The sequence below is a fragment of the Grampus griseus genome (assembly GCF_964374135.1).
Source record: "Grampus griseus genome assembly, chromosome: 12".
NCBI classification, from domain to species: Eukaryota; Metazoa; Chordata; class Mammalia; order Artiodactyla; family Delphinidae; genus Grampus; species Grampus griseus.
The window spans coordinates 22,257,678-22,316,402 of NC_139006.1; the positions used below are offsets into that span (position 1 = coordinate 22,257,678).

General features: G+C 48.3%; 2 protein-coding genes across 4 annotated transcripts; both read right to left on the minus strand.

The window, feature by feature from the left end:
• Positions 1 to 2,774: 2,774 nt before the first annotated feature.
• On the minus strand, positions 2,775 to 34,977 carry THOC5 (THO complex subunit 5). Of its 2 annotated transcripts, XM_082667604.1 has the most exons (22): positions 34,898 to 34,977; positions 34,109 to 34,183; positions 32,761 to 32,892; positions 30,014 to 30,157; positions 28,786 to 28,899; positions 28,540 to 28,637; positions 26,520 to 26,666; positions 24,789 to 24,903; positions 21,244 to 21,376; positions 20,488 to 20,520; positions 19,126 to 19,203; positions 18,418 to 18,458; positions 18,090 to 18,189; positions 16,357 to 16,465; positions 12,629 to 12,730; positions 11,960 to 12,056; positions 11,330 to 11,444; positions 9,185 to 9,288; positions 8,953 to 9,040; positions 6,676 to 6,791; positions 5,813 to 6,003; positions 2,775 to 3,009 (listed from the first exon to the last, which is right to left on the minus strand). In XM_082667604.1, exons 3-22 carry the CDS (start codon positions 32,854 to 32,856, stop codon positions 2,946 to 2,948), a joined length of 2,085 nt encoding a protein of 694 aa, XP_082523730.1. In that variant the 5' UTR covers positions 32,857 to 32,892; positions 34,109 to 34,183; positions 34,898 to 34,977; the 3' UTR covers positions 2,775 to 2,945. The 2 variants fall into 2 exon arrangements, with proteins under 2 accessions (XP_082523730.1, XP_082523731.1); XM_082667605.1 differs by lacking the exon at positions 20,488 to 20,520.
• A 1,640-nt stretch (positions 34,978 to 36,617) lies between these two features.
• On the minus strand, positions 36,618 to 52,599 carry NIPSNAP1 (nipsnap homolog 1). 2 transcript variants are annotated; one of them, XM_082667607.1, is made up of 10 exons: positions 52,476 to 52,599; positions 44,849 to 44,976; positions 44,604 to 44,649; positions 44,259 to 44,353; positions 41,056 to 41,126; positions 40,770 to 40,910; positions 40,435 to 40,466; positions 39,989 to 40,083; positions 38,595 to 38,678; positions 36,618 to 36,953 (listed from the first exon to the last, which is right to left on the minus strand). In XM_082667607.1, the coding sequence occupies exons 1-10, from the start codon at positions 52,571 to 52,573 to the stop codon at positions 36,889 to 36,891; spliced, it is 855 nt and encodes a 284-aa protein (XP_082523733.1). In that variant the 5' UTR covers positions 52,574 to 52,599; the 3' UTR covers positions 36,618 to 36,888. The 2 variants fall into 2 exon arrangements, with proteins under 2 accessions (XP_082523733.1, XP_082523734.1); XM_082667608.1 differs by lacking the exon at positions 52,476 to 52,599 and adding an exon at positions 45,010 to 45,161 and having other exon boundaries at positions 44,849 to 44,921.
• Positions 52,600 to 58,725: the final 6,126 nt, after the last annotated feature.

The following is a 58,725-nucleotide window of genomic DNA, read 5'->3' on the forward strand; positions in this document are numbered from 1 at the left end:
ACTCTTGTGGAAAGGAAAGCCTTGGAGGCAGACAGACCTCGCTGGGCTTGCATCCTGTGTGGGCAGCTCAAGAACCCTGTGAGCAATGGACAAGTCATTTAACCCTCTGAGTCTCAGTTTCCTCATCCGTAGACATGAAGGGAATGTGTACCCTTGGCAGCCTGCAGTAATTAAATAGGACAGTGAATGTAAAATCATGACTAGCACAGGGCCTGACCCAAAGTCGATGCTTGACATCTGAGCTCAACAGAGAGGCTGCTGAACACCATGGAAAGGCCAGAGTTGGGGCTAGCTACAGAGACAGGGAGAAAGTTCCTTTGGAAGCCTGGCAGCTCTGCTCCATCCCATGGATAGAGCTTTTAGCTTTGTTTCCCCAGAGTGATCATCAGGAATGCCCTTAAAATAAAAGGGGTCTTTGGATTTACTTGCAGAGAAAACAATTAGGGGAGGGCAAGCTTGGAAAAAGGGAGAGACTAGGAGACACAGAGAAATCAAAAATATGGGTAGTAGCTTTAAAAAGGCAAGGAACCTGGGCTGAGTCCCAGGTGTGGGAGGATGACAGAAGGGGGCTGCCATCTGGGATGTGCCCCAGTCAAGGCCAAGGCCAAGGCTGAAGAGGAAGCTTTGAGGTCCTCCCAAGCCAGGCCCCTTCCCCCTAAACTGCCCACTGGTGACACAAAAGGCTCAGTTCAGTAACTCAAAGGGGCTGGATTGTCTTGGGCTTCTCACTAGTTTTAAAACCTTACTCCTGAAGGCCAAAGGATTCTTTTGTTCAGCTTGTTCCTTTCAAGAGGGAAAATCTCTTCTGGAGGGTGACAGGCCCTGATATCCTCTGCCCAGGAAGCAGAGCCTCCTCCCAGCCCTCACAAGCTGTCTTTGCAACCTTGTCCCAGCTCTCGGAGACGGGCTTGTGTGCTGAGTCAGTTTGGCCGCCTTCCAGCCAAGAAGACAGTGAAGGCTGCAATGCAGGGGCCATTAAAGGAACTATTTTTAGGCTCCATTTCAATCTTATTCAGCACAGGCTGTGAGATGCTAGGCTTGAAAGTGGCCAGACCAAGGAGATGCTGGCGGAGACAGAGTCCCAGGCAAGTAGGTCAGGGAAAAGACAAAGAAATCTCACTATGGGAGAGAAAGAAGCTCCCAGAGGTTCATGTTGCTGTCCAAGGTGCAGGAGACAGACGAGGGGAGCTTATCAGAGAATCAGCCCTCCTGCATTACCTGAGGAGTCACCAAGAAAAATGAGGAAAGTACAGCGACTTCCAAAAAGAGACTAGGGCAACATGCACCTGGGGAGCTCATTAAAAATATACCTCCCTGGCTCATCTTAGTTATCTGAGTCCAAATATTACAGTGGGGATGTGTGTTTCCAACCCACTCCCAGGGTAGGTGACTCTCACACACAATGAAGTTCAAGGACCTGAGGGCTGGAGAGTATCTAGGTCTAGAATTCAAAGGAATGATCCAGACTGAGGGGAAGGAAAGGCACAGGTGGTGGTGGTTATTTAACAACCCCCAGAGGTGCCATTCTCCTTTCCTCACTGGTCTCAGGCTTCCACCTATAAAGTGCAGGGTCCTGGCAGGACTAGGAGTCTCTTAGTTCATTGTCAGATGTTTATAACAGCCACCAATCAGGAGAATTTGGCCATCAGAGACAGTGGAAAGAGTGAGGGGAAGGGGGAAAAAGAGCTTTTGCTTTTTGTGCTATGCGACTTTGGCTTCCCCGGCCACCTGCTAACAGCAGGGACTTAGCATAACAAATACCAAGATAATGAGGACCTGCCAAAGCAAGGTGAATTGTTCTCACTCTGCTTTTCTTGGCCACCTAGGGAAAGCCTATCCACACATGCTCTTTCACATTGTGCCTTGGCTCCCACCTGCCCATGCAGACTGCAAAGCCACCCCTTCTTCCCTAAGGAGACACAAAGGCCACATGGTCAGGTGACACTTTAATAGGCTAGAAATAGAAAACCTGTCTTTGGAGACTATCAAGAGCCACATGCTTTACATGTACCTGTCCAGTTTTCCCAGCACCACTTATTGAAGAGGCTGTCCTTTCTCCACTGTACATTCTTGCCCCTTTATCAAAGATAAGGTGACCATATGTGTGTGGGTTTATCTCTGGGCTTTCTATCCTGTTCCATTGATCTTTGTTTTTGTGCCAGTACCATACTGTCTTGATTACTGTAGCTTTGTAGTATAGTCTGAAGTCAGGAAGCCTGATTCCTCCAGCTCCGTTTTTCGTTCTCAAGATTGCTTTGGCTATTTGGGGTCTTTTGTGTTTCCATACAAATTGTGAAATTTTTTGTTCTAGTTCTCTGAAAAATGCCAGTGGTAGTTTGATAGGGATTGCATTGAATCTGTAGATTGCTTTGGGTAGTAGAGTCATTTTCACAATGTTGGTTCTTCCAATCCAAGAACATGGTATATCTCTCCATCTATTTGTATCACCTTTAATTTCTTTCATTAGTGTCTTATAATTTTCTGCATACAGGTCTTTTGTCTCCTTAGGTAGGTTTATTCCTAGATATTTTATTCTTTTTGTTGCAATGGTAAATGGGAGTGTTTTCTTGATTTCACTTTCAGATTTTTCATCATTAGTGTATAGGAATGCAGGAGATTTCTGTGCATTAATTTTGTATCCTACCAAACGTAAGATAGATAACTAGTGGGAAGCAGCCGCATAATAGCACAGGGAGATCCGCTCGGTGCTTTGTGACCGCCTGGAGGGGTGGGAGGGAGGGAGACGCAAGAGGGAAGAGATATGGGAACATATGTATATTTATAACTGATTCACTTTATTATAAAGCAGAACCTAACACACCATTGTAAAGCAATTATACTCCAATAAAGATGTAAAAAAAAAAAAAAGAGCCACATGTGCGCCAGAGCAGAAAGCAGAGGCGCAGCAGTTGGGTCTGGGGGGAAACAACAGGCTGAGTGGGAGGTCAGCGATGGCTGAAGAATCCTTGAGGATGGTTATATTTAAATGGCTTCATCCTGCTGGGGCCCCTAGAGAAACAGGAGAAGGGAGAATAGTGTTAATACTATACCCTTTGGGCTGATAAAATAAATTACAATTCATCCACACTAATAGGGACTACTATTAGCTGTTAAGGAAAAAAAAAAAAAGGAATGTTGTAAGAAAAGCAGACTGCAGAACAATATGAAAGGTGTGATGCACTTCTGAAAAAATGTCTTTATGTGCCTGCAAAGGCATGAACACAAACCTGGAAGGGCCCTCACTGACGATGTGCACTTTGGGGGACAGGGCCTGGGCATCCTCACTTTTTAGTGTTTTTACCAAACTGTTCACTGTTGTTTGTTATATTTAACAACAAACATGTTTTATTTCTATGATTAAAGAAAAACCATAAAATCCTCCTTTGCAGGGAGATTCCCATGCAGGTAGGAGTCTGGGTGTGAAAAGAATCTGTACACAGTTCCTGCCAAGAGCCACGTGCTTTATACTCATTACTTCTCAGACGCTATTTCTATCATTTTATAGATTTTAAAGATGAAGAAACAGGCTTAGGGACGTAAACTGTCTGCCCAACATTATATGGTCAGAAAGCAGCACAGTACAAATTCAAAACCAGGTCTGATGCCAAAGCCTGCTGGCCACAGGCAGGCTGACAATCACAGCCAAAGCCTGGACCCTGAGAAGCTTAGGTGCTTCAGCTCCAATCCTGAGCCCCCCAAGCAAAACTTCACACAGGGTTCTTTTCCATACAACTCCACAGTGAATGGCATCCAGCTAAAGGGCCTCTCGTTTATCTGCCTATGACTGACATTCAATGGTAACCAGGAGGTGACACCTTGGATCTTGGTCTGAGGGAGGGTGAGAGGCAGTGTGTGGTATGTGTGTGTGTAGGGGTGTGCAATCACTTACTTAAGGGAGGGCTTACTCTGCCTGCACTGTGCTTGGCACTTTGCATGCTCTGCCTGGTTTAATTTCATCCTCCCAACAACACCTGAAGTGGATGCCATTTTAGGGATGAGGAATCTGAATCTCAGAGGGGTTAAGTACAGACCCCAATCACATAGGCTGGAGCTGCAATTTGAACCTAGGCCTTTCTGGCCCCAAAGGCTTTGCTCTTTTTTTTCCGACCGTGCCGCACTGCATGTGGGATCTTAGTTCCCTGACCAGGGATCGAACCCGAGCCCCCTGCGTTGGAAGCACGGACTCTTAACCACTGGACCACCAGGGCAAGTCCCCCAAAGCCTCTGCTCCTAGCCATGACGTCATGTACCTCCCCAACATCAGAAGGGTGCAGTCATCCAGGTAAGTCTAGGCATACAGCTGATGGAGACCCCATAGCCTGAAGGTACCCAGCCACAGGCAGAGCCAGACCTTGCGTTTCCTGCGGCCCAGGCCAGCCCTTTGCAGCCCAGCCCCTTGGCCTGATCCCAGTGGTCAGCTGAATTCCAGGCCAAGAACCTCACATCCCACATCTCATCAGTCATGGAATTAACTGGATCTGAGTAGCCAAAGGAGCACCTTCCCAGAATGTCCTGCCAGAGGAGCTCAGCCTGGGAGACATACCAACCACTTCAGAAAATGGGTCCTTCGGGAACCATTAGATAACAGAATATAAACACTGGCTGTGTGAGAACTCCCACCCTGGAAATGTGCTACAGCAGGCTGGGAGCGGGGGTAAGAGCTGAGTTCTCACGCAGACACACCAAGGAAAGCAAGTCCTAGAAGGCACCAACATCTAGCCGCCAGCTCTGCCTGTCAGCAGCCACTCCGGGGCTGCAGCTGGTTATTATCAGCTAGCATGACAAACCAGGCCAGGTGGAGGTGCCAGACGGAGGTGGGAGGATGCTGGGACAGCTTCCAGGAGCTGAAGCTGGCTGTGTGAGAAGAAGGTAAGGGGCAGGTAAGGCACCTTTTAGACTGACAGAGAACAAAGGGATGTCCTGATTAGATACAGATGCTAGCCCTTCGCAGACATCATTCCTCCCCAACCCCTTGCCCAAAAGGGAAGGGATGCCTGAGCAGTGTGGACTCTACAGAGTTCTGAAACTGGCTCTAAGAACGCTAGTTAAGGAATGAAAGGGAAAGAAAGGACCCAACATCAAGGAGAAAGGAAAAGCAGCTAGCAGTGCCGTGCATGTAGACACGCTAAATACCAAGCTGTCAGGGCCTGCTGGCATTTTCTGAGCCTCCGCCTGTGCCAGGATCCATTCTGGAAGCTTTACATGAACTCTCTCTACTTCATCATGAGTTAGAAAGTAACACCTTTGGGAAAGGTTCAGAGCTGAGCTGAAGTGACTCTTCCAAAGTCACACAGCTGGTGAGCAGAAAAGCAGAGATCTGCACTTGTGTTTGTGTTACTTCAAAGCTAGTTCCTTCTGTGACGCCTGACTGCCTATAGCTGCGATCCCCCGAGATGTTTGAGTACCTTAGGAAGTATAGCAGACTCTGGGGACTGGTGGAATGCATAGAGTTTAAAAAGTTCATTTGGACCATGAAAAGCAAACCTACTGTTTTCCACAGAAAGTAGAGAAAGGAAAGTTCAGTCAAATCCTCTTGCTCACTTGGCGTGTGACCCACCTCTGGGGGGTGTGCATGATGAACAACTGGACCAGGCTGGTAGGATGGGGGCCACAGGGAAAGTTTTAGGAATAAGGGAGCAAGCTCTCCCCAGGAAATCTGGCAGCAGAATTTTAATTTCCACAGTGAATGGAGACTAGTGCACCGGGAAACGTGCGTGCCTTCCATGCCAGGCTCACCTCTGCCCCAGGTCCCTGTGAGAGGCAGGGCTGGAGGTCCCTGGACCCGGCACCCCCACCCCTCCCCTCACCTCACCTGAAAAGCCGCAGACACATTTTCTCCTGGGGAAATTCCTTGGGCCCCTCCACGCTGTCGTCGTGGCTCTCCGTCTCCAGGTAGACATCCAGCAGCACGCACAGGCGCTGCAGCTGGTTCGTCAAGAGCTGGTGGCCGGGCCAGGGGCCACACAGCTCCTTGTAGCACACATTGACTTCACTCTCCATGGCCTATGGGTGGGAAAACCAGAAACTAAGCACCACTTTCAGGCCAGCTGGGTCTGATGGTTTCACAAGAACTGCACCCAGGCCTCCACAGGAGCTGGGCCTCTGCAGATCAAGCCGGACCGACTTGTCCCGAGGCTCCCTCTCCTCAAGACAATGGGGTCTTCCTGATCCTGACTCGGAACTTTCCCTGCCTTGCACATCCACAGACAGAGACGAAGATGTGTAGAAGATGAATCTCAAGATGAGATCCAAATCAGGTGTTAGGGTTAAAAACGTGCTCCATGACTACTGAATCAAATCCACAGGTATAACAATAATTAACAGGTGCAATGATCTCGGACATCATCTCATTCCAGCACTTTCTGTGCATCTGAGTTTATTCTCATTTCCACAGAAGCCCAAACAACAACCTTTCACAGCAGGTATTTATATTACCCCTATTTCATAAATAGGGTGAACCTGTGGACCCCAAGCTAGATAAGGGGTTGGGATGGGTCTGAGCTCTTTCTGCTACTATGTCATGCACCCTCCAGCAAACTCTACAAATCCCGGCAGACCCCTCTGCCCCGGGAATTGTGCCAGTGCCCAAGCCCTCAGCTGCGGCAGGTTCGGCCACTGCCCACCTCCCCAAGAAGGTTCTCCCTGCTCCTCCCACCACCCCCAGCAGGTCCTTACCCGAATATTGTCGTCGTTGTTGTTGGTTTTCTCCCCTTTCCAGTTCAGACAGAGCTGGAAAATGGGTGGGATGGAGGAGTAGCCGGGGTTCAGCACCACGGCAGCCTGGAGCTTAGCTGGGAAGGGATGGGAAAGGAGGAAAACTCAGTTCTGAGACCTGGCTTGTTAGCCGAGGCACGCTCCCCGCTGGACCCCTGAGGGGACACGAGCCACGACACCCCTCTGTGTCTCACATTAATCCAAGTGCTCAAAGCACATTCTGGTACTGACTTTTACTTTTGTTCTAGAATCTCCCAAGTGGAACTGCCAGGTTGCAGAAAGTGAGGTCCTGTGACTCTGGTCCCTCCAAGGACACAGAGCTGTGTGGACTCCCCAGAGTCTGGTCCACAATGAGTTTGCCCAAGAGTTCTATTTACTCCTTTGGCAGAAGTTTGTTTTCATTGGCATTTATTTGCCAGCAAGTTAAGGATTTTCCCATGTGAAGGTTTCCTGTTTTTCCTTTTCAACAATATTGGGTATTAACTGTTACATTAGTCAAATATATTTTTTCTATTCTGTTCTTTTATCTTTATCTATTTTGTTATGTGCAGCTTTTTCATAGCTAACATTTAATGACTACCTACTGTTTTCCAAGCATTGTGCTAAGCCCTTTGCACACATTTTATTTCATCCTAATAACGATTCTGAGGTAGGTACCATTATTATCATCCCATTTTACATATAAAAAAACTGAGGCTCTGACAGAAACTTCCTTAAGATCATCAAGCAGCTGCAAAGCAGCAATGCTGAGTTTAATCAGAACTACCTGATGCCAAAGCTGTGTTCATAATCATTAAATGAAATATTTGCATTTTTTAACTTTTTCATTTTTTCTCTGGTGATAGCCTTTGCCTTTTTCAATAGGATGACATTTATCCTCTCCATCAATGGGCTAGGCATTTAGCCACTCCTTTTCATTATTTATGGAGAAAAAAAGGAACTCTCTGACCCACCAGTAATTCAAATAAATAAGAGAACAAGAGAGTGTAGGTTAAAACAATTCTTCCCTGACAGTCACAACAACATTTATTAAAAAGTGACACTTTCCTGTTGTTTCTGCGGTAACAGTTTGCACATATTTCGGGGTTTATCTCTATTCACTAATTTTTGGTTTTTAACCCATACCATGTAACTGTTGTCCACTTATTCATTTAAATTTCACTCTTAATTTTTCAAATTCTATAATGCATCTAATGAAAATTTAAATGATCACATTCATTCCATGTACGAATCTAGAATACTTATCATCTTTCCAAGCTTTCTTCCGCTCAACCAGGAAGCAGAAATGATGTCCTCCAATGACCTCCCACCCTTGGGGCTTTGTAGATTTACTGGATGCATATTTTGTGCCCTTTCAAAATAGCACTCTGTTGTTTAGGGATGAGGTTAAAGTATTTTTTAAAAGGGGAGAGGATGGAAAGCAAATGCAAAATTCCAAATAGCAGTCACCTATCGTCAGGGTGAGAATGAAGTGGGATCAAGGAGCCTCAACTGTATCTGAAATTATTTAATTTCCTCAGAATATTTCTAAAAACATGCAAAGAAAAAAAAAGGAGAAGGGAAGAAATAGAGACAATTGAACATCAAAGAGTGCAAGCTTTCCTGACATGTCTCGTACTGTCTTGGAACTACAGACAACTTCCTCTGCCCGGTGGCCTCAGCACTGAGCCCCTGGGGTGGGATCCTGCAGGCTGTGCCAGACCTGCCAAGGCTGGGGCCGGATGACAGCACCACAGGCAGCATCAGGGTGGCTCCAGCAGGAAACCCTGGCCGATCAGATGCCAGGACAGCTGTGAGGTATCACAGCTCTCGATGCCTCCCAAGTGAGTGCAGGGACTGCAGAGGGAGGAGGGTCCTGCACTTCACATCCTGAGAGTGACAGCCCTTCCCTGAAGAGGGGGACGAGCAAGCATCTGATTCTAAAATGTAATGAAACAAAGGGGCTAAGAGCTCAGGCTCAGAGGTCAGACTGGGTTTGTAACTAAGCCCTACTTTCCTCATCTACAAAGCAGGAATATCACCAGCCCCAGGACTGTCCTAAGGATTAGCTGATAAACCACGGACATGACTGTTGCAGAACAAGTCCTGGCTGAATGCTGCCTCTCACAACTATGACTGTTTGCTAAGTCCCCACTACAGGATTCCAGGATCTTTCGCTTCCTTTGGGCAACTCCCAGGAGTGTTTTATTCTCAGCGGCTCCCCTTGCCTAGAGCAACTGTGATCAGCAGAGCAATTACCTGTGCCCCTTTCCACGAGTGCCATATAGTAGAGATTGGTGTCCCCAGCCAGTCCCGCCTCCATGATGTCTTTGGTAAAATGCAGTTCCTAGAAGTCACCAAGGACAAGGGGTGAACTGCTGGCTCCTCTAGTCAAATCACCTGCTCTTCTGGTGGAGGAGCAGGAGCTGAAAGGTGACGTGGGCCTGCAGTCCCCAGGACAGCAACAGTGGCCTGTCACCCCTCCACCTACCGTATAATCCTCATGGGGAATCGTCACCCACTTCACCAGGCGAGAGACAACCTTTGCAGGGAAGAGGTATTGGCAGTCACTGGTAACTGGCACAATGCCGTGTTCTAAAAGAGAGCAGGACAGGTGGTGTCACAGGTAGAAATCAGCTGGGTAACTACCTGTGTAACTAGCATCTTCTGTAGGGCTCAGATGGCCCTGCCAACTGTCCAGGTACACTCGGTACTCAGGTGCCCAGGTCAACATGTGCCAGAAACGAAGGCACACCAACCTGACCTTTAGCCAGTGCTTGTGCTTGAGGCCGGACCCAGCACCAGCATTCACAGCACTTTATCCTTAATGCAAATGATGGCCTGCCAAACAAAAAAACCCCCTGCAGCCAGAAACAGAGATGTACGGTGTCTCTGCAGCAGTGACTGTTAATTAGACCAAATAGCCAAGAGGGCTGTTCTCAGAGCTGACCTTGATGGAGAAAGGACTGAAGTGTTCTGTGTTGGTTCCTCTAAGGGAAAAGAGCAGGAGGACTGCTCCAGGGTGAATTCCTGCTGGCGTTTCAATAAGCAAACGTGCCAACATGGTAAACGCTGTCCAGGATGACAATCACCCAACCCTGGGACAAAACAAACTAAGCAATGCTGATGGGGAGCAAGTAATGCTGCCCTGGAGAAAACAGGGTCCACGTGAGGCCTCCAGACGGGTCCTGGGAACTCAAAGCCTTTCCTGACAGTGGCTCTTTTAGATCAGAAAGATCTTAACCCTCACTCCTTACAAGTCCCTTGTACATGGTAGGCTCTTACAAGTATTTACAGAATGAACAAATGAAAAGCCCCACATGGCCATCATCTTGGTCAAGGGCTCATCAGAATAACCTGGGACCTTATGGAAAACACAGGGGCTCAGCCCCACCCTGGAGGATGTCAGCTCAGGTGTCAGGGGAGGGATGAGGCGTGGATCCCTGGACAGCTGTATTCAAGTAAGCTGAGCGTAAGCTCCACAAAAGCAGGGCTCTGTCTTGTGCTCATGGCTCTTCTCCCAGCACTATTCTGGCTGCCTGGAATGAATTAGGTTCTTATTAAAACGCACATCAGGACTTCCCTGGTGGCACGGTGTTTAAGAATCCGCCTGCTGGGGCTTCCCTGGTGGTGCAGTGGTTGAGAATCCGCCTACCAGTGCAGGGGACATGGGTTCGAGCCCTGGTCTGGGAAGATCTCACATGCCGCAGAGCAACTAAGCCTGTGCACCACAACTACTGAGCCTGTGATCTAGAGCCCGTGAGCCACAACTACTGAGCTCGTGTGCCACAACTACTGAAGCCCGCATGCCTAGAGCCTGTGCTCCACAAGAGAAGGCACTGCAATGAGAAGCCTGCACACCGCAACAAAAGAGTAGCCCCTGCTCACTGCAACGAGAGAAAGCCCGCGCGTGGCAACAAAGACCCAATGCAGCAAAAAATAACAAATAAATAAATAAAATAAAATAAATTTATATATATAAAAAAAAGAATCTGCCTGCCAATGCAGAGGACACGGGTTCGATCCCTAGTCTAGGAAGATCCCACATGCTGCAGAGGAACGAAGCCCGTGTGCCACAACTATTGAGCCTGTGCTCTAGAGTCCGCGAGCCACAACTACTGAAGCCTGTGAGCCACAACTACTGAAGCCTGCGTGCCTAGAGCCCGTGCTCTGCAACAAGAGAAGCCACTGCAATGAGAAGTCCGTGCACCCCAACGAAGAGTAGCTTCCGCTTGCCACAACTAGAGAAAGCCTGCACATAGCAACGAAGACCCAACACAGACCAAAATAAATAAATAATTAAAAATATATTTTTTTTAAATAAATAAAACGCACATCAAAGTCTGACGTGCACTGACCTAGCATGATGCTCCTGACCAATCTGCTAACCTGGGCCCCCAAAAGGCTTTGGGCTGAGACAGCCCTGGTGGCCCTGAGGAGAGCTCAGACCTCTGCTTGGCAGCCTACAGCTCTCCCCAGTGGCCCAGCTAACACCTCTGCTCAACAAGAGCCAGAAAGCCAGCCCGTTTTGATTTGTCATCAGGATTCAAGAAATCTGAGTGCAGGGCTCCGTTGTCTTTGTCCCTGTGTTGTCTGAGTGGCTCTCAGGTCACAGCCCTAACTAGCACCAGCTTACCCAGGGAGGCAAACTGCTTGTGGAGGGCCAAGCGGGACTGCACCCTGGTCTTCAGCAGTTTCATGGTGGTCTCCATGTGGCTGGCGCTCAGAGAGTGGTCAGTGATCACAGTGTGCTGTGGAGGACAGCGAGTGGCACACATGTTAGTAGCTCCCCATCCCTTCCTCCAGGCACCCCTCTCTCCTAGGACCTGCCTGCCCGTGGCAACCTGGACTACCCACGTCCTGAGATGCCTTCTGGGGACAGCAGGGTTTCCCTACTGTGACAGGCCAGAGGCTCAGTCCCAACAGGAACGATACAAGGTGCTGAGATCTTAAGAGGTCCCCTAGGGTTCATTTCTGGCACCTTCGTACATAAGACCAAGGGGTAGCAGCGCCTGGAGCTGCACTGCACGCAGGGCAAGGATCCAAGTTACTTTGACCTAGAGGGCTAACAGGCTCATGGCAAAGGCAAAAGGTACCTAAACACTTGTAGGCCTTGGAAATTTTAGTATCCTGAGTGGAGGGAAGATAGATCATAGCCCAGAGGGATAGCATTCTGCTAGTTCAAAGTCCCAAAGCCCTTCTGGAGTCTGTATGGGACAAGAGGAATAGAGGTCCTCAGCCGAGGGGACCGGATCAGTAGACACACCTGGGGTTGCTCTTTGGGGAAGTGGAGGCCACCCATCTTCTGCACCCACAAATAGGGATGCCCTAAGTCAAGTACGTAGTCCCTCAAAGTCAGGATGCTGCAGATAAGAACACAGAATGAAATGATTCTATAAGTCATTTCTGTAGTGGTCCCCGGATATATCCCTCCTCCCACCTTCTCATCCCCCCAAAACAGAACGGTCCCACAGGCTCAGCTGCACCCACGGCCAGGCTGCCAGCAAAGCCTCTTAACTTCATCAGTTCCCTACTGTGAATTTCATCTCTCCTAGTCACTTTTCTCTTTTTCCCTTGGCAGCCTTCAACTCATTAGCAAATATCAATAAAAAGGCAGTACACTTGATCTCTTCATCAGTCCACCAATTTATAAAATATTTTTTAAACTTTAATCCTCAGAGAATTAAAATGTTAAATACATCTATTATCACGTTCCCAGAGTTTTGATCCTTCCACCCTTCCCCACCCTCCATGGCCTCGTAAGCAGGAAAAGGCATGTGTTCCCTTCTCTGGACAGAGCACTCCCTCTTGCCCAGCCGCCTCCCCTGTCCCCTGGGAGGCCTCTGGCCCTAACAGGTCTCCAGCTTTGGGTTTGAGCCACAGGAGAAACTCAGAAGCAGAGAGGCTGGGAGAGGAGGAAATGCTGCTGACTCACCCAACTTTATCAAACTGATACTGATTGGCTGGATTTGGAGTTTTCTTTCCATGATCCCCAGGATACAAACAGCTCAGTACTGAGTCAGGAGACAGCAAGTCACTGGAAGAGGAAAAAGACTGCAGTGAGAACGCCGGCCAACCCATTGCTTCCACGCAGACGTGGGCATTTGGCGGTGGTAACGCCCCCTCTCACTGATGATCAAAGCCAGACCCTTTACATGCCTGAGGTCATCAGATAGTCATAACCCTATGAGGTAGGGAGTATCATCATTTCCATTCTACAGAGGAGAAGATCAAGGCTTTAAAAGATATGGCTTGTCCAAGATCACACTGCTATTAAGTGCTGGAGCCAGGATTTACTCTATTCCATCAAAGACAGTAATACTCTTAACCACCAATTTTTTAAGAAACCTATCCCTTCAAGAGTTACATGGTGACCAGAGCCTTTTCCTCAGGGGAGCAAAGCCCTGTGACACAATAGGAATAATCAGAATTTTCATAGGAGCAAAACAGATCCCTTCTACCCCAGAGAGATCCAGTGTGAAGCTTTGATATTGTGCTTATCTCACTTTTTACCAAATCTCATGCTATCACAGAAATAGATCCCCTTTAAAATTCCCAGAAAAAGATATATCACATAGACTGGAGACAAGGTGACCTAGTGCTGTAAGCAGAGAGACACGGTGATGCCACAGCCACCTACTCACAATGGTTAAACATGTAATTAAACGTGACAATCAGAGAAGAGATGGGGAGAGAATGGAGTAATTTGATCACAAAGGTCAACGAGGCCCATTCTTTCCCTTCACCAAAGGGAGTTCCCCTTCGCCTTCCAGGGACAGCGTCAGGAGTGACTCAGGCGGAAACTGCTGCTCTGAGCCAGCAGGCCTCCAGGAACTTAGCACCGGGAGGGTGGCAGCTTCTGGCTCTGCCCTGCTCTCTCTCCTGACAGTGTCTCCCTGCACCACCACAACCCCCAAGGGTCTCTGTCCCCTTCGCTGCTTCACACAGAGAACCGGCTAGAAAATGAATAATTGTCAGTCTTTTAGCCAATGTTTAGTGACTGTTACTAATATACAGAATCAGCCAAAATGAAACAGAACAGCTAAAAATGCACAAGATTAGGATTTTAAATTGATGAAACCTGATGGAAGAATCAAATCTTCTCGACAAAATTTCCATCTGCAATATGTGGCTCAGGACAACTGAATTTGGTAAAAATAATGGCCATTAAAGAGAAGGCTATATACTCATAAAAATATGGCTATTCAAAACACTATTCAATTACTCAAGTCTTTGTTATAAAGTTTTAAAAAAAGAGATTTTTAAAATCTTCGTAAAGTGGAAATGGAAAATAATTTAAAATAATTCAATGCCTTAATGAAAAACTGATTAATGAATTAAAGTGGCCTAATGGAGATCATTCTGGAAAACAATTTCTTGAGGAAAATTCAGCAAGGTTCATATAATTCTGAATAAAATGTTTATAATAAAAACATGAATTTCCTAATGAATTAAGAGATCCTGGCATCAGTCGTCAATGTTGCTAACATCTCAAAAATAGAGACAGCCTGTGCCTCCTGATAAAATCATGCAACATCTCTGACACAGTGCTGCACACCCACCTCCCCCGCTAAAAATGGAATCTGATCAGGTCTCTAACTCTACCTACAATTTACAGGAAATACAGGGGGAGGGAGTAACACGTTCAATTGTACCGCAGGGATGCAATCATCAAAATGCAGCCTGGGGGAAACCTACAGAGCAAACAACCTACTTTCCTCAACAAATAAAAGATGGCAGGACATTCAGATGGGAAGACACCTGAAAGAAGCTTCATCCAACTGCAACACATGGATCTTAAAAAGATCCAGATTCAAAACCCAAACTGTAAGAACAAAACTAACAAAGAACACTTATAGGGAAATCTGAACTCTGACTAGATAATTGATATTAAGGAATTAGTGTCATACTGTGATTAAATTGAAATTTTTAAAAAGTATCCCTGTTTTAGTTGATAAATAAATAAAACCACACACCATGGTGTCTCCATGGGGCAAAAGCAGCCTTGAGCAAAGGCCTCTAGGCTGCGAGTCTGAAGTCTAGGCCCAGCACTTCCATAATTGGACATATGCCCCTGAACTCAGTTTCTCCATCTGTAAAATAGGGGGATGAGCTAGACAACACCTGAAGGCCCTTAAAGAGCTAATCCTGGCTTCAGGGTGGTGTTTCCTTTTGGGTTTCCTCCCCTTTGGGGACCAGGGCAATGACAGTAGTGTAGTACCATGGTACACAGGCCCAGCTGGCTTTGAATCATCTCTCTCCATGCACTACCTGTGACCCTGGGGCAGCCTCTTAACTCTGCAGAGCCTCAGTTTCTTCACCTTGTAGAGTTACTGTGAGAATTAAATCTGATGATGACAAACAGCTGTCATTTACCAAGCATTTCACCTATGCTAAGCATTTTACCTGACTCACACAGGCACCCTGGGAGGGGATCTAATTAATGACCGGAGTGAGGAAACAGACTCAGAGGTCAGGTAATCTGGCTAAAGGTGCACACACAGCTGTGAGGGGAGACCCGGCACTTGCAGAGCTCGTAGCCAGTGTGCAGTCCTGCCCCTATCACGGTATGTGCAGTGCCCCGCAGGGGAGTGGGCTTCAGTGCACACTGGGGCCAGCCTGCAGCCCCGTGACTTAGCAGACAGGACATCTGAGAAGTGAGCAGGCAGAACGATCACGACAAAGAGCTCCACTGTGGCCAGGGCCATCATGGGGCCCTCGAGCTGCTCACTGGACCAGCACTGCAACTGGGTTCTCTGAAGAAGCCAGCCCTAGGCTCCCTCTGCTGGGGTGAGGTGGGAACAAGGTCAACTCCATCCAGAGTGCTCGGGGTGGTCCAGCAACACTCTCAAGCACAGGGACCAAGGATGCAGCCTGAAGGGGGTGTGGACTCTAAGTGCAGGGTTGAAAACCCAGGGGAAACGCCACCATCAGGCAGGCCTGGGAAGAGTTCCATCCCACCAGACCCACGTCTCCCTCACTGATCTTTCTACACCTGACGTGAGGACTCACTGGAAGCAGGTGGGGCAGGGTCGGGAGGTGTGCCAGGCCAGGTGAGCCTATTTCACCCCCAGGCCCTCTCGGTCCTCCTCCCTTCTTCCCACGCTGGCTGTGGAACAAGCAGCCACGGTCAGGGCCTTTCTGGGGATGCTCCACCTGTGGCTGCCACTACGTGCCTCTGCTCACCCTCCTCAAAACCCCCACAGGGACCCGCCAGTCTTCCTCCCACTGCCCAGGTAAGGACAACCTGGGATTGAGCTGAGCTGCAAAGTGAAATCCCAGCACCTTGGGACAGAAAGAGACAAGAAAAAGAGAGGCCTAAATTTGTCAACCTGGTAAGGTCTGCCAAATCTCACTTTCACATTCACACTCTTTCCACTGGTGTAAAAGGTGGTGCCCTGCCCACTCAATTTACAACAGGCTGTAGTCACTTCTAGCATCTGCTGTGTAGTGAGAGGACTTCACCAATTCAAGTCAGTGAGTGCTTTCCAAATACCTGTGATGTACCAGGACTTCGGGGCTGTGTGGACGTGACAACAGAAGCCAGTGTGGCCATGAACTCCACTCAGAGCCAGATGAGGGAGGATCCGAGAGGAGCCCAGCACCAAGGCTGCCACCACACCCCCCTCCCATGCCCCACCCCCCGCAGCACCTGTCCAATACCCTGCACTGATGGGGGTGATCAGTTCTGTGGCAGTTGTCACTTTGGCTTTTACCGTCATGATGTTGAGGTTCATGAGGTAGTAGAAAGTCAGGTGCAGTACACTGTCATCTGGAGGGGAGGAGGAAAAGAAGACATCATTTATGAGTTAAACACTAGAAGAGCGTCAACAGTATTATAGAAAGCAAAGTCAACAAGACTTTTAAGATCTTTCACTATAAAAACAACTTGATGGCAACTTAACATTGAGTAAAAAAAGTCTCTACAAATTCTTTGCTACTACTCTCTCCAAGAGGTGGAGCTTCATTTCCCTCCCTTGAGTGTGGACTGGACTTAGAGACTCTGCTTCTAACTAACACAACATGGAAAGGAAGCGATCAAGGGATCACCAAGTGATATGGGTTAACATCACTATTAACGAGACGAATTGATACCTCCGACCCCTGATAAGACGTGACGGTGAACACTGCCATCTGTGGTATTCCTTCCCCCAAACCCACAACCTCAGTCTAATCAGGAGAAAACAACAGACAAGCCCAAATTGAGAGCCTTTCTACATAATACATAAACCTCATCTCCCAAAGTGTCAAGGTCATGAAAGACAAGCAAAGACTGGAGGAGACTAATAGGCATGACGACTAAATGCAATGTGAGATCCTAGATTGGATCCTGGAAGAGAAAAAGGACACTGGTGGAAAAACCAGGGGAATGTGAATAAGTTTGGTAGTTAATAGTACTGTACCAATGAAATTGACACTGATTTTGATTACTGTGGTTAAGAAAGATGTTGATATTGGGGTGAAGAGCAGGTGTGAAATCTTTGTATCATCACTGAAACTCTTCTGAGTCTAAAATTATCTCAAAAATTTTTTTATAAAAAGGCAAAGAGAAGACAAGTGTGTAGAGTGTTTCCATTTATGTAAAAAATAAAAGGCGGGGCTTCCCTGGTGGCGCAGTGGTTGAGAGTCCGCCTGCCGATGCAGGGGACACCAGTTCGTGCCCCGGTCCGGGAAGATCCCACATGCCGTGATGCGGCTGGGCCCGTGAGCCATGGCCGCTGAGCCTGCGCGTCCGGAGCCTGTGCTCTGCAACGGGAGATGCCACAACAGTGAGAGGCCCGCGTACCACCAAAAAAAATAAATAAATAAAAGGCGAAGGGGTTAAGTATAAACTTGTGTAAAAGCTTCTAAATGCATAGTTTATTTCTTGAAAATACATAGGAAACTGTCACAATGGTTGCCCTTGAAGGTAATGACCAGGACCAGGGTCTGGAAGTCTGGGGTGAGAAGGAAACTTACATCTGACTGCTAACTCTTATCCTGCTGGGATGCTTTACCATGTGCTCCTTTACCCATATGAAGCCAGTTTCAAAACCCACTGTCTCTGCAAAATACGAAGTTCTACTTATATTTATTAAATTAAGCAGGTTGGTCATATTACTCAAAGCCTGCATACTCTTGGCAACTTGTTCTGTGTATCTAACCTGTCAAGTTCAGAAAGAGGTGTAGTTCCATCAAGCATCCCTAATGTGTCTGATGTTTTTGCTATGTTTTCAAAGTTATGGCTTAGGAGGGGGAAAAAAATCAAACTCCATGAAGAACAACAAAGGAAAACAGAAATATGAAACCAGAATCTTTTCCTGGGTAAGGAGGCATCAGCTTGCTGGACCCCGCAGAGCGGCAGCTGGCTGCACTCCTAGGCGCTACGAGATCCCCCAGACCAAGGGGAGCCAGACCTTTGCACCTCAGGTCCAGCATGACGGACAGCGGGTGCCTCTTCAGCATCTCCTTGCGCTTGTCGTCCAGCTGAACTCCCAGTGTGGGTCGCCGGCGTTTCTGGACAAAGGAAAGGGTCGAGCCGGTAAGCACTGCTCACGGGAATCTCCCCCGTCCCCTTCTCCCTGCTGGCCAGGGCCTCACCACTGGGACCCGTGCTTCAGCTCTCCAGCTGCCAGGATCCCAGCTCCCTTTCTTTCAAACCTCTTTCTTCTGCTTCTAGGGAGGATGGCACCCGCCAACTAGTGGGCCCCTAGGGCAGCCGCTCGGCACTCCCCACACTCTCACCGTGGTCTGCTCCTCCTCAGCATCCGAGTCACTCTCGTCATCTGCAGCGACAGAGAGAAGGCAGCTCGAGGTGAGGGCTCCCAATTCTCCTGAGAGCACCTCAACCCAGGGCGCATAATAGGGCCCAGGCTTTTGTAAATGGGTTCCTTTAGAATAAATATTTGCTGCTTCTTATTCAGTATAGAAAACAGAGTGATGCAAGGAAAAGAAAAATGACTTATAATCCCATCACCCTGTTTTTTTTTTCAGTGATTTTTAATGTCATCCTATGGACCACAAGCTCCTCCATTGGTGGTGGTGGTGGCAGTAATAACAGTAGTATAAACAACAATAACAGAAGCTCATATAATTTGAGGGGTTACTGTGTGCTGAGGATGATGCTAAGGGTTCTGCATGCATGACCTCATTTAATCCACATAATAATTCTACATGAGGTATTACTATCTTGTTTTGACAGGAGAGTAAACTGAGGCTCCGAAACGTTAAAGAACTTCCCTAGGATCAGTGAGCTGGTGAGAGGCAGGCTGAAATCCAAAGGCAGTGCTTTTCCCTGTCTACCCCGAGCACTAAGACATTAAAGCTAAGCTCCCTGCCACACAGAACCAGTACGGCTAATTACCAAAGGACCAGCACTGGCCCTGGGTGGTGACCTGGCATTCCTGGAACCAGCTACAGTAGACGTGGGGGAGGATCCTGACCACCACTTACCTTGGGAGTCCTCGGGAGGCTTGAACAGAGCCTTGGCCTCATCCACGCTGCCTTCAATCGCCACAGACAACGTCTTATCTAGGAGCAAGAAACAGCTTTCTGTGAAAGTTGCTGAGAGATGGAGCTAAGCTACACGACCAGGCCCGCCCTGGGGCTGCACTTCCTCTGCTTCTGTCACAGCTTCTTACTGACCGGGGCTGGAGGGCAAAAGTCCTTTCTCCAGATGAAGAGGAGCAAGGTGGGAAACCTAAGTTTCCCATCATTTTTTCCCATCATTTACTGAAAACAAGGAACCCAAAATGCAGATTCCTGGCCAAGCATCACCTGAGACTAGGGGTGAATGCCTCTCTTTTCAGGCTTACACCAAGGCACAGAAATCCAAATCGATGGCCTAAAGCCACACGGCACAATTCTACCAACTGTCTTAAAGGTTCTCATCCAGAACCTGTAACTGTCCACATTCTGGAAACGACAGCTCTCCCCTCAGTTCTTATTCTCTGTTCTGCACTACACCTAGCACCTGGCACCTGCCTGATACCACAACATTTAACTGGGAGGCAGCAGGACAGTGGGTAGGAACCTGGAACCTGCAGTCCAGTCCCGGCCTGAGTCTCTGCTCAACCAACTCCCAAACTTACAACCTGGAAAGTTATGTCACTGCTCTGAGCCTCAGTTTCTGCACCTATGAAACAGGGACTTGACAAATGGTGGCTGCCCAGTTGGGTTAGGAGGACTGAATTTTAATTATAAAATTACTTTTAAAAATTAATTTTCAATCCTCACAGCAATCCTATAGGAGCAATACTATTACTCTAGCCATTTACAGATGAGAAAATTAAGGCTCAAGGAAGTTAGATACAACAGCCAAGAGGTAAATAAGTTAGGATTCAAGACCAAGTCTATTCAACTTGAGCTTGGTATCTCAAACACAAAGCTAAGTGGCCTGCTCCCTGCACCAGGCCTGACACCTCAATGAGCAATGCCTGGGCCTGCCTCTGGGCAACTCCGTGGGTCTAGCGCTGAGAGATCAGATAGGCCATCACCCTTCCTTCTCCATTCAAAAGGGTATACAGAGACGCAGATAGTCACAGGAGCCTGAAAGGGTTTGTTCAAGTGCACAAAGAGGGATGACAAACTTCCCCCAAGTGGCGGGCCCTCGGGATATTCCTCAGTGGCTGACCACTGCTTATCTCTGACAACCCTCATGAACCATCACACCTCATCCCAAACAAGCTGGCTGCCCCCATTAACACTGGCAAATGCTAGACTGTTCTTTTGACTAGTTTATTCCTGGAATTCTACAGTAAAATGGGAATGGAAACAGGCTGGGTTTTAAACACAAAAGAAAAGAAAATTACTCACCCTGTCTAGGGGGCTGGGAGGATTTCATATGAGCTGATGATGAAAACAGGAGGGAGAAGAAAGGGGAGGGAGAGGATCAAAAGGACCAGGAAGACACAAGAAGAGAGACAGTAATGTGTTGATGCCCATGGCTGGGAGGAGAGGCATGCACTGGCGCAATGTGTGTCTGTCTGATGCAGTGGGGTGGGCGTAGGGAAGAAAACTTTAGGTGCTGGGTGAAAGCTTGCAGTAGGGCAAAAGGCAGGATCTCTAAAAGCTTCTCAAAATCCTAGTGGAGTCATGGGCTGCCTTCAAGCTTAATGAGGACACCTCCTCTCCTTCCGTAATTCACTGTTATGACATGCAGCCTGTTCCAGGGCTTGGTGAAAGCCTGAGACAGCTGGCTGGGACCTGTGTTCACCAAACCCTCTCTGTGAAGAGAGCAGGAGGCACTGATCCACCTGCCAAGTGTGCCTTGATGGGGTGAGTGCTTGGGAGGCCAGACAGGCTGCCTGGGCACTGAACACAACAGCCGACCAGTCAGGCTCATCAAAGATTCAAAGCCATCCATTCTGAAATGCCCATCAGGTTAGTCCAGCCTCAGGCCAGCTGGTCAAAACAGCCATGCCGGGCAGTGCAGAGGGGAGGCAGCATCTATCACCTGAGGGCTTCTCAGTAGGGCCAGGGAGCTTTCCTCAGCAGGAGGTGCTTCCAAATGACTCAATTGGCCACAGCTGCTGCTCCCACAGCCCCTCCCTGCCCAGCCCCCATACTCACCACAGGCTTGCCCATACGCAGTGGCCTGGACAAAGAGGACATAGAGGGGAGGTGGTAGGTGTCGGGCTGTCTCATACTGCTTGTGAGCTTGGTCGAAGGGCATAAACAGATACTCCTGCACCGGTAGGGAAGCCTGCGAGCAAGGAAGGAGGGATTTTGTTTTTCTTTTACAGGCACACACAGGAACATGTGGCTTCTTAGTTACTTAGTATACAGTTTTTTATTTATGAAAGTGATAGCAGCAATAAACAGTAAGAAAATGAACTTTAAAAAAAGATACCATTTCGTCTAGCATCAAGAAAACAACAAATATCTAAATGTCAAAAGTGTGTCAACCTCTACACAAACACCTGAGAAATGAAAGATCTAAATGAATGCAGATATATGCCATGTTAATGGCCTCCAAGGCTTAATACCACCCAGATGTCAATTCTCCCCAAAGTATCTATGGATTCAATGCAATCCAATCTAAATCCCAGCAGATGAAAATAGACTAGCTGATTCTAAAACTTATATGTAAATAAAAGAGGCCAAGAATAACAGAGATAATCCTGAAAAATTAAATTGGAGGACTTACATTATTGAGCATCAAGACTTCTGATACAGCTAGAGTAATAAGTCAGTGTGATATTGGTGCAGAGACAACTAGATCACGCACACACAAACCCAAACATATACAGATATCTGATTTATGACAAAAAAGGCACTGCAGAACAGTGGGGGAAAGAATGGTCTTTTCAATAAATGAATCAGCTGAATACCTATGTGGGGAAAGAATCTGACCTTCACCTCACACTATATACAAAATTCACTTCCAGGAAGACTATAGATTTCAATGTGGAAGGTTAAACAATAGGGCTCTATAAGAAAATACGAGAATATTTCCATGACCTTGGGACAGAGAAAGGAAAAGACTGATAACTGGATCATGTTAAAATTAAGAACATCTGCTCATTAAAGGATACTATTATGAAAGTGAAAAGGAAAGATATCTGCAGAAGACTCATCTCCAGAAAATATAAAGAATTCCGGGCAACCCAACAGAAAAATGAGCAAAAGACTTTAACAGGCCCTTCACAAATGAGGTACTCCAAAAGCCAGTTAGTATATAAAATGTGCTGTGCTCAACGTCACTGGTCCCCAGGGAAATGGAAATTTAAACCATAAAAGATACCCTCCAGAATGGCTATAATCAAGAAAAATGACAACATCAAGAGTTGACAAGGATGTGGAAAATTAGAACTTTCACATGGTGATGGTGGGAATTTCAAAAATCAGTACAATCACTTTAGAAAATTGTTTCACTGAATACCAAAACTAAATATACGCATAGCATACTATGATCCAACAATTTCATTCCTGGGTATATATTCAAAAGAAATGTGTACACATGTACACCAAAGGACACGTGTAAGAAGGCTCCTAGTGGCATTATTCGCAACAGCCCCAAACTGGAAACACCCCAAATCAAACACTAAACATCAATGAGAATAAATGAACTCCTGGTACTCACAACAACCTAGATAAATCTCACAAACTGTTGAATCAAAGAAGCCAGACACAGGGCTTCCCTGGTGGTGCAGTGGTTGAGAGTCAGCCTGCCGATGCAGGGGACACCGGTTTGTGCCCTGGTCTGGGAAGATCCCACATGCCACGGAGCGGCTGGGCCCGTGAGCCATGGCCGCTGAGCCTGCGCGTCCGGAGCCTGTGCTCCGCAATGGGAGTGGCCACAACAGTGAGACCGCGTACCGCCAAAAAAAAGAAAAAAAAAAAAAAGAAGCCAGACACAAAAGAGTATGTATTATATCATTCCATCTATTTAAGTTAAAAAACAGGCCAGGACTTCCCTGGTGGCACAGTGGTTAAGAATCCGCCTGCCAATGCAGGGGACATGGGTTCGAGCGCTGGTCTGGGAAGATCCCACATGCCGCGGAGAAACTAAGCCCATAGGCCACAACTACTGAGCCTGCACTCTAGAGCCCGTGAGCCACAACTACTGAGCCCGCATGCCACAACTACTGAAGCCCGTGTGCCTAGAGCCCGTGCTCCGCAACGAGCCACCACAATGAGAAGCCCGCACACCACAACAGAGTAGCCCCTGCTCACTGCAACTAGAGAAAGCCCGCGCGCAGCAACGAAGACCCCGTAGCAGTCAAAAAAACAAAACAAACAAACCAACAAAAACAGGCCAAGCTAACCTGTGATGTTAGAAGTCAAGATTAAAGGTTATGGGGTGGGGGGACAGTGACTGGGAGGGGAATAAAGTATCTTCTGGAAAATTGCTAATGTTCTTGATTTGGGTGATTACACAGATGTGTTCACAAATGTGTACACAGGGAATATCCACTGAACTGTGAGTATGCTTACGAGTTGTATGCTTTTCTTTATATAAAATTATTTTTTTAAGTAGTATATGTACATTTTTTTTTAAAGTTGTATTCTAGTTTATAAGGGAAAAATTCCCAGTTCCCAACCACCAAAGGTAACTGTTAATGGTTTGGTGTGAAAACATACTTTTCTAAGCACATACATGACTTACACATATATACAGCCATTCAAATACTTTGTAAATGAAGGTATACAAATGGGATTACACATGTTCTACAACGTGCAGTTTTTGATTTCATAATTTAATAGATCTTTCTGTCCAGTTATTCTGTCAGTAACAGGATGCTCCATACTTCCATTATAGGTGTAAGACTGAACCACACAAGAATTTATTTAACCTGTACCCTATTTAGGAGCATTCAGTGTTTCCAGTTAACAGGAAAAATTGAAGTACAACCAAAATTTTTAGTTTCTGATTTTTGTCCCATATGAAGCGTTACTGAGCATATCTGTTAACTCTAATTCTATGCCTAGAGTTGAAGAGAAGAAATGTAGATCTTGCCAAATCCTACAAAAGTGAATTTTCAATTTCACTAGGGTCCTTTTACAAAGTTCCTCCATATTAGCCATTTACCCTGCTTTATAAAACTATATTTAGATCAAACTTGGCTTCACAAAGCAAACAAAAATCAGGTCACCCATATAGAAAGAAATTACATTTTACAGGTAAAGTGGGGACTTTTCCTCCTAAGGTACCTAACGGTTTTCAAATATGAGTAAAGTTCTTTTCAGAGCAAGTAGATTTGCTGAGCAGCTGGCCCCTGTGGTGCAGTCAGGGGGATCTAATAGACATCTGTGGAAGCATGCTTAGATACCTGGGGACTGTGGGCTGGCGGAGATCACGCAAGGTGTAAACTAAACTTACAGTTTGTGAAAGCGTTTTACCCGGAATAGGCGCTGGTGAAAAGAATACGCCGAGGTACGTGTGTGTATACGTTCCAGAGCGAATCCTGCTAGCAATTCCTCCACACAGGACACAACCTTATCACACCTGCTGTGGGCATGCAGACGGGACCATCCTTGCACTGTGCTCTAACACACCCGACAAAACCCACAGGGTGATGTGGCTGCTGGTGGCCTCAGGTCAGCAATGTGCCACTGAGTGGTGAAGGCAAAGCAAAAGCCGAGGAGGTGGCAGGGTGTGGGGAGACCCTCACCTGCATGATGCTGTTGAGACGAGGCTGGAGGCTACTCAGGTACTCCTTCTTTACTTCAATCTCCTTAAGGATCTTCTCCTTGTTGGACAGGCACTCTCGGTACTTCTCCGCCAGCCTGTTGGGGGAAGACAGAGCACTGTCGCCTGATGCTCTCCAGGGACACCCCAACACACCTGTTCACTATCAGACTCTACCTAATGACAGCAGTCACGATTATCTGCTGTTTACCTAGCACTTACTATGTGCCAGGCACTTTGGAAAATGGTGTACAAGCATTATGGCATTTAATCCTTATAAAAACCCTGGAAGATAGGGACTTTTTTTTTATCCCCGAAGGAGGAAACAAAGGCTCAGGGAGGTAGATAACTTGCCCAAGGTCATCCAGTAAGAGCAAGCACAGAGCTGGGCTCTGAACCCATGCCTGTCTGCTCCAAAGGCTGTGCCCATGACCACTGGTATCACCTACTGCTCCGTTTCTTGCCTCAGAGGCTAGACCCAGAACTTTCACAAATATATGGACTCAGCAGCTATAGGACACAAATGAGGCCCATGGACCTGAGTGGGGCAGAGTGGGGATAGATTCCAGACCAGAGCCACAGGAATGGAACACTTATGGCTTAGCCAAGGGCAAGTGATGTACTGGACAGGGGTGTGACAGGCCAGCCCCATCTGCTAAAAAACTGACACCAAGTCCCTAAGATCCAGACTCAGTACTTATTAAATTCATTATGTAGACCAAAGGCACAAAATATACTCAACAACAGAAAAAGGTAAGGAATTTAAAAACAGCAGCTTCTCTGACAGAAAACAGAACAAATGTGCCAACCAAAAGCCCTGGAACTCGTGTACAAACATGAAAGGGAAAAAGGTCACCATGATGGAAGGGATGCAACCATAAAAAGTTCAGGATGGGGCTTCCCTGGTGGCGCAGTCGTTGGGAGTCCGCCTGCTGATGTTGAGGACATGGGTTCGTGCCCCGGTCTGGGAGGATCCCACGTGCCGTGGAGCGGCTGGGCCCGTGAGCCGTGGCCGCTGGGCCTGCCCGTCCGGAGCCTGTGCTCCGCAGCGGGAGAGGCCACAGCAGTGAAAGGCCCGCATACCGCAAAAAAAAAAAAAAAGTTCAGGATGAAAAAAATATACATACCATATTCTAAGGAAGATCTAGATTAAATTATACAGTATAGACATTCTACTCACGGTTAATAAATAAAAGCTCTTTATTAGTACAAAAAGTTTTATATGTAAAGGGGTGCCTCAAAGCATTATTTATAATACCAAAACAATGCAAACAACTTAAAGTCCAATTCAATATGGGAACAATTATGTGATTTACAATTTACCCTGGAATGTTGTACAACCTTCTAAAATAATGTTTGCACAGCTTTGCAATACCACACAAATATGCTTACAGGTGGGGGAAAAGGCAAAAAAAAAATCAGATTAATAATACAAAAGGTATTTAGGTCTTAGGCACTAAAATTTTAAAGAAAAGGTTACTCTTTTGCATAACGGCGTTAAGCAATTCCGACCCCACTTATGATGCAGTTCAGTTGGTCAAGTGTGAACTGCTAAGTGTGAATTAATCACAAAACGGGATTTGGTCTTAGAGACTATTCTGCTGGTTCCACAGTGCTTTGCTATCTGATCCTGGGTCAGGACAAAGCACTGTCCCTCATGGATAAAGGTCCGTGTCTGCACAGGTGAACAAGGGCAGGAAGGAGGAAACGCTACCTTTTCCGCTGCTCCAGCTCCCAGTCCAGACGTGCAAGGGTTTGCTGGTGAGGGTCTCCCATGGTGACTTCCACCTTGCTGATATCTGGAGGAGCCTCCTTATAAAACTCCTCTAAGCTGACCAGATCGATTTCTTCGTGCTTTGACCTGCAGTCAAAAACTCAATGTCAGGGCTTCCCTGGTGGCGCAGTGGTTGAGAGTCCGCCTGCCGATGCAGGGGACATGGTTTGTGCCCTGGTCCGGGAAGATCCCGCATGCCGCGGAGTGGCTACGCCCGTGAGCCATGGCCGCTGAGCCTGTACGTCGGAGCCTGTGCTCCACGACGGGAGAGGCCACAACAGTAAGAGGCCCGTGTAGCGCAGAAAAAAAACCCAAAAAAACTCAATGTCAAGCTGCTGCCCTCAGAAACCCAAACTGTGGCTTAAACAGGCCCAGAGTTCCACCCCATGTACGTCAACTCAGCCCTGGTCTACAGCTACCCAGGAACCTAGAATCCAGTCTTCTCAGCAAATGCTCATTAGCAGGTGTTTCAATGTGAAGAGAGGTAGTTGGTGACATGCCACAGGATCCTTATCCATGTTGCCCAAGCTTTATATCCATGATTTAGCTGAAAACCTAAAAATACACTTATGAAATTTATAGACCTCTCCAAGCTGTGCAAGAGAGCTAAGAGCTTAAAGAATCAAATAAAAACACCATGGTCTAGGTCTAGACTGTCAGGTTGAAACCAAGAAATGCCATTTAACAGGAATAAACATAAGAGTCTACACTTAAGTTCAAATTATTAACTGCCTAAATATAGCATGGGGAAGATCCAACATAATATGACCAGATGTGAAAAGATCTAGAGGCTCTAACTGTTGATGTACAGTGACACACAATAACTGAGATGGGGATTTTTATCTCCATTTTTCAAATGATAGAGGCTTCCATCAGTAAGCAGCTTGCCCAAGGTCACACAGCTAGGGAGAGGGAGAGCTGGGATTTGAACCCAGACTGTCTGATTCCAGGGCCCCTGATCCTTCCACATGGCCACCTGCCTTGCTACAGGGTTTACTGGCTTTCATCTGAACAACGGTTACAGGTGGAGCATCCTATCTTTCTTCTTTTTAAATAGTACTATTTTTGAAACTTCTTGTAAGTCTTAAACTGAGAGTTTATTTCCTCCATGAACCCTTCTCCCAGGTTCCCCCAATGATAATATCTTATCTAAGCATAATACATTGTCAAAACTAGGAAACTGACAATTGTACAATACTATTAACTCAGGTACCTGATGTGGATTTCACTTCTATTAGTATTTAAATATTATTATGTGGATGGACTCGTGAAGCAGATAAAGAAACCTCTCAAAAATCAGCATACACCAGACCCAATGCCTAACGTGGTCCCCCTCATCCCAAGTTTATTACAAATAAAACCTGACTCCTTACAGTTTACACAAATAGATCTGACAAGGCAAGAACACGTTCCCTTCTCTTATTTTGTCTATTCCGTCCTCTTTCACATCTCTCAGCTTGGATTTGCCAAGGGGCATCACAGTTTAAGGACACTGACAAACTGTAGTTTGTTCACCTAAAGGCAGCTAGGCAGCAAGAAGTTCAGGTTCCAAATAATGAAATCCAGTTGCAAAAATGAATTGCTGGAACTTTAGAGAGGAAAGCTGGGCCAAAAGGTTAAAAAGATGTAATTGGAAGTGAGCTGCTCCCATACAACGTGCTCAGGAATCAAACTGGTAACGCAAAGGCTCTGCCTGCTGGGGAGAGACAACTGTTTTTCACCAGGTTCAGAGCACAAAACTCAAAAAAAGGGTCAGACAGGCTTCTGAGGTTCTTTGTGCAGCCTGGAACTACTGCTTCCAATTCTCCCACTCAAAGTGATCTATTCAGCCTTCCCCCAGATCCTGTAGTCTCCAAGGGCATCTGACTTCTTTTTAAAAAAAATGGCTCATACTGAGCTATGTAGGAAAAAGCAGTTACCAACAGACCATCTTGCCAAAGCCCTGTGCTCCAACACTCACTTAAACTCCAGACATTTGGTGATCTCCTTCTGCAGGTGCATCACCTCATACAACAGGTTCTGGAGCTGCAGGTGATAGGCGTCCACTTTCTGCTTGGCCTGAAAGGAGGACAAGGTCAGAGGTGAGTGGGGCAAGTCGGGGTGGGGTGGGGCAAAGCAGAGCAGCAGCAAACTCAGAAAAGGGGTAAAGGAGATTAAAGATGGGATGAGAAGGAGGAAGAGGAGGGTTAAATCTCTCAGCTCCTACCTCATGAGTCTGATCTCTTCCTTTCTTCAACCTGATGTGGGCTAATCGGTTAAGCTTTTTTAGAGTCATGAAATGCACACAGCTCTGGATCTTCCGATCTTCGATCTCAATTGCCTACAGGCCAAAAAAACTGGTAAAGACCTTGACAACTGGAGCTGGCTCAGCTTCCTTCAGTCCCTCACTGCTCATCCTCATCCAGAGTCAAAAACAGACACTAGGGCTTCCCTGGTGGCACAGTGGTTGAGAGTCCGCCTGTCGATGCAGGGGACATGGGTTCGTGCCCTGGTCTGGGAGGATCCCACATGCCACGGAGCGGCTGGGCCCGTGAGCCATGGCCACTGAGCCTGCACGTCCGGAGCAACGGGAGGGGCCACAACAGTGAGAGGCCCGCATACTGGGGGAAAAAAAAAAAAACAGACACTGGAAGGAGCTCAGAACCATAAGAAGTGTCGGGGGAAATGGAAGAATGACTGTAAAAGGGAATGCTTAAGGTTCCCAGGCATAAAAAACTAATTTCTACTTGGACCAAAGTAACAGGAATCAAAGATGGAGCAAAGGCAGCCAATGCAAACAACAGCTGTCTCTACACAATGTACACAGAGATCCTAACAACGACAACATCATGCCATACAACTTGACCTCTGTAAACAACATTACAGAATAATTTAAATGAAAATAGCAGAATTACAGCTGTAAAACTTGACTACAGTAAAATAGATAGAATGTAATAACCTTAACAATATTGGCCAGTGTAAGAACAAATAAGTGAGATTCCTGGAAAAATATGGATTGTTTTATTTTGAACTTACCCATTTAGTTTTCAGTCACACTGTTTTGCTTCTCTGCTCTGAAACCTTTTTTTTCATTTAATATTAATACTTTAATTTTTGGTCTCTGATTTATTTGTACATATCTAGCCTTATAATAGCAATGGTGATTGACATGTACCATAATTTCTCCACGCCCAGCACTTAATAAATATCATTTGGATGAATTATCAAATTACAGTTATGGAAAACATTAATTATCGTGTACTTTCATGACTGTAATTGATGACTGGGTGGTGATGTTACAATAAATTAATAGGCAGGTCTCTGGAGCCCTCAGGCTCTAACCCCATGATGATGGCAGGACATAAGACCAATATAAAGAAGGGCTCTGATAGGTGCGAAACAGGTCCATCCATGCAGACCCACCAGGTCCGTGTCCTCCCAGCCCCACTCCTTACCACATCCTTGCCTCCCCTGCTCTTCAGGTCCTGGATCTCCGCCATGAGCCTCTGCAACTCCTGGCACGTGTACTTGTACAGCTCATAGTCTCTGCCAGGGTCCCGCAGGTCCACCTCAGCCTCCTCGCTGTAGTATTTACCTTCCTGTGGAGGCAAGGATATAGGCCTTGGGTGGAGAGTAAAAGTCTCTCTGTTGGAACAGGGACACTTGGCTGAGATGAGTAACAGTGAAGCCCCAAATCAGGTCTCTAAAGGATCTGATCTGCAAATCAAATGTTTTTCTTTTTTTCAAAATGGAAAAGAATTCCTCTTTTCCTCTTTCTGATTATAAAGTAATGCATGCTTGGTGTCAGAGATTCAGAACATAGAGAGGAGTATCAAAAACAAAACGAAAACTTGCCTATAATCTCATCTCCCAGCCTGAAGTAACTCCATTGTTAGTATTGTGGATAAATACATTAAAAAAATAAATAAGGGCTTCCCTGGTGGTGCAGTGGTTAAGAGTCAGCCTGCCGATGCAGGGGACACGGGTTCGTGCCCCGGTCTGGGAGGATCCCACGTGCCGCGGAGCGGCTGGGCCCGTGAGCCATTGCCGCTGAGCCTGCGCATCCAGAGCCTGTGCTCCGCAACGGGAGAGGCCACAACAGTGAGAGGCCACAACAGTGAGAGCCCCACATACCGCAAAAAAATAAATAAAATAAAAAATATAAATAAATAAATAAATAAAATAAAATGGGATATTGTTCATGCTATTTAGTGCAATTTCCCATCACAATAAATATAAATCTCCATCAAAATGGCTACATATAGATGAACCAGAATTCATTTAACCAAATTTCTACTGATGGGTGTTTAGACGGTCAAATCAAGCTTTAGCAGAAACTAAAATATCCTAATTGGTCTCCCAGACTTTGGCATAAACAAACACATCTCTTTAAGAGAGAGTCAGTTACAATTAAAAATATTGCATTGCATATTTGAAAGTTGCTAAAAGAGTGGATCTTAAAAGTTCTCATCACAAGAAAAAAATTTTTGTAACAACTATGTAACACGTTGGATGTTAACTAGACTTATTTCGGTGATCTTTTCACAAAATAAACAAATATCAACCATTATGTTGTACACCTGAAATTAATATAATGTTATATACCAATTATACCTCAATTTAATTTTTTTAAAAAAGAGTCAGAATCAATACCTCCCAAAGGATAAGGTTCTTCGTTAATTTTAATTTCCTAAATCTGAGGAAAGCATCATCTTCCATTTAAGTTGAAGCTGGTATGTTTCTCTATTCTAGTTAAAAAACAAACAAAAACCACAACCAACCAAAAAATCAAGTTAAGTCATACAATCTATGGACTGGGAGAAAATATTTGCAAGCGATGCGACCAACAAGGGCTTAATTTCCAAAATACACAAACAGCTCATACAACTCAATAACAAGAAACCAAACAACCCAATCAAAAAGTGGGCAGAAGAGTAAACAGACATTTCTCCAACGAAGACATACAGATGGCCAAGAAGCACATGAAAAGATGCTCCACATCGCTAATTATTAGAGAAATGCAAATCAAAACTACAGTGAGGTACCACCTCATGCCAGTCAGAATGGCCATCATTAAAGTCTACAAATAAATGCTGGAGAGGGAGTAAAGAAAAGGGAACCTTCCTACACTGTTGGTGGGAACGTAAACTGGTGCACACTATGTAAAACAGTATGGAGGTTCCTCAAAAAACTAAAAATAGAGTTGCCATATGATCCAGCAATCCCATTCCTGGGCACATCCAGACAAAACTCTAATTAGAAATGATACATGCACCTCAACATTCATAGCAGCACTGTTCACAATAGCCAAGACATAGAAGCAACCTAACTGTCCATCGACAGATGAATGGATAAAGAAGATGTGGTGTATATACAGACAATGGAATACTACTCAGCCATAAGAAAGAATGAAATAATAGCATTTGCAGCAACATGGATGGACCTGGAGATTAGGTACAAAGTGAAGTCAGTCATAAAGAGAAAGACAAATATCATATGATACCACTTACATGTGGAATCTAAAATATGACACAAATGAACTTACTTACAAAACAGGTTCACAGACACAGAGAACAGATTTGTGGTTGCCAAGGGGAAGGATGGATTGGGAGTTTGGGATTAGCAGATGCAAACTATTATACATAGAATGGATAAACAACAAGGTTCTACTGCATTGCACAAGGAACTATATTCAAGATTCTGTAATAAACCATAATGGAGAAGAAAAAAATTGTTAAGTCATAAATTAGCTTGACAGATTCAAGGACAGAGAAACAGCAAAAGAAGAACCTGCTGACTACAACAGCACTCAGGCCTCAGAAGACGTTCTTTAGCTACATGGTTCTGGTACTGTCTCGGTAGCAGACCAGGGATGTCACATCTCCAAAGCCTTAGTGGCCGCTGCGGATGGACTGCCTTCTTCTGACCATCAGGAAAGCTGGAGACACACACCATACTAGAATGCATTCTCTGTTCAGGCACTAATCGTGTCTAGTACAGGCTTGTTGGTTCTTGGGATGCTGCAGCTAAATCTGATATGGATTCTCAGGTCTTGAAGAGCCAAGGGAATTCCAGGCACCTGGTCAAACAGAGGCCACCTGGGAGGTTACGCCTATGATCCTCGGCTGCTGCAAACCCACAGCCAGGTGCTTGGCCACGAGCTGCAATTTCTCAGCAGCACAGCAGCCCTGGCTGATCTCACCTGTTCAATGTCAGAACGATTACGCTTCCCTTCAGCTGGAGCTCCATCACTTCGGATCACTTTGGGCTTTCGTTTTTTGCTCGATTCCGATGACATGGTTGTTTGGTGAAGTCAGGAGGAAACAGCAGAGACCTGTTAAGAGGAGAAAGCTTCTGAGCTTTTCCAGAGTTGGAACTGGAGATTTTCCTAGAGTCAGAATACTGAAGTCTAACTAGCAGTTGTGCCCGCTTACACTCTTGGTAACTCAAGAAAAGTCATCAACCCTCCAAAGCCTCAATTTAATCCTCTGTAAAAAGCAGAATCATCCCTCAGACTGTTCAAAATGAACTCATCTTCCCCAACTCCACCTCCTTTAAAGGCACCACCACAACCCCACTGACCAAACTCCTCAGCCAGGCACATAAGCCCATTCTCAACCCAACTGATTGATCATTGTGTGCTGGACCTTGATCTAAGCACTTCAAAGGTATGTTCTCATTTGGTTCTTATAACAAGGATCCTCTCAGATATGAACAAGCACCATTTTACAGGTGAGAACACTGAGGGTCAGGAAGGTGAATGACTTGCCCAAGGTCACACAGCTAGTGTGCTAAAGCTAGGGTCCAACCCATGCCACAGCAGTGCTCCTGACAACTACGTTACTGTATCTTGTAGTGCTGCCACCATGTCATCTGGCGATGCCATCAACTCCCTGGTTGACGCGAAAATTTAAAAGAACAGAATAGGGACTTCCCTGGTGGCGCAGTGGTTAAGAATCCGCCTGCCAGTGCAGGGGACACGGGTTTGAGCCCTGGTCCAGGAAGATCCCACATGCCGCGCAGCAACTAAGCCCATGCACCACAGCTACTGAGCCTGAGCTCTAGAGCCCGCGAGCCACAACTACTGAGCCCACGTGCCACAACTACTGAAGCCTACACGCCTAGAGCCTACTCCACAAGAGAAGCCACGAAGAGTAGCCCCTGCTCACCGCAACTAGAGAAAGCCCGCGCACAGCAACGAAGACCCAACGCAGCCAAGAAAATAATAAAAATAAAATAAAATAGAAAATAAAAAATTTAAAAGAACAGAACATACATTCATGGGCCTCTAGCATCACAAAGTATCCTCCCTCTGCTACCTCTACTGACTGTCACCAGCAGCCTCTGAGGTGGGCAGCACTAACCCCCCTACCCCAGTGAATCTGTCACCAACACTTATTGAGGGAGCCAATGCCTCAACAGAGTTGTGTCAGAGAAACCCTGGGCTGGAGTCTCCAGTCCTCTATTTCATGGCTGAGTCCTGCAACAAGTCACTTCACTTTTCTCTGCATCTACTTCCTCCCATATCAAATGAAAATAGCCATCCCTACCTCAGAGGTGGCTGTGGACATTAACGCAGGAGGCGCTCCACTGGGGCAGGTGATGAAGATGATCTGAGAGCAGGGCTTTAGATGGTACACAAGTGGTTAATAATGTTAAACACCTACGGAGAAAGTTAATCCCTTTCAATTCTTTTTAGAAACTTCTGATTGCTTCAAGAAGAACGTGTCATTTCCCTAGTTAGTCTTTAACACCTATGAATGACAACGTCCTTTTGTTAACAAAAGGATTCTATCTCAGACCCTTAGACAATGAAATCTAGCCACAATTATTAACGATAACCTTTACATATTAAATACATTAATTTTTATCACTACCTTCTGCATAGGACAAGTGAGAAAAGTTTTCTATTTATGGTAAAGATTTAAATTTTTCTTTTAAAGTAAATTTAAATTTTAAAAGTGACTCAATTAAAAGCCTTTAGTAAACAATCGTACAAGATAAGTTGATTTTTCACAGAGGGACCCGAAAAGCGTTAAGTGTGCGAAATCCTGACTTTGGCAAGACAGTAGACAGTGCCTGGCACACACAAGCGCATAATAAATGTGAGCTGATATCACCACCACCGTGGTGGTCGTTATCTAGAAGCTGCCCCATAAGGCCTGACGATGCTGCAGCCACCATTTTCCACAGGAGGAAACTGAGAGTGCGGCGCCGAGCGGCCGGGGTCCCCGGAGAATAAGGACGGAGAACCGGGTCAGACCCCAGCCCGGGGACGCCCTCGGGAGGTCCGCACACCAGTCCCAGCGCGCCCAGCCCCACCCCGGTCCTCTCCTCACCACACTGCACCCCGACCTGTCGCGGCCAGCGAGCCACTTCCCACAGCTCCCGCACCACAGAGAAGCGGAAGGAAGGAGTGGCCGACCGGAAGTGAGGCGTGGAGGCCGGAAGCGGAGCGCGAAGGGTCCCGACGCAGCCACCAAGCGGTGCGGGCGGCTGCTGGGCTGCAAGGGGTCTAGGAGCTGGTGGCACCTGGGTTGTCTGGGCGGGTCCCAGCCGGCCAACAGCCTCACGCTGCCCTCTGAAACCAGGAAACCGAAGTTGCAAGGGCAAAGACTATGTGCCTCGTTCATTCTTTCCCCAGCGCCTAAAGCTATGCCCAGCAACTAGTAGGTGCTCGGCCAAGTATTTGTTGAATGAATTTGTCGAGAGCCCAAGATAACCCAAGAATGTAGTAGTGCCATGATTTGGACACTTGTGAATTTGCTTCCATAACCTGGATTCTTAACCACTGTCATACTCACCCGAACATCCCACACTAGCAAGAGCAGCAAGTCAAGGTGGGCATTAATCCCATCTAACCCCGCCTCTTTCCCCCCACAAGTTCATCCCCATTTTAGGCCCGATTTGCCCTAGGACAGAGTCACAAATCTAACGCAGCATTTGACAGCTTCAAGTATTTTCTACCCCTGGTATGAACTGTACTGATGAGGTTCAGTAAATCCTACTCATCTGAAGATAGAAACACTGATGTCCTGAATCCCTGGTTATGCAGTGTATTTCCTTCTGCCGTAGAAGGAGGCCCTCCCCAAAAGTAGCTCAGGGAACGCAATAACCTCCAGTGGGGTAGATCAGCCAGGTGGACCTGCGAAGCTGGCCCTGCCTGGGGCACTTGCCAAATTTCCTTGCAGATGAAGAAAAGACACCATGGTTATAGTAAATATTTAACTGGTTCCATCAGTGACTCCACCACAAGTTTTCCTGAAACGGAGGCAGAATCAAGATACTCAGAAGTTCATGAGGTGTGGGGGTCACTGAGGAGGTCCCCAAAGTCACTGACCCCACTAAACACACCTGATGGCCCAGTGGAATGAGGGTTGGGCTGAGAGAATGTGAAGAGGGAGAAAAGGAATACGGGGTGAGGGAAATACGGGACCTAGTCCGTAGTTCTGCCTGCAGGAAGGCAATAGGGAGGGCAGAAGACACTCCCTGCACAGAAGGGCTGGAACAACTTGTTCAAGTTCTCAACCTCATTATGTGGGAAGAAAGAGATGCACCTCTCTCCAACTGTCTTGTATTAGGAACCCCTCCCCAAGTGGTCTTCTGTCATCTCTGTTCTATCTTCCCAATTCTGTATTCCAAATTCTTCAGTTCAAACCCAAGTTCTGAGTTCTAAGTTCTACCTTCTGGGTTCCTGTTCCATTCTGCTTCCCTCCCCCAGGTCCTTCCCAGCTCCCATCCCTTTTCCCAGCCTTTCTGGGTGGAATATGTGGATGTCCTGCTGACTTAGCTAACTTGAGGGTTTTCCCTTTTGCTTCTTGAGGAAGTTCTAGGCTTTTCTCCAGCAGAAGGGACTTGGCTCAGACTGTCCACCAAGTGGGTGGGCCAGTAGAGACCAGGGAATTCCTGAGAGCCTGGCCTGGTCTGACCTCCTCCCTTCCCACCCCACCTCTAACCAATGGACACACTACCTTTTGTACAACTTAAGCAAAGCTGAGGATTTCCATGGTGATGATTATGGACTGGTGGCCTTGAGATGAGGAATCTTAGGGGAAAATGTGAAAAGACACAAAAGGTTGCTGTTCTTCATTCAGAGAAATTAACAACTGCTTCCAGCAAGGGGAACGGGTGTGCGGGGAAGGTGGGAAGGGTCTGGACAGGGCTGCGAGTCCTCAGAACCCCATCATCCTTCAGCTCCCCCTTCTCTGAGCTGAGCACTACTCCCAAAGTCCACAGAGTCTGAGAGAAAACCAAGACATCAGGGCTGGGATCTCCTCTGTCCATGGCTACCCTGAGGGAGAGGTGGGAGGAGGTGGAGGCAGCGGCAGCATCACTGGAGAGGTGAGATCTTCAAAGGGATCATGATCCGAGACTCCATGTGTCGAACCAGGGGGACTGCAGAGAGAGAGGCAGAGGTCACGAGGGGGCTGAGGTGAGCCAACCGCCCAAAACTAGCCCCTGAAGGAAGAGGAGGCCTGGGATGCTGAGACAGGGAAACCCCACTGCTCTCCTGGAATGGCCCATGGAGAGCACCACATCTCCCAAACTGTGGGATATGAGGGGACTTAGGCTGTGATGAAAGGCAGCTTTTAAACTTTTTCATAATTGGGACTTCCCTGGTGGTGCAGTAGTTAAGAATCCGCCTGCCAATGCAGGCAACACGGGTTCGAGCCCTGGTCTGGGAAGATCCCACATGCCGTGGAGCAACTAAGCCCGTGCGCCACAACTACTGAGCCTGCGTGCTGCAACTACTGAAGCCCACATGCCTAGAGCCTGTCCTCCACAACAAGAGAAGCCACCACAATAAGAAGCCCGCGCACCACAACAAAGAGTAGCCCGCGCTCGCCGCAACTAGAGAAAGCCTGCACGCAGCAACGAAGACCCAACACAGCCATAAATAAATAAATAAATAAATTTATTTATTTATTAAATTTTTTTTCATAATTATGTATTTACTTCCTATGTATGTGAAAAAACAACCAGCATAGCTTAAAAGTGATTTCACAGATATTATTGCTTAGGACAAAGCTAGGTGAAGAACAAAGCAGGGGGATTTAAAGGAAGAGATCAAGAAAATAATTGTAGCAGAAGAAAATTGGCAGGACAAAAGCTGTGAGGGTGTCCTCAAGGGGCTAAAGTTTGAAAAACACTGATTTAGTTCAACTGACTCATTTTACAGGTGGGGACACTGCAGCTCAGAGTGGGTCATCCCAAGGTCACCCAGAAGGTCAGACTCTTTCCTCCTGCTCAGTGCAGTTAAACTTTACCATGCTTACAAATTACCTACAGTTCTCGTTCAAGTGCAGATCTTGATTCAGTGCGGGGAGGTAGGGGGTTGAGATTGGGCATTTCTAACAAGCTTCCAGGGGATGCTGACACTGTCATTTGGGACCACACTTGGAAGAGCGAGACTCCCGCTAACTCCTTCAGGAGATGCATTCTCCCACACACCAGCTGTTAAGTGTGGAAGCTCAGCTGTAAGTTCCTTAAGGGCAGGGCATTCTCTGCCTCCCAACTCCCGCCCACCACAGTCCCTGGTACACAGTGAGTGCTCACCCAGCACCTACTGACTCCAGGTGGTTCCCAGGGGTCCCTGCAAAGTGGCAAATGCTGTAGGCAAAAAACTTGCTCGAAAAAATTGACTGCGCGCCTCCTCTGCGCCAGAGTCTAGGCCAAGCACTTTTCATAAATTAGCTTCTCCAGCCCTCTGAGGGAGGCTTTCTCACCATTGCCACCTTACAGATTGAAAACAGCATCAGTGAGGTGAAGAACCAGGCCCAAGGTCACACTGTGTGCTCAACTACAACACTTCTCTGAGGCAGGGACCACCTGGCTGTGTTATTGTCCCTTAGGGCACTCACCCAGGACAGCCTGCATCCCGGGGAGCATGCCACCAGGACAGGAACCTACTAACTCATTGTCCTGAAAGTGAGTTCTCCATCACGAGAGGTAATCAAACAAGGTCAGATCTACTTGCAGAGGGGATTCCATCCTCAGATAGGGCTCTTGGCAGATGACCTCAGAGGAGGTGCTCACCTGTGTAGTAGACATTTTCGTCCCAGCCCCTCTTCCTCCAGGCAGCATTTCTGGTCTCCTCCCGAGACTGCAGGTCTTTATAGGCTGTGGGGGGAAGGCATAGGCTCATTCCTGAGGCACAGAGGATCTGAGCCTGTACCCAGCATAAGGCCCTCCTTCTGGTGCCCCAAACCCTGCCCTGCTGTCTCTTCCTCCCCGGATGCCTCCAACTGTTAGCAAACACTGTCTGCTTTGACAATCTCATCCAATCAGTACATTTCTTGTGTATTTCCAGCCCAGAACTCTCCCTTGAGCTCTAGACTCGATTATCCAGTGTTCACTTGACATTTCCACTCAGATGTGTCAGTGTCTCAAAGGTAACACTTCTAAGGACCAAAAGTACACTCCTGACTCTCCAACCTGCTCCTCCAAGGGTCTCAGTAAGCAATACAGAGCTGCTCAAACAGGAGTCTTGGTGTCCTGGGGTCCTCTCTCCCTCCCCCACCCCAGACAGACAATTCATCCACCAGTCCGATTGGTTCCACCTCCAGACCAAAGAATCTGTGGACTTCTCAGCATCCTCATTGTCACCACCTTAGGCCAGGCCACCATCCTCTCCCCCCTGAGCTACTATAACCATCTCCTGATGCCCCACATCCTCTCTCGCTCCCCTACAAAGTGCTCCCAACAAAGCACATGGCAGCCAGAGGAACCATTAGAACACAAATCAGGTCATTTCATGCTGCTTGAAACGCTGCAGCAGTCGCCCGCTGAAGTTAGAATAAATCCCAGGAATTCCCTGATGGTCCAGTGGTTAGGACTCTACACTTCCAGTGCAGGGGGATCAGGTTCGATCTCTGGTTGGGGAACTAAGATCCCTCAAGTCTCGCGGTGCAGCCAAAAAAAAAAAAAAAAGGAGAAAAAGAAAAAGAATAAATCCCAACTCATCTCATCCCCATGGCCTGCAAGACCTAGTCTAACCTGGTCGATCCACATCTTCCCGCTCTCTTCCCCACTCCCTCCACACAGGCCTCCTTTGCACTCCTCAAAACCCTGAAGGCCTTTCCCCGCCGCAGGGCCTTTGCACGTGTTGTTCCCTCTACTTGGAATACCCTTCCCTGGCAATTCACAGCTGACTCCTCATCCTTTAGCTGAGCTTACATTTCACCTCCTTAGAGAGGCGTTCTAGTCTATCAAGCCAATGAAACTTCCCATATTTTTCTTCATTATTTCTCCCTCTCTCTTTATGATTTGTAATAATCTGAAATTATCTTTTTTGTTACTTTATGTCTGAGGTGGTATCTCCCTCTGCTGGAATGTAAGCTCCACAAGGGCCCTAATGTATTCGCATTGTTGACATGGACTGAGAGTAGAGAAAGGGGGCCACAGAGGGTCCTGGAGGGTCCCCAGCCTACCCCAGAGATGGTGCACAACGTATAGCTCTCCTATCTGCGAGAAGAAGCCGCCCACTGCCTCCTGGTTCTCCTGCCGGTACTTGATGGCCCGAGCCCTGGGGATGGCAGAAAAGTGTGGGGCAGAGGCCAGGGCCGGTGCAAAGGGCCCTCCGGGGTGTTCCCAGGCTGGTTTCTCAGTTACACATCAAGGGAGGAACCTGAGGTAGGGCCCTTGGCTCTCAGAAATGATCAGGGACCAGGGTGACGGAGGTGCAGCCGCTGGCTGGGTGTTCTACCACAGTGGTCTAGAGAATCCTCACCCCCCTGGTTGGATCATCACCATCTCCTGGAGATGGCATGGAGGATGACGGGTTCCCTGCTACAGGGCCCTGGGAAAGGTGGTCCACCAGGGGCCTTGATGGGGCAGGTGGGCAGGGTACCCCCAGCTCCCCAGAACCAGCACTCACCAGTTGTTCCCCCATTCGATCATGGTTCCCGGCTGAAAGAGAACCAGAGCAGAGGAGGCGAATGAGCCCCCTTCTGGTACTTCAAGCATCACTGTTGGGTGGGGATGGGAAACTGTCACGTTTCTGCAGCTCCTGGGGCCGCTTCACCTTATTCATGGGGCCCTGACTCACGCCTGGGTGTGCACGTGTGCACACATGCACACACACCTCTGTTCTGGGGCCAGAAGCCCCAATCTAGGTGCTGGGGCACCAGGCCCGCCCACCTCAGGGTACCAGGAAAGCAGCGCTGCTGCAGGAGGGGTGGGAGACAGGCGGGGAGCTGGCGGGGGAAGCACCTTGAGCTTGTACGTCCTCAGCTCGTAGATGTTGGGGCCGTCTCTAGGCTGTGGCTCGTTCCAGAAGCTGAACTCGAGGAGCAGCTGGTTCCTCCTGGACAGCAGCATCTGGCTCCGCTCCTTTCGGAACTCTAGGTACTCCTGCGGGCATGGTGGTTTGGGCACGGCAGCCAGGAAGTGCCCCGGCCCCATCGGTGTGTCCCACAGGGTGACGGAGGCAGCCCCCAGCACAGGGCTGAGCCAGAACCAGCATCTGGAGAGGTTTGCCGAGTGTATGCCAACATACCTTGTTGTTTTTGAGCTTGTTCATGCAGTCCATGAGGGCTGGGTAGCCACCTGAGAATCGCCACAGGTGCACTGTTGGGAGGCAGGGAGGACGGTACAGGTCAGGGGGCTGCGGGGACCCTGCCCTGCTTACCCCGAGGCTGGTTAGGTGTGTATGTAAAAGGGGAGGCTCCAGTCTGGTTCCCTATAGCACCAGGACTCTCTGAGTTCCCTCTGCCTTGGTGCGGGCAGCTCTAGGCAGGCGGAAAAGCCAGACACAAGACCCGGAGACCTAGGTTTGAGGTGCAGCTTTGCCAGGTGGCCTTTGACCCCTCTAGGACTCAATGTCCTCATCTTGAAAATGAGAATAACGCTCCCACCCAAACTTCTTTAAGTAGCAACAAGAGGATCAGACATGAACTTGTACCCTAGGAGCTGCGCATGCGTAAAGCAGACCACCAGGCCTGTGGGGGACAGGCTGGGCCAGAGGAAGGGGTAGGTCTGATGGGCAGAGATGGATGACTCCAAAACACTGAATTAAAGGAAAAAAGCTAAGGAACAGAACAGCATGTGAGGTATGGTACCACGTGTGTTTAGAGGGGGAAGAACATATCCAGAGATGCTGGTCTATGTACCACCTCTTGATGGAGAGCCATCGAGATTGTGACAGGAAATGCCCTTGGGGCAAAGAACTGAGGCCTGGGGTTCACAGGCAGGAGGGAGGCTTACTTTTCGTTGCAAACTCTTTGTACCGTTTGCATATTTTATCACCGTCTCTGTACTGGGTTAAATAGTGTCCTCCACCTCCACCCCCAAATTCATGCCAACCCAGAACCTCAGAATGTGACTTTATTTGAAATAGGGTCTTTCTAGTGGTAGTCAAGCTAAGATGAGGTCATATTGGGTTGGCCCTAACTTCAATGACTGATGTCCTTATAAGAAGAGGGAGACTTGGACACAGAGGGCAACACCACGTGAAGACAGACACCCAGGGAGAACACCACGTGACTAAGGAGGCAGAGATTGGAGCAATGCATCTGTGAGCCAAGGAGTGCCAAGGATTTCCGGCCACCACTAGAAGCTGGAAAAGGCAAGAAAAGATTCTCCCCTAGAGCCTTTGGAGGGAGCATGCCCCTACCGACACCTTGATTTCAGACTTCTGGACTCCAGAACTTGAGAGAATAGATTTCTGTTGTTTTAAGCCCACCAGTAGTTGGTACTTTTTACAGCAGCCCCAGGAAAACCCTGATACACCTTCCAGTAATAAAGAAACCTAGTCTGTGTGCAAGAGAAGGAACAGTCTTGTCATGCTTGGGAGCATGGCTGGGGCCAAGGGAGCAAGGTCCCTAAAAGGTCAATCGGGCAGGCTAAGGCTGAGAGCATTTGGCTGGCCAGTGGCTTGGCATTTCAGACTCTTGTTACTTATCCCCAGCTGGTCGCTCACCTGCCTTTTGACTCCATCTCTGCCTTGATTTTCCCATCTGCAAAATGGTCTGACCCTATGGTTTAAAGGCCTCTTTCCCAAGGGAAACAGCAAAAGTACTGTATGGATGGCAGTCTATTAAGACCAGGAATGCTGACCTGTGGAAGAAGCATTAGCCTAATTCTAGGGACCAAGAGGTAAAAGTTACAAAGAGGGCATCCAAGGCCCATGAGAAAAAAGAATTTTCTAACAATGATAGTGGACGATGGATTGGAGGTTTTTTACAAAAAACCCGAATCTACAAATTCATTAAAATGTAGATTCCTGAGCCCTACTCCCAGGGGGTGGCTCAGTGGATCTGCTCCCCAGATGATTCTACATAGGGGACAACCCCTCAAGATACACAAAATACAGGGCATGCTTTAAAATTCACGCTCCCATTCCTCAAAGTTCATTTCTCAATTAACAGATACTTAGAAGAATCCAAGAAGTACTGCTGGAACTGATTAGGTTGTACCTAAAATGGGGAAACTGTAGGGGCTGGAACGGAAGACAGCTTTTCTCCTACCCCACTATTAATGTGTCAGTGACTGTTACTGAAATAGAATATATGATTAAGAGAATCTACCTAACTGCAGATCACAGATTTAAAAAACAAACAAACAAAACACATACAATTATCAGGGTAGTTGAAGGATGAGATAAGTTGGCTTGTGTGGTAGTGAGCTCCCCATAGCTGTGAGTGTTCAAGGGAAGCATAGAGGACCCTCTATCAAGGCTGCACCAGAGGAGCTCCCTGTGCTGTACGCAGTCTAATCAGCACTGTCCAAAAGGACTTCCTACTATGATGGAAAAGTTCTACAGCTGTGCCATCCAAGACGGTAGCCACGAGCCACATATTTCTATCAATGGGCACTTGAAATGTGGCTAGTGTGACTGAGGAACTGAATTTTTCATTTTATTTAACTTTACTCAATTTAAATTTAAGTAGCTACATGTGGTTAGTGGTTACTTTCCTGGACAGTGCAGATCTAAATGCCAAGGCCCCTGTAAGTGGCTGGGATGCTGTGAGTGAACCAAATGCATGTGTGGGTCCTCACAGCTGGTGCCAACTGAGGTGGGCATGTTGGGGTGGGATGGGGCATGCTTGGGGTACCGCTGGGAAGCTGTAAGGAACCAGCTCAGACAAGAGTCCCTTTTATTCCACAAATATGTACGGCATACCAGGGGTTCAGTGGTGAAGAAAGGCAGGGCCCCCGCCCGCTTGGAACTCACCACCTCCACGGGGAGACAGACAGAACAGGGCACATGATCAGGGCTGTGAAGAGGCAAGTCCTGGGGGCTGGGGAGCCAGGAGAGGTGCCTCACCCAGCTGGGGTGGAGGGAATCAGGGGAGGCTTCCAGGAGGAGGTGATGTCTACACCAAAATAAAAGGTGAGTAGAGGAGTGAGCCAAGTAGAGGAGGCAAAGGAGAAAGAATGCTTCAGGCTGACGAAACAGCATGAACAAGAGCATGGAACTAGAGGGAAAAACTATCCATCTGAAGAACAGAAAAGAGTCCTGGGTGGGATCGTGCAGCGAGCAGCAGGACATGGCGAGACAAGGCTTGACGCTGGGCAGGGAAGGGCTCGAGAGCCTCGTGGGGCACCCCAAGGGCAGAGGGAGCCGCCACAGATGTTTGGGCAGGAGAGTGAGCTGACGGGGGCTGCACTTAGAAAGATCCCTCTGGGTGCCGCTGCAGAGGGAGTGGAGGGCAGCCACCTGGGCTGGGCAGCAGTGGCGCTGGGGGGTGGGCAGCTCACCTGCCTGGTCCTGTTCCCCGTACCATGTGTTCCAGTTGCCCACGAGTGAGCAGGGGTAATCCTCATCCAGGTGCAGCTTGGGCAGCACAGCCTCCCTGTGGGAGGGGCACAGAGAAGGGGGAGGGCTCACACCAGCCACCAGAGCCCCTGAGATGAGGCTTCCAACTCAGGCCCGCAAAGTTGGGCCTCAGTCTCCCCATCTCTAAGATGCAGAGGCTGCACGAGAGGATGTGTGGCTCTGAAATCTATACCCCCCTGGATTTCTGCATGGAGAACAGGGCTTGCATAGAGGTCCCCACCCAAGCAGGGACTGGGACACGAGGGTTAGGGTTAGGGTCAGCTCACGTCAGGCTGTTGTAGGCATCCAGATACTCGGGCTTCACATTGTGAACTGCAACAGAGGATAGAGAGCAGGAGGTGAAGCGAGGGGGAGCGGGGTGTCTGTGGGGAGCTGTGCTGGGGGTAGCCCCACAGGGTGTGGGCTTCCAGGACAGCTTGGGATGTCCCAGACCCTCTCAAGTCCCAGCCAGAGCCTTGCAGGCCCCCAGAGGCCCTGGGAGGGCGGGCTGGCCAACTCAGCAGCCACTCACACTGGATCTTGTAGAGGTTGCTGGTCTCCTTCTTGGACAGCAGGGTGGAGTGGGCGTCCTTCCGGGGATCCACCTTGTGTACGAACAGAGAACGGAACCAGCTGCCTTCATTGTCCTTGGAATAGAAGCTGCGGGACAGAGTTCAGGGGGGACCTGCTTACATCTGCTCGGACGCCTTGCTCCCCAATGCTACTGACACACATTTCTGGGAATGAAGCCACGGAATCCCATGGCAGCTCCAGAAGATGTCATATCATTGGAGCCAGCTGAGCACAGCTGGTCCTTTCTACAGAGATCCTGGCTCCCCAGTTCGCTTCTTGAAGCTCTGCGGAGGCTCAGGAGGCCAGGAGAGGCAGCCCCACCTCCCGCCTCTCTCTCCAGCCTCCCTGCCTCCAATTCACCCCTTTCCAAGAGGTCGTCCACTTGGACCACACAACTGCATCCCTTGCCAAGAGGATCAACCCCGCACCCATCTTGCCTGATGTCCAAAGCCCATGACAGCCCAACCTACCTTGGCAGCCTCCCATCCTGTCCATCCCCAACCTGCGTATCCCGCTCTCCAGCTATGTTTCTCCCTGAACCAACCAGGCTCTTTCACTCTGTGCTTTCTTTGCAATTTCTGTCCCCTCTGACAAGAGGGCTGCACTCACCGTCCTCCCTGGTGCTCACACTACACCTGGCCTGTGCCCAATCCCAGCCCCACAAATGGAGAGCCCAAGACAAGCACACTTTGTCCTTGAGGAGGTCACAGTCTGCTGGGAGAAGTGGACCTTGGAACACAGTTACAGCCAGAGGTCTCTGGGAGAGCCCAGATGTGTTAGCCTGAACTTGGCCTCTGGAAGTCTGGGCTGGCTCTCCAGAGGAGGTGATCTGGCCAGTCTCCAAATCTCCAGGGCTGATTTGGCAGATAAAGGCAGGTAGAGGGGGTCAAAGGCATCACAAGGCAAGATTCATTCACTCATCCAGCCAACACTTAACTGACAAATATCTGCCCTGTGCACATTGCTGTGTTGCTGTGAGAATGAATGAATGAATGACGTGCCTTGTTCAGAGCAGGGGGACCAACCACCAGGTCCTGCCAGATCATAACTGCACTCCCCACACAAGGTCCCAGCAGGGGTGGGGATTACTTTTAGGCTGCCAAATGTGGTAAATCATCTTACTTAACAGCAGTGGTGCAGCTTGTAGCCAGGCCTGAAACACTAGCCTCCCGCTGGATGATTTCTAGCCAAGGAGCCTGGCAGTGGGGGCCCCATCAGCAAGTCCTCTCCTTTTTCAAGCCTCTTCTGTGGCTAGGATAAACGTTTTGTAAATCAAAGTATTGCTTTTTTCCAAAATATGGAGCAAGTACTGGGACTGATAAAATTTAAAAAGCATCTTAAAGTGGTGAAATATTTGTATAAGCATAGAGAAAGATAAGTAACAATCTGTCCCAGACTGCTTTTTGTTGCTTGCTTGGTTGGTTGGTTGGTTTTTGGCCACGCCAAGCAGCCTGCGGGATCCTAGTTCCCCGACCAGGGAATGAACCCGGGCCACAGCAGTGAAAGTGCCGAGTCCCAACCACTGAACTGCCCAGGAAATCCCAGTCCCAAACTGTTAATACTGCTTACCTGGGAGAGGGAAGAGGAAGATGGTTAAACTTTTCGTTATTCATTATAATTTTTTGTAAAGGTAAAAAAAACTGTTTAAAGTATTTCCAAATTCATAGGCTTTCTATCATTTTGTGTGTATTTGCTTCATTAACAAAAAACAGACAGTTATCGTCAGATGGTCGATGTAGACTGTGAAAAATTTGGGACCAGAATAAGGGAGCCTCACTATGGCTAACGTTGGCTGAGGATATCCTCTGTGCCAGGGACCTGTGATCAGCTTAACGTGATCCCGCTGAATCTATGTAAGGATATCATAATGTTGATATTATTAATGCCCCCATTTTCAAGATGAGAAAGTAGAAGGTCGGAGGTGGGAGGGTTAAGAAACTTGTCCCCAGGTCACATAGCAAATCAGGGACAGAGAGCTCAGGAAAGAACCCAGATCTCTTTCCTCTATAGTCAGCCCCACCTCAGATCTGGCACCAACCTGGGGAACTAGCATCAGGTAGATACTGTGAAGAACCAGGTGTTTTTAACAAAGCCACGGCAGAGGGACCTGACCTTTGGTCTGAATGTAGAGAGGCTGCTTCCGCTGGAAGGGGTGGTGACAGGGAGGGCAGCCACTCCTACTATTTGTCAACCAAGACCTTTGCTCCAGGACTGGGCTTTGAGTAATTTATTAACATCAGCACTGACCAAGATAAACAGCCAAGTGGCCAGCCCTGAAGAGACAGCCTGGGACCCCGGGGGCTGGGGAGTGAGGGGGTCCAGGAGCTCTGATGGGCTCCCATCTCCTCCCACCACTGTCTAATCTTTCCTGCCTCTGGGTCTCCGTTTCCCCATGTGTCAAAAGAGCAGGGTAGAGCAGCCTATCTCTAAGGATCTTTTCTACAAGTCCCAAGAATATCCCAGGGCAGGGTCTGAACTTGAAGCTAGCATCCGAGGGTTCACATTTTCAAGAGTTCAAATTTCACTTTCTCAATGAAATCACAACATTCTCCTGTCCCTGAACTCCCCAACTCTTCTCACCCTGCTCTCTATTTTTCTGTAGCTCCTTCTAACACGTTATAGAATGTTTTTGTTTATTATGTGCCTTGTTTATTGTCTCCCACTAGAAGCAGAGCCCCAGGAGGATAGGGAGCTTGTCTGTCTCGTGTATCCCTGCTGTATCCCCAGTGCCTGGAAAAGTGTTGGGGATGTGGCACATGCTCAGACCACGTTTGGGGAATGAGTGCAGGCGTGTGGGGGGACACGGGTGCATGAAAATGATGAAATCTGAGAGGTAAGAAAGGAGAGAAAGTGTGGACCTTGGCTCAGAGTGTGGACTCGGGACTCAGGGGCCCTTTCCATCCCCACCACCACCAGCAGAATTAGTGCTTAAGAACACAGGTTCTGGACAAATCCAGGACTAATCCCAGCCCAGCGTCATCTCTCTGAGACTCATTTACCTCATCCATAAAATAACAGCAATAGGATTGCCTTGTAGAGAATGGGGCAGACACGGCAGTGCAGCTAATATCACTCTTCCTACCTAACTTCCTAACTGAGCTCCTGCCTCCCATTCTTTCCCTTTTTTCCTAACCTGACCATCAATTTTGTAATGCACCATGGTTGTGATGCTATTCGTCCACTTGAAAATCTTCTATGGATCCCTAGTGCCCATAAAACAAGGCTGGATGTCTCCACTTGGGATTCTAGCTCTAATCTATTTTGCCAAGCTTTCCAGAGTCAGTTCTCCTTTTTTTTTTATTTTTAATTTTTATTTGTTTATTTTTTTGGCCGCCCCACGCAGCATGTGGGATCTTAGCTCCACGACCGACCGGGGACTGAACCCATGCCCCCAGCAGTGGAAGTGCAGAGTCTTAACCACTGGACTCCCGGAGAAGTCCCCAATTCCCTCTTAAATTTGGTGACCACAGAGCCAAGATTCCCTATCGTTAGCAACACCTGAGAACGTGTTAGAAGTTTTCAGACCCCATCCCAGACCTACTGCAACAGAAACTCTGGGGGTGGGCCTAGCAATCTGGGTTTTAACAAGCCTGCCAAGGGATTCTGATGCACACTCAGGCCCGAAAATCACTGCTCTAAGGCAGTCCCAACTTACTTTCTTTCCTTCTTTTCTTCATGTAATCTCAGTAAATCATCCCAGAAACACCAAAGAGTCTGGTATCTAAACTATATTAAGAATGTATTAAGGTGGGGCTTCCCTGGTGGTGCAGTATTAAGAACCCGCCTGCCAATGCAGAGGACACGGGTTCGAGCCCTGGTCCAGGAAGATTCCACATGCTACGGAGCAACTAAGCCCGTGTGCCACAACTACTGAGCCTGTGCTCTAGAGCCTGAGAGCCACAACTACTGAGCCCTCATGCCACAACTACTGAAGTCTGCGCGCCTAGAGCCCAAGCTCTGCAACAAAGAGAAGCCACTGCAATAAGCCCTCGCACCGCAATGAAGAGCAGCCCCCCGCTCGCCGCGACTAGAGAAAGCCCGCGCGCAGCAATGAAGACCCAATGCAGCCAAAAAATAAAATAAATTATATAAATTAAAAAAAGAAAAAGAAGAACACCCCTTAGGACTAGAAAAACCAGTTCAACCCTTTCCATAAACACATCTCTCCTGGGACTTCCCTGGAGGTCCAGTGGTTAAGACTCTGTGCTTCAGGGAGCTCAGCTGGGTGCTCTGTGATGACCTAGATGGGTGGGATGGCTGGGGGGCTGGAGGGGGGGCAGGGAGGGAGGTCCAAGAAGGAGGGGATATATGTATACATATAGCTGATTCACTTCACTGTACAGTAGAAACTAACACAATATTGTAAAGCAATTATACTCCAATTAAAAAAAAAAAAAAAAGACTGTGCTTCCACTGCAGGGGGCACAGGTTAGATCCCTGGTCAGGGGAACTAAAATCCCACATGTGGGGCTCGGCCAAAAAAAAAACCTCTCCTATTTCGCCCTCAGCCCCTCCATCATTTTCATGTGAATATGTCTCGTCTCCCCAGCCACACCGGAAGCCCAGAGCTGATGGTGTCCACCCCTCAAGGTATCAGCACAATGCTTTTAGCATGGGAGTTGCTCAGTAAATATCTGTCCCAGATGAGAACTTCTGAGACACATTTGCACTCTCAATAGGGATCAACGATCTGGTGCCTCACCACATGAAAATGCTCTGGAATGTTCTAGATTGATATGCTAGGAAGTTTGGCTCTGTGCACATTCCTGAAACACTCTTCTGTTTTGAGTTGGCTGAAAGGGGCCACAGGACTTTCCTGGTGGCGCACTGGTTAAGAATCTGCCTGCCAATGCAGGGGACACTGGTTTGATCCCTGGTCTAAGAAGATCCCACATGCCGCGGAGCAATTAAGCCTGTGCGCCACAACTACTAAGCCTGTGAGCCACAACTACTGAGCTCATGTGCCACAACTACTGAGGCCCACGTGCCTAGAGCTTGTGCTCCACAACAAGAGAAGCCACGGCAATAAGAAGCCCATGCACCACAATGAAGAGTAGCCCCTGCTTGCCACAACTAGAGAGGGCCCACACGCAGCAACGAAGACCCAACACAGCCAAAAATAAATAAATTAATTAATTAATTAAAAAAAAAAAGAATCCACCTGCCAATGCAGGGGACACGGGTTTGAGCCTTGGTCCGGGAAGATTCCACATGCCGTGGAGCAACTAAGTCTGTGTACCACAACTACTGAGCCCGCGTGCCACAACTACTGAAGCCCATGTGCCCTAGAGCCTGTGCGCCGCAACTACTGAGCCCACCTGCTGCAACTACCGAAGCCCGTGTGCCTAGAGCCTGTGCTCCACAACAAGAGGAGACATGGTAATGAGAAGTCCGCGCACTGCAACGAAGAGCAGCCCCCGCTCGCCACAACTAGAGAAAGCCAGTGCGTAGCAATGAAGACCCAATGCAGCCAAAAATAATAAATTGAAAAAAAAAGGGGCCACATTTCTGCTTATTGTTCCTGAAGTGTGTCTTTAGAAGACAAACTGGAAGAACTAAAGTTCTGTTAACGAGAGCATTACTGATGCAGCGGTAGCAACTGCTGTGTACTGAGCACTTTCTATGTGCTGAGAACAGATCCTCACAATATGTTCTTGAGAAAAATGAGGCTCAAAAACAAAATAGAGAAAAATGAGGCTCAGAGATGTACCAGGCCTTATTCGAGAACAATTACTCAATGGCCAAGAGGATTCCAATCCAGGTCTATCCGATTTCAAAGCCCACACGGTGTCTATACCCCAGTGGCCCCCAAAGCTCAGAGGCCAGAGGGCCCCTCTAGTGACTCCAGAGAGATACGGGGCAGATGGAGGGTCGGCAGGATTCCCAGGTATCCAAGGTGGGATCAGGGAGTAAGTAACTTTGAAGCAGTCCTTTAGGGACTTGATAAGTATTAATCCAAGTACCTGCACAGCAATCCTACGAAAAACACGAGGCAGGGATCTCCATTCCCACTTTACAGAGAAGGAAACCAAGGATCCCAGAGGTTCAGTGCCCCATCCAAGGTTAAGGAGTGGATAAGGGAGGAGCAGCAGGCTGCCTTAATGTCCCATGCTCCTTTTGTGGCCTCTGGCTATTCGCCACACAAATGGCTTTACCACCAACCAATTTTGTAACCCTGGGGCAGTGTGGTCCCACCCACAGCTTCCATTTCCTTATCTGGAAAACAAGGGGCTCACAGGAGGTGATCTCCCCAAAGCCCCTTCAGCCCTGACATCTTCGGGGCTCATGAAGAAATTGCTTGAGACACAGGTTTGGGCAAGGGGCAACATTTGCAGCAAATTCATCAGCGGCTGGGTACGTCGCACACATGGCCTTGTTAATCCTCAACAACTCTATGAAATACATCCTACTTTATCACCCCCATTTTACAGATTAGGAATCTGAGACTTCAAGAGGCCAAATGACTCATGCAAGGTCACCCCACTGAAAAAGGCTGAGTTAGATGTGCTGGTGCCCGGCAAACTCTAGGTAGGCTCTCTCCATGTTATCAGCTTTCTCCCCAATTACTGGTCAGTCAGGTTGGGGGCACATACCTGGCTCCTCTTTCCCAGCCTCCCCTGACCCCCACTGCACAGCACTCTAGATCATCTCACAGCAAAGCCTAACAGAACTCAGCAGCTTCATGCCTGCGCTGCTGGGCAGCACAGACCCCTCCTTTCCACAGGTGGGGGGACAGGTGTCCTCACTTCTTTGGCCAATGTTCTTGAGCATACACTGTTGTGAGCCCTGTGCCAGGGGCTGGGGAAACAGAAATATGAGGTGATGCTCTAGTGGCAGGGACAGGCAAGTGTGTACAGGGTGGTAAGAGCAGAGATGGGGGAAGTATAGGGTACTAGAAACGGAGTCAGGGAGGCCCAGCCCTGCCTCAGCCCAGAGCAGGGACCAAACAAAAGCCCAGGCCCAGCCCATGGCCCAGCCAGCCTCCCTCTCCCAGGAGGCCACCAGTTGTGGTGCAAAGAGCACAGGGGTGTCAGGAGGCCTGGGTCCAGACCCAGTGCCGCCACAGGATGGCAGGGGGAGTGACCTTGGGCAACTCACATCCTTTCTCAGGCCTCCTTTGCCCCACTTCTACTGTTCAGGGTTGGGGAGCAAAGGATCTGTGCAGCCACGGCCTTTAGGGATCTCCCATTTGCTCCCCATATCTCTTACCCCCAGAACTTCCGGAAGGAGGTGCTGCCTCTCTTCGAAGCCCCCAGGGGGACTATCTCACAATCACCGCAAAGGCCTGGGAAGGGGCCACTCCTCCTGCCCTCTGACAGCTCCCACTCCCCAGGACCCAGGACCCGCCCCTCTCATTCACCCTACCCTTCATTCTTAGCCCAGAGCCAGGCACCCAACAGGACAAAGACCCTGCCCATACCTTTCCCACCTCCCCCGTTCTTTGACCAGACCTCCTCCCCATGGCTCCACTTCTAACCACTAGATTACAAGCCCGAGTCTCTGCCCATCCCCCAAGCCCAGACCCTGGCCCCCACGCGTGCACCCCCCACGCGCGCCGTCCCCGCCTGGCCCGGCCCGGCTCATACCGCGCTGCAGCCACAGCCGCAACGTCCCGGCCCCCGGGCCCCGGGCGCCCCAGCAGCCGCCGAGCCGCCGCAGAGATGCTGCACAGACGCGGAGCCATGTTGGAGCGCTGCTGATTGGAGGAAGGCCCCGCCCCCGAACCCGGCGGCGGAGGCGGAACGTGAGTAAGCCCCGCCCCACCTGGTAGCCCGCCCCTTCTCCACCCAGACTGGTGGGTGTAGTCCCTGTGCGTTCAGCAACTTAGATGCTGGGCAGAAGTCCGGATTCTTGTCCTCTGAGCCTCTGCAACCCTGCTGCAGACTTGCTCTGTGACCTGGAGCAAACCCTCTGCCTACTCTGGGCCTCGGTGTCCACCCCGGTAAAATGGGAGCATTGAACAATAATACCAGGGGTTCTTAACGGGGCACTCAAGGATGAGCGGCAGAGGGCGAGTAAGCCCCCTGAAATCGTATACAGTTATGTGCGCCTGTGCGTTCCTGGGCGGGGGTGGGGTGGGGTGGGGGCGGCACAGGTAGCGTTTATCACATTATGAAAGGAAAACCCCGTAACGATTTAAGACAGATGGACAAGGCTCTGGGTTGCAGGGACACTTTCTCTCTATCATCTCCTTTTCCCTTTCCATCCGCGCCTACCATCGCTGCCTGGGCCTCCTGGGGCCCCATGCCCTTCTCCTGCTCTGCCCAGGTCTTGTGCCTCACTTCCAAACTAGTCTCCTCTCGGCCCACAATCCCCCAGGTCACAGACCTTAGCAGGAGCAGAGGGCCTGCAGACCCCACAGGGGGGCCCAGGAGCCTAATAACTTCCAGAGAGACTGTATGTGTAAAAGAATGTCCACCCGCTGAGGCTGACACTAACGGTCAGCGTGGTGTGCCTGGGGTGGAGGAGTGAGGACAGGCTTTGATTTTGTGATTCCTTCAGCAAATACTGAGTCCACGTGGCTAGGCCATGTGGTTAACTCTGAGACACCAAAGGCGGCCAGAACAACAATCCCCCAGCCCTCTTGGAACTTAAGGCCTGGCCAGGGAGACAAAATCAAACTGGTACTAACCTCCTGGGCAGAGGCCTTAGGCCTACCCCTCCCCTCCCCTCTCCTGCCTGACATACTAAATATTTACTGAATAAGTGAAAAATATACACAAAAATATTTTTTGCCAACTGTGATAAAGGCTATGAAGAAGTATGTGAAGCTATGAGGACTTATAATGGGGAGCGGGAAAGAGAAAATTCGAGGTCCTATATAGACTTTGAGGGTCAATGATAACTTCTATAAGGAAGTGAGGCTTGAACTATGATTTTTTTTTCTTGTGTTTTCTAAAGTTGCTACAATGAACATGTATTCTTTGCATGATTTATTTTAAAAGGATACTGTATATCATCATGATAAATAAAAACCGAAATCAACTGTTATACACAGGCAGAACCATCAAAATAAATGCAAAAGTATTTGCAACAGATACTGCAACAGATAACAGTATCGCCGGTACCTTGTAGCTAAGGCAGAGGGCCATGAGCCTGGAACCTGCTCTCTGTGTTAACAAAGAAGACACAGCTGGGCCCAGTTGCTCCTTGGGTTTATCAGAGGGACAAAAAGAGTGAGCTCCTCATTCTGGAAGTCAGCATGATTGGAGGGTTCCCAGACACAGCCACTCAGGAAAAGCCCTGATGGGTAGATGGAGGTGTAGCAAGTAACATGTCACTGGTGTCATGCTGTGGAGGAACCAGGTGTGGCAGGCGTGTGGAGGTGGGTGTGACCATCTTGATCGGGCCTCACAGGTGGCCTGATTTTAGACCTAAGCTTTAAAGGCTAAGCAGGGAGAGTCAGCCAGAAGGGAGCAGGGCAAGGAGAGCCTCAGGCAGAGGAGGCAATATGTGCACAGTACGCGAAAGGGCCCCCAGGAAGGAAGAGGTTTGGATTGTTCAGCACCATCGAATGTCATCAGAGGGTGGAGATGATGTGAAGGCATCTCTCTCAGTACAAGGAATACTTTCCTAACAATGGAGTGGGCAGCCTTGGTGACCTGTCACTGGATTGTGCCAACAGAGGCTGCACAGCAACTTATTGGCCATGTGGTGTAGGGCATTTGGCAATCGAGCCACAGGAAGCCAGGACCCCTGGCTTCCAAGCCAGGACAGGGAAGGGCTGGCCCTCCTGGTCTAGGGTGAGAGTCCTCACCAAATTCTTGGTGTTTCTGGCCACTTCTGCTGGAGAAAACAAGGGAGGGCTGACCTGCAGCCTCCTCACACTGGTCTAGGCATTTCTAAGATGGTCTTCCCATCTCCCCCTATTCGAGTGGGATAGGAGGCTCAAACTAGGTCCTCCGGGAGCATGGTCTCACCCCTGACCAGGAGAGATGGGAGATGAGTCTCCATACCCAGGCCATGTGAACCAGTGCGGCTGGCTCACTGGAAATTCAGCTTCGAGATCTCCACCCCCACCCCAGCTAGGGTGATCAGCTCATTCCAGTTTACCCCAGACTTTCCCAGTTTGGGCACTAGATGTCCCCTATCCCAGGAAACTCCTCTATCCTGGGCAAACTGGGATGTATGGTTATCCTAATTGTGGCCCTTTCCCTCTCCCCGGGACACACATCAACTCCACCCCAGAGTCTTTTCCTTGCTTAACTAACCCCATTTACCCTGCTTGAAGTGGCAGGGCAGGGGGGCTGTCTTTATGGCACTCAGTGACATGCAATGCTCGTTAACTGAGCACCTGGTATGAATAGGTCCCTGCCCCATGGACCATGCATTCTGGGCAGTAACCAGATGGATGTTGGATGACAATTCTGCAAATAAGGAGTTATATAATTAGACCATTTCCAATTACTGCAGAATAAATTACCCCCAAATTTAGCAGCTTGAAACAATAAACATTTATGATCTCACACGGTTCCAAATGGGTCAGGAATTCAGGAATGAGTGATTAGCTGGGCTGTTTCTGGCTCAGGGTCTCCCACAATTTTGCAGTCAAGATATTGTCTTGGGCTGTGGTCATCTGAAGGCCTGACGGAGGCTGTGGGATCTGCTTCCAAAGTGGGCCACTCACACACCTGGCAAGTCAGTACTGGTTGTTGGCCAGGTGCCTCAGTTCCTTGCCACGTGTGCTTCTCCAGATGCTGCTTGGGTGTCTTCACCTCATGGCAGGTGGCTTCCCCGAGCGCGAGTGATCCAAGAGAGAGTAAGGTGGAAACTTCAAGGACTTTTTTTTTTTTTTTTTTAATTCGGCCAGGCCATGCAGCATGTGGGATCTTAGTTCCACCGAACAGGGATCAAACCTGTGCCCCCTGCAGTGGAAGCTTGGAGTCGTAACCACTGGACCGCCAGGGAAGCCCCCCAAGGACTTTTATGAATTGGCCTTGGAAATCACACTCTGTCATTTCTGAATATCCCATTGGTTACACCTGTCAGCCCTGCTCAGTGTGGGAGGGGACATTACAAGGGTGTGAATATCTACACGCAAGACTCCTGGAGGCTGGCTACCACAATTATGTTCTGCACTAGGCCCAACTTAATTATTGGGATTGGACTCAGCTCTTCAAGCCATCTTCTACGAGCAGGACTCCCCAGCATCATTGTCTTCTGTTCTAGGATCTCCCCTTCCCCTTCTTCTCTGAGGTCCCTTTCTGCTCACCACTGAGTCTGTGACATCTCTTTCTCCTGAACCTGTTCATCCTCCCCTCTCTGCAGGGAGCTGACCCATTTCTTCTTCTCCCTCCCTTGTTTCCCAAAGATGCCCTCATGGAATCTACCTTCATAACTCATTGCCAAGATCTACTGCCCAATCTGTGAAGTGAAATGAGAGGAGCAGGGACAAAGATAGATGGGCAGAGCCAGGCGAAGAGGAGCAGGCAGGTTCATAAGTGTAAAATATGGACAAACCTGCCATCATCTATTCCCTGGGACAAATAGATCATCACCAAATGGGCTGCAGAAGAGCAAAGAGACAAATTATCCAGCTGTGGCAGTGTCACCTGCTCCTTATTGATGGGCTCTTATGCTCGGGCCCAACTGCTCTCTGAGAATTGCATCCTCCAGTTCCTATGAGACCCCGAACAGGAGTGACAGGAAAGACAAGAAAGCTTTTATGTCTCGGCTGGGGCATGAGCCGCACTGCCAAGTTCCAGCTTTTCTGTAGTATGCATCATATACGTATATGAATTTTGTGACTTTGACACAGTGCCACATAAAAACATGATCAAAGTGCCACCCCATGTGTAAACTGGAAATCATACAAATGCCAGAGAAAGAGAACATTTTAACCGGTTAAATACTGAACGATTTCACAGCTGTTGGGTTGGAACAAATTATAAATTGTGTTTACGCTGATGCCACAAGGCGGCGCCACTACAGCCGGAAAACGACCACATTCTGTGTCACTATGGAGCAAATCACACAGTTGTTAGCATGCTTTGGACTCCAGCAACTGCCTCTTTGTGACTACTGAGCTGTTATTTTGCCACTCACTGTCATTATAAACAACTTTAAAAAGCTATAACAACGTCATTCAACAACATCGTTCACGAAGTAGAGAGGTCAATGCTGAAAACCACGCCCCCAAATCAGTACTTCGCAGCGGCTATTGGACGTGATAGAACACCGTGAATAAGATTGAACCACCTCCGTGACAGGCGGTGCAGAAACTTTGGGAGAGTGCCAGCGGATAGAGATAACGCAGCAAAGACACGAAGCAGCATCAAAAGCAAAGATATGGTAAGATGGTTATAGATTTACGAGCTGTGCGAGCGCGTTTCATCGCCTCCTTCACATTCATTCCTATGGGGAAACATGGGTCTTGGTATGCAACGTTTTGAATCCTGTGAAGTTTACAGAAGGCATCCTTCCTGAAAAAAATGGGACTTCCCTGGACCTACCCAGATATCCTGGTAGAAATATGGCTCCTGGAGCCCACTGCTCGAAGGGGAATGTTGTAGGTTGAATTGTGTCCTGTGAAATAATAGAAAATCTTTATGTGGTCTCTGACCCCAGTTCCTGGCACCTGAGCTCCTAAAACTCTTGTAATTTCCTAAGTGATAAAAGCACCAGGAGCCCTGTGTATTCAAATTATTTGGTCTTTGATCCTGGTTCCTAACACAGAGCTCCTAAATCCCTTGGAATTTCCGGGGTGATGGGAGCATCTTTTGCTCTAATGAGGCAATGTTTGATGGGCTCCTGGACCGGGGGCTGCTTACTAGAAAGATTAAACCATCATTAGAAGCCTGGAGCTTTTAGCACCAGCCCCCATCCTCCTGGAAGGGAAGAAAGGCTAGAGGTTGAGTTGATGATGGATCATGCCTACATGAGGAAGCTTCCATAAAAATCCCAAAAGTATGGGGTTCAGAGAGTTTCCAGGTTGGTGAACACATGCATGTGCTTGGAAGGTGGTGCACCCCAATTCCATGGGAACAGAAGTTCCTGCTCCCTGGACCACTGCAAACCTCATCCTACGTGTCTCTTCATCTGGCTGTTCATCTGTACCCTTTATTAAATAAAAAACCGGTTAACCTAAGTGTTTCCTTGAGTTCTACAAGCCATTCTAGCAAATTATCAAACCTAAGGAGGAGGTCACAGGATCCCTGATTTATAACCAGTCCTCCAGAAGTTTAGATTACAACCTGGAATTCTGATTGGCGTCTGAAGCCAGGGGCGAGGGTGGGGGGCAGTCTCGTGGGACTGAGCCCTTAACCTGTGGGGTCTGTACTAACTCTAGTTAGTGTCAGAATTGGATTAAATTATACGACATGCAGCTGGTGTCCCAGAGAATTGCTTAGTGTGGAAAACCCATGCATTTGGTGTCAGAAGTATTGTGGGTATGAGAGTAAAGGAGAAACACAGGAGTGTTTTTCTCATATATGTCCCCTAAAAATGATATTGAAGTCCTAAGCCCAGCACCTCAGAATGTGACATTATTTGGAAATAGGGTCTTTACAGAGGTCATCAAGTTATAATGAAGTCATTAGGGTGGGCTCTAGCCCAGCCTGACTGGTGTCCTTATAAAAAGGGGAAACAGACACATAGACAGCCATGCACAGAGGGAAGAGGATGTGAAGAGACACAGGGAGAACACCATGGGAAAACTGGAGCGATGCAGCCACAAGCCAGAGAACATCTGGAGATTCCAGAAGCTACAAGAGTCAAGGAAAAGATCCTCCCCTACAGGTTACAGAAGGAGCAGGGCCCTGCTGACACCTTGATCTCAGACTTCTAGCCTCCAGAGCTGTGAGACAATACATTTCTGTTGTTCTGGGCCACCCAGTT

Bases quoted from the DNA above. Each gene is read 5' to 3' on its own strand.
- NIPSNAP1 (XM_082667607.1), bottom strand. From the start codon at position 52,573: ATGGCTCCGCGTCTGTGCAGCATCTCTGCGGCGGCTCGGCGGCTGCTG. The intron at 40,084-40,434 runs GTGAGTGCTGGT...TGCCATCCCCAG, and splicing joins ATCGAATGGGGGAACAACTG to GGCTCGGGCCATCAAGTACC. The intron at 38,679-39,988 runs GTAGGCTGGGGA...TTCCCCCCACAG, and splicing joins CGTTGTGCACCATCTCTGGG to CCTATAAAGACCTGCAGTCT.
- THOC5 (XM_082667604.1), bottom strand. From the start codon at position 32,856: ATGTCATCGGAATCGAGCAAAAAACGAAAGCCCAAAGTGATCCGAAGT. The intron at 28,900-30,013 runs GTAAGGAGTGGG...TTTGGCCTGTAG, and splicing joins GCAGGGGAGGCAAGGATGTG to GCAATTGAGATCGAAGATCG. The intron at 24,904-26,519 runs GTAGCGTTTCCT...TTCCCCCAACAG, and splicing joins GAGCTGGAGCAGCGGAAAAG to GCTGGCGGAGAAGTACCGAG.